Source organism: Lygodium microphyllum, chromosome 12 (genome assembly GCF_053477565.2).
Source record: "Lygodium microphyllum isolate KBCC chromosome 12, Lygodium_microphyllum_v1.1.10, whole genome shotgun sequence".
NCBI classification, from domain to species: Eukaryota; Viridiplantae; Streptophyta; class Polypodiopsida; order Schizaeales; family Lygodiaceae; genus Lygodium; species Lygodium microphyllum.
Window position 1 is genome coordinate 5,193,771 of NC_141146.1, and position 72,089 is coordinate 5,265,859.

Here is a 72,089-nt window from a genome sequence, read left to right on the forward strand (position 1 = left end):
GCCAACCCTCCATAAGTATTCCTATTATTACTGCAAATGGTGTGATGCTTGTTAGCGAATGGGAAAGTCTACCAAATTCAATGCCATGCCCTTGCAACCTATCCTTTCCCTCAAGCCGTTCAAGAAGTGGGAAATTGATTTTGTGGGCCCTATTGATCCGCCAATCAGAAGAAAACAGAATAGATACATCTTGGTTTATACAGACTACGTAACCAAGTGGTGTGAAGCCAAAGCTCTGAAGCACGATGATGGTAATATCATGACATTTTTCCTATACGATAATATAATCACCCATTTTGGTAGTCCCCTAGAGCTTGTCAGTAGACTGAGGTACTCACTTCCTCAACAAGATTATGGAAGAGTTGATAGAACTGTATAAGATCCTTATCGTAAGTTCACACCTTATTATCCCAAAGCCAACAGTCAAGTCAAAGTTACCAATCGCATCCTTTGCTCGATTCTGACAAGAACAATAGCCACACACCGTCATGATTAGGATGATCGACTTATAGAGGCCCTATGGGTATACAGAACCTTCCATAAGGCGACTACAGGGGAAATCCCTTTCTAGCTGGTGTATGGAACAAAAGCCATCTTTTCTGTTGAACTCAAGCTACCCTCTCTATGCGTGGCCATCAAAGAACGCTTGGGAGATGACGAGTCCCTGCAGCGCCGTCTCTTGCACTTGGAGTATCTCAATGAGATCCGCATGATGGTCCTACATTGCATGGAAGCCACGCAAGCTCGCAGAAAGGTCTATCATGACAGCTTCATCAAGTAGAAGGAGTTCAAGGAAGGCGACTTAGTCCTAGCTTCTGATTCCTGATTTGGCAAGTTTTCAAGCAAGCTTCAACAACATTGGATGGGCCCTCATAAGGTACTTGCCGTCAATCCTAATGGCGTAGTCCAAGTGTAGACAGTCGATGCTTTGGATAATCCCTTCCTTATTAATGGCTATTGCCTCGAGAAGTATTACTCTCCATGGGGATCCTGACAATCACTGTCGATGGCTTCCTCATTCATTGTACGAAGGTCATTACACCTTTGCCTAATGCTCATGATAACCCTCTTCCTGATATTGATGATACAGCCTCGTTCTGCTAGCCTCTCGCAACCACCTGCTTCTCCTCCTTGGCTTTCCTTCTGTCTGATCCAACAGCGGTGGCGAGGATGGTTCTGACACATGCTATTTCTATCATTATCTTTATTAATTCAAAAAATTAAAAAAATAAAATACATCAGTTATGGGAGAAAATGAGTTCGATCCCTATCATGCCGACCTATTCTTCGAGAAAATGTGGAAACACCCTCGAGAGTAGGAGAAAATAAAAAATAGAAAAAAAACATTGCTATGGGAGAAAAGAAAACAATTCCCTATCATAGCACGCCTCACTCCAAGAAAAGGTGGTAAACACCCTTGGGCGAGAAGGTGGCTGTGGAAAAGGTGGTGACACACCCTGCAATTCAAGATAGCTGACTCACAAACAAAACTTTTCTAGAAACGCTACAAAGCCACCTCCCTTGGGGAATTGTCTCTGCAACTTCCTCAATCTGTCTTACCCCTACCACAAACGATATCTTTTCTAACCCAATCGAAGTCCTTAACTTGTTGGCTACCTTCTTGGGTACGCCCCATCTTCAACACCTTAATGACAACAACATACAAAGTGATCTTCATCGACAACCCCTTGAGTGATGCGAGCTATCATCCTAACCAAATGGGGATGTAAGTATGGATTGCCCTCTATAGTATCTATCAGATGAGTGTGCGACGACAGAGAATGGGGTGAGTGACCAGTCCTTTCCCTTTACATTCAACAGAGAGGTGCGATGTGTGAATGAAGTGTTGCACACACGGGTTGGGTCTCTCAATACACAAAGCAAAAACTTGTTCATGTGCATGGCACTATAAGGCCCCCTGGCCTTCCTTCTTGCATCGTATGCCGACACATGGCGGGATGCACAATTGCACCATTAATTGTGTGCAAGGCATACACCCTCTGCAAGAGTAAAAGTGAGGATAACATCAATGCGTGTTAGGAATAGTCTGCCCTCCTATATCTATCGAAAGAGCATGAGAAAGAGAGGGTGCTGAGTGTAACTGGTGTTTCCTCGATTAATTATCGAGAGGTGAGGATTGAAGGGCATTACGACACTTGGAGTTAGGTACATTCCCGTTTCCCTATGCACACACGGGATGGGTTTCTGCCATCACCATAGGACACATCACCCTGTTTTGTACACTGCACAACAAGGCTCCTTGGCCTTTCTGCTTGCACCTATGCCAAACGGGATTGGACATACTAATGCACCATCAACTGTGCACCCTGGCATGCTCTTCCTTATTGATTTCTATACCGAGTGCGAGATTTGGGTTTTCGTCGTTATTCAATTGAGTAATGACTGTAATGGAGCGAGTGACTGTTCTTTCATTTCATTTGAGTGACCATGAGCCGAGTGCAATATCCTTCACCATCGATGATTTCCCGCGATTCCCTCAACAAAGTTGCCTCCTTGGGTGCTTCTGCGTTGTCCCTTCCACGTTGGGCATGTGCTGTGAGTAAAGACACCTTGGTACCTCCTGTAATCGACAGCGACACAGGACATGACATCGACAATCGACTTCACTTCACATGACATCGACAATCGACTTCACTTCTCGACAACATGGACCAAGTTTTTCTAGCCCTACACCTTCTGTTTATTAGTGACAGTCATGTTTTAAGTGTGGGGACATCAACGGTTGGTCTAATGTGGGGTCCTAGGTCCCTGTTGCTCGGTTCACCCTTCCCATTAAGGTCTTAATTGTGGGGACGTGTCCATGCCCGTCTACGATGCATACCCTCGTGCATATCCTGATTTTGACCATGCATCTATGCCATGGCTTGATTTTACCCTGATAAGGTCCCTTCCCCACCCACCCATCCTCTTTTCCCCTACTCCCGAGGACGTTGCTTCTCTGTTTCCCTTTATTCCTTGATTTTATGTTTTTTTCATATGAGTGCATCCTACATTCACTAAAACCCACATCCCACCTTACAGCCATGTTCGTCCCTTTGAATGATACACTTTTTCTTTTTACAGTCCCTTGTTTTAATCAACGGTTCAAAAATTATTAATTTTTGAAGAATTTTACATAACCTTGACGTGTTCCCATGTGAAGGTGCCTTTTTTACTTCAAAACAACCAATGGATATGATATCCCTAACCAATACCTTTCACTTGATATTTTTCCTTTTCACCACCAGTCATTCCGAGATACGGTTTGTCCATTATTAATTTTTGCGGATTTTCATGTCTTTTTCATGCATCTTTTTGTTATTTTTCTATGCAAACCTACCCTATTCTCCTCGGACCTTTATTTTGATTTGATAGCCTTGTCCGACCCATATTTTTGCCTATTATTCCTTTTTACTCCACCCTATTTTGACCTCCGAATTTTTTATTATTAATTTTTATCTGTATTTTTTAGCTCTTTTTTTTTTTCCATGTGAACATTCGCCTCCTAATGTCCTCAAAAATGCATTCTGACCTGATAGCCCTATCATCCACACTTGTTTTGACATTTTCCCTTTTTATTGCCTTCTATTTCGATGTACAAATCTTCCACAGTTAATTTCTAAGTCCCGTTGTGTGTGTGTTTTTATTGTTATTTCCATGCGAACATGCTTTACCTCCCCTGGAACCATGTTTTTCTTTTTCTATCCAGTCTAACACCTCAATGCAAACCTTTTTCCTTTTCATCTTGTCGGGTTTTGACCTACGTATCCCTCCATTTTAATTTTTATGTCCTGTTTCGGGTGTGCATTTTTGTGGTTTTTTCAATGTGAATGGGTCCTATCCTTATCGGACCGCGTTTCGATGTGATAGGCCAGTTTGAGATGTCATCTTGCATAATTTTTCTTTTCTCTGCACTATTTTTTGGAATTAATTTTTGTTTAATATTGCACCTCGATGTCACACGGATTTGCGCACGAACGTCCTCTTTTTCGTCTTTCAACACATGTTGCCGTGTTCACCATGTCGTCCTCTATTCCTATGCATGGCCGCACCCTCTCCTATTTCTGGCAATAACACAAGTTTTTTTACCACACACATGTGCTTGGGACAGGGAAGGGCCGCTTGTTTTTTTTCTTCTTTAACTTTTAAACAATAGTAATACTTTAAAAAAAATAAAAAACCTTTTAATTCTTTAAATTAAACAAAAAGAAATTTTTAAAAATATACCCCCAACCACCTACATCCCCCCATCCCCCATTTTCCCTCCTCTCTCTCCTCTCTCCTCTCTCTTCTTCTTTTCTCTCTTTCTTTCTCTCTCTCCCTCTCTCTCTCTCTCTCTCTCTCTCTCTCTCTCTCTCTCTCTCTCCGACACCTCTCCCTCTCCCTAGCTCCCTCTACCCCCACCCCCTCTCTCCTTGCGACCCACGCTCCCCCCACCTCCTTCCTTCCCCTTCCCCCATCCCCTTCTCCCTCTCCCTTCCTCCTCCTCCCTCCTCCATATCTTCCTCCTTCTCCTCTCATGCCTCCCGACCGCCACCACCACGACCTCCCTTCGCAACACTGCCTCGTTTTCTCCTCCTGCCACCATGCCCATCACCTCCTCCCTTCCCCCGCCACCGACTCCTCTCTCCCTCTATACATGCCGCCCACCGCTTGGTGCTTGCCTCCTCCCTCCCCCCACCAGCGCTGTTGCCCTCCTCCTCCAACCACCCCACGCAAACCCCCCTCCCCCCCCCAACTAGTCCCCAACCATTGCCCCCTTTCCCACCACCCCAAACCCGCAACAACAACACCGAACTAAAACAAAAAAAAACCCCACCCCCTCACAGACCCCCGCTCCTGCCCTGTGGTCCTATACTTGCCCTGGGCCCCTAGTTGGCCCCTGTTCACCTGCAGAACGCTCTTATTTGACATTGATCTCTGTGTCTTTTACGTTTTGCGATTGTTCGTGTGCTCGTGTGCGCTCGTGAATTGTCTAGCAAGTGTTCATGTGCGAGGACGTGCGTCTCTATTTGTCCGTGCAATGGTGCGTGCTCAGCCATTTCCCTACAGTTATTCACACGCAGCCCCGGATACCTGTTTTTAATTTCAAACCTCGATAAAAACCTAAGGAAACACCTAAAACCCCTTAAAAATTCATATAAATTCAATTAAAAAACAAAAATAGCTGTTTTTTTGTCAAATTGGGAAATTTTCTGGATTCTTTTCCTAGTTGCAATGTAGAAAAGTATTGCAAAAACTTACAAATATTCAAAATCCATTGAAAATTGAACAAAATTCGTTTAAAAATCAATAAAAATAAAAAATAATTCCAAAAGAAATTCAAAAAATACTACCAACTCATTTAAATATTTTTGGAATCTTCCACAAGCTAAAAGTGCTTTGCTAAATGGTTAAACTATTATTTTACCACAAAATGCTAATTAAATGCCCAAATTCATGAAAATTTCATTTTACATTCTGAAAATAAGTTGAAAAAATGCTGGACAAATTCAGAAACATTGTTGAAACTTGATGTTTTAGTTTTCACTCATGGTCGATTGTTGAAACCTCACCATTAAATTTTGAAATTTATTCATGTGTCCAATTTAACCAATTTTGCCAAAATAATAGTCAATCCACACCCGAAATTTTCCCCTATGTTGGATTCACACCAGCATCTCCCAACAACATGTTTTTAGCTGAAATATCTCCACTTAACCACAACCAAACAATTATATATATATAACCTTTATTTTATTTTTTTTAAACAACCAACAACAATAACCAAACAAACCAAATACATCTACACGAACCTTGACTTGATATATTTTTATTTTTTTAAATGAGGTGTTGGTTTTGGTTTTTTGTACGCTTACTCTATCACATCTTTTCCAGTTAGTAGCCTTTGTCTTTTTGGAGTCACTTGCACCTTGGGATTGATATGTGCGCATTCAGTTTTATTGCATACACACCCCTGCCATGTATTTCTTTTATTTCTTACTTTTTTTGGATTATCCCAAAACCACGATTAATTGTTAAAAGGAACTTTAATCCACACACGCTCGCATCAAACACACATTTTTCTAATGAATTAAAATCAACTCGTCATTCACTTAGCACGCACTTCGTACACTACGGACACATCTAAGTTTATTTAAAAATAAACTTGTCATCCATAAGTGCATGCACTAAACAATAAACAAAAAATGCTAAAAACACACTTAATTTTTAATCAATTAATTTGCATTTAGAGACCAAAGTCAAGGTTCGAAGTCGGAGGTTATGATAAAGAAGCACCGTTTCACATGTAATAATTTTTAACTAAAGGATAAGAAAGAATCGTCATTTTCTTTTAAAGGTTTATAACCTAAGAAAATCTCACCCATTCTGAATAACATTTTCAAAATGAATCCTTCACTATATTAATTCCGTTACACTGCACATTCCCTTTTTAATAGAGTGGGGGATGGGTCATGGTAGACTCTTGTATAGAGTCTTTTGTCGTTAATAGTGGTTACCAGTTACAATATCATGTCAACATGATTAGTTCTTTTGAGATTTTCCTTTTTGTTTTGGTTATCTGGACATGTCAGCGATATGGTATGTCTTGTTATTTTTATTTTCTGCCTGCTGTGGGGATTCTGGGTATCTGATTATATTGCATCTCATGAAGCCTTCGGTCGCACGTGTGTAGAGATCATGCCAAATTTTTTCTAGGATGTGGATTCCTTAGGGTGGTCAGTTAGTCAATCGTCTGTGTCCATTCCTTCATATTGATATCTTGTTCCTATCATGTTGTTTTGCAGGTATTCGTTGTGATTGTCTATGTGTGTGGTATGTGTATACTCCATCTGAATGGTGCCTTGTACTCATCCTCCAGTTCAGTATGTTCCATTAGTGTCTCATGACTATTCTTTATTATTGGAGTCAGATCTTATTAGCAAAGCAGGCTTAGCCAAATTCATCACACTCTCATTGCCACTCATCTCGAAGGATACTAATACTTGTGATCAGTTTCTAGTCTCTTATAGTAAGAGGTTTGGCCTTGTCAAAGGAACAATTATTCAACTGACACTTAAAAGTTTGGGCAAGGCTCTGTCTTTACCCTATTGGGGAGACTCTTTCCCTACTGCTAGACAATTGTTCTCAAACGAGGATATCCTTAAGTTGTTGCAGAAGCAGACACAAGATGTGTTGGATCCTAAGAAGGTTCTTACCACTTTAGGCATCAGTGTCTCCATGATCTCTAATATTGTGTAGAAGCAGCTATGCCAATTTCTTCAAGACATGTTTATGCCTACCAAGACACACTCTAATTACCTTTCAAAGTAGTTGTTTATAGCTTCCAGAATGGTGTTGAAAGGCATAACTATTGATTGGAGTTCCTGTCATTTGTCAAAGATGGATCAACACTTTGTCAGAGCCACAAGAGGTATTGTAACTAATGTTGCATTTGGTTCCTACCTTTCTGTCTTCTTGGCATATGCCGCCCCTCCGAAAGAAATTCTTACCTTGATAGTTGATCCACCAAAATCTCATCCTTCTACTGAACACACTGATGTTGTCATTAAGGATCTTGATCCTATCCCCCTTGTGGTAGTTCAAAGGAAACGCCTAAAACTAGTGGCTAAATCAACCCCAACTCCTCCTCGAGTCTCCATTCCTATCAACGTACCCCCAATGACCTTCCTCCACACCACCACCAACACTCCTCCACGGCAACCACCGATGTCTCTTCCATCCACATCTTCAGTGCATGCCAAAGCCTGCTACCTACAACGGTGAGTGCCATGGGACTGGCACTCGTCTAGGCGGGGGGTAATGTTAACCGGTAGACGAGCAAGGTGGAAAATCTAGAAAAGCTAAAATAGAAGACAAAGGTCAAGGCAAAGTGAAACGGAAGACAAACACGCACAAGGAAAAGTGCAAGTCAATACTTTTGTAAAAGAGCGCAAGTGCATCATGATTTAATTTAAGAAGTGCCGAGCTCTCACCCGTGCAATTTGTAAATGTAGATGGACAGTGGAAAGGAAGCTAGGAAGATAGAAAGACAATGGGAAAAAGGGCCTAGGCCACGGTCAACCATGTAAAAAAGGGGATAAGGGGATGACTGCCCAAAAGGGATTTAGGGTTTGTATATAAAGTTGAAAAGTGAATGAGAAGCTCATTCTCGTGTGTGGCCAAAAGTGGGTCTCCTCCTCCTCTTCTTCTTCTTCTTATTCTTGCTTGCTTGAGCTTGTGCTTGAGAGAGGGAGTGTGAGAGTGTGAGGAAGTGAGTGTGTGAGGGTGAGGGATCGGGGAGGAGAAGCTTTCCATCTTCCCCTCTCTTCTTCTCTTCTCTTCTCTTCTCTTCTCTTGCTCATGGCTATGGAGCTTAGAGTGTGGAGCTTGAGGATGGAGCTTGCTTGAAGCTTGCACTTGGATTGTGGAGCTACCGAGTGTGTGAGAGAGGAGGTAACTCGATCGGCATGGAGGTAAGCTTAGTACACCCGTAGATATGGATGGCATGTCTGCTATGTGAGAGGTAGCCTTTAGTGCTCGGCTTGGAACGCTTGAAACAATAACCGGTTCGTGGGTCTTGGCGGTTGAGCGAAAGCTCCCACATGGCTACATTGACCTTCTTATAGTTCATGCATACTCAAATTTTTTCGTTCTTCTTCAAGAATATCACAATGGGTGATACCCAGTCCATGTGCTCAATCTCGTAGATGAATCCTACCTTCAATAGCTTATCAATCGGTTCCTTCATGACGACGTGAGCATGCTTTGGATTCATAAGGTAAGATCGCTACTTTACTGGCGTTGCATTAGGAGTCATCGGGATGTTATGCATTATGATCCTCAAATTGACTCTTCTGAGTTCATCTAAGGACTAGGCAAACATGTCTATGCACTCTCGTAAGAGAGTAATAAGTTCAGCATCTTCTTACTTGGTCAGATCGTCAGCTATAGACACGGATCAAGGCCTCTCCCCTTCCCTTGCTAAGTTGACTTCCTTGACTTTGGCAGGTCCTTCTATCGATTCAATTGTATGTCCTTGTCTCTTTGCGCCCAACAAGATCACTACCCTTTCCCTTTTCTTGAATTTAGTGAAGCACTTTGGTAGGTTTCGGTTCACCATGAGATCTTGAAGCAGCTTTAGATTAGCAATTGAGTGACCAACTAGCTCCCTTGTTAGATACTCAAGAACCCCTTGGAGCTCAAGTTTGTTAGACGAGATATGGAAAGGGGTGGGTATTTGGTGTTTGCTAGGGTTTTTGGCCATCATATAGAGTGGCATTGATGGTAGCATGGTCTTACCCCTTGGAATTTGAGGCGTGGTGGCTTTATGGGACTCACAGGTCATTCTTACAGTGTTCTTGTAATCTTCTTCCTCATTTGAAAATGGCAAGTCGATGGTGGCTAGCATGTAATCATGCTCGTCTTCGGGGAAAAGAATGTACTTCATTAATGGTCCACACGAATTCCTAGCTTGGGTGTCTCCTTTCAAGATAGAGGAGATAGCATCTAAGTCGACTGGCATGGTATTCCAAGTATCCATCTCAACTCTCACTACCTCTGATCTGTTATCTAAGAATATGAGGCCATTACCCTAGCCTTCAATTACTCGTACGTTCCTCATCCATGATCGGACTAGCAAGATATCGTAGTCTACTCCCTTCATAACGATGAAGCTGGATACCTATTATCTTCAAGGTCCAGTCCTTCAATGCTCCAAATGGCTTAACTTTCATGCGATTAGCCAGTGTGACACTAAACCTTGTGGTCTCCACAGACGAGTTACCCCAAGCTTGCAGAACAGTATGGCTAAGCACACTAACTCCTACTCATGTGTCTACAATCCCCTTTCTCATGGTGATATCTCCTAGTGCTGCCATTGGTAGGACTACATGCATCTTCGTGCCTTCCTAGAAAGCATTCACATGCAAGGACTTAGGCGCCCCATTTTTCAAATGGTTGGTTTACTATGACTGGGATCGACTCCATCTTGTCTTTACGAATAGGAACCTTAGTCCTTTGACACTCATCACAATACTTTGTGAATTTAGCATCATCGCGGAATATGGTGGCCTACCATAGTTGAGATTGTAGCACCTTACAAGCCATAGTATCTCCGTTGAAGTGTCCTCCAACAATTTTGCCATGTGCTTCAGTCAACACATCATGCATTTGATGCTCACATATGCATCTCTGCAACAAAGCCATCTTGTCCTAACCTATAGAGTTGGTCAGTGATCAATCGATAGTGTTGAATCTTAAGGATAAGGCACCTTAGCCTAGCCTTCTCAATAGGTCTCTTTGGTAGTTCATGCTCTAGGACTTGGACTATGTCATCAGCCCAATAAAGCATCACATCGGCTCTGAATAAATCCTTTTCACCGAACATGCTAAAAAGGTGTGCATTAGGTCACCTTAGCCTAGCCTTCTCAATAGGTCTCTCTGGTAGTTCATGCTCTAGGACTTGGACTATGTCATCAGCCCAATAAAGCATCACATCGGCTCTGAATAAATCCTTTTCACCGAACATGCTAAAAAGGTGTGCATTAAGTAGGTCATCCATAATGCCTTGTCTAGTGGCCTCTCCTGTGGGTATGTGGGACATGTGATTTGCCATGTAATGTTGCTTGCCTTTGCATACAACCACAGAAAAGTCAAACTCTAAAAGCAAAAGTAACCATCGAGCTATGCGTCCAGTAGCGCAAGGTTTGTTAACGAGATAAAGCAAGGCTTGATGGTCAACAAAGAAGGTAAAGGGCGTAGCCAAAAGATAATGCCGAAATTTTTTTATAGCAAATACCAATCAAGGTTATGTTTTCTAGGCTGGCACAAAACGGCTCCAACGGCAAGCTTTGATGCATCAATATGCACATGGAATGTTATGCTCCAATCTAGGGCTCGTAAAATTAGTGCAATAGTGAGAGCCTTTTTCAATTCCTCATAAGCACATTGGTACTCCTTGGTCCACTCGAAGGACAAGGGCTGATAGTACCCTGTGTGTCCTAGGAAGCACTAACATCTCTTATAGTTGGTTGGTGGTGGCAAGTCAACAATAACCCTGATCTTAGAGAAGTCAGTGGAATGCCATTCTTGGACACCACATGCCCTAAGATACATCCGTGTTTCACCCAGAATTGGCACTTTAGGGGGTTCAAAGAGAGACTATAGATTCTACATCATTCAAAGTCTGCAGAAGCTTATCAAGGTGTTCTTTCTAGCTAGAGTGCATACATAGATCGTCAAAAAACACTTCTAGCTCTCGCCTAAGCATGTCTTTAAAGATGGCACACATTAGATGCTGAAAGGTAGCAGGTGCATTCATCAGCCCAAATGGCATGACTATGTATGCAAATATACCCCACTCCGTGGTGAATGGTGTCTTATGCCTATCATGGGGGTGTACTTGAACTTGGTTGTAACCTAAGAAGCCATCCAGGAAACTGTAGGCCTTTTTTCCTACTATTCTCTCAAGCATGTGCTCCGTGTAAGGCAACAAATAATTATATCTCTTAGTTGGCTACATTGACCTTCTTATAGTTCATGCATACTCAAATTTTTTCGTTCTTCTTCAAGAATATCACAATGGGTGATACCCAGTCTGTGTGCTCAATCTCGTAGATGAATCCTACCTTCAATAGCTTATAAATCGGTTCCTTCATGACGACATGAGAATGCTTTGGATTCATAAGGTAAGATCACTACTTTACTAGCGTTGCATTAGGAGTCATTGGGATGTTATGCGTTATGATCCTCAAATTGACTCTTTTGAGTTCATCTAAGGACTAAGCAAACATGTCTATGCACTCTCGCAAGAGAGTAATAAGTTTAGCCTCTTCTTACTTGGTCAGATAGTCAGCTATAGACACGGATCGAGGCCTCTCCCCTTCCCTTACTAAGTTGACTTCCTTGACTTTGACATGTCCTTCTATCAGTTCATTTGTCTGTCCTTGTCTCTTTGAGCCCAACAAGATCACTACCCTTTCCCTTTTCTTGAATTTAGTGAAGCACTTTGGTAGGTCTTGGGGTTTGTTTTGTTGTTTAGCTTCCAACTCTTTTGGTTGTTTTCTCTTTTCCTCCTTCAACCGTCTGCGCCTTAGGTAGACCGGTCAATCCCCTTGGGTGTGTCTGGTTTTAGGTGGTCGGGATATCTCTGGCAGAGCTTACTTTTGATTCCGAGTTGAACTCATAACCCCTGCTAGAGGATGGAGTTTCCTCTAGTGGTCGCAGCTGAGGTTGTCTCTATCTTAAAGAGAGGCGCGATACTTGGCTGGACTAGCCCTACTTGCTCATAGTCTATCACACCTAAGTGGTCCAGATTGCATTTAGTTTTGAAGACCACTTTTAATTCTAAATGCATTGGCCCTTCATAGCTTGGAGTCTACTTTTATTTGTTCGATCACTCAACCTTCAACATCATACTCTATCATCTTAGCCTCTTCTTCACTACTTTCATTCAAGGAATAGTAGTCCTTGTACTAGTTGTTTGGAATTGCTACATTCTAACTACTTGTCGTCATCTAGGTCTCTATTATCAACTCTCTTTTCATTGGTGTTTAATGCCTATGTGGGTGACGTAATCTCTAATGTCCTCCTTGTCCATTTGACTGATATTCATTAGCCGAGCAACAAGGTTATTCGAGCATCCCGCCTTAGAAAATCTATTGATGAAGAGACTCTTGAGAGTATTAAAGTTGTTGCGTTTGGACAAAGACCAAAAGCTTGCGTATGTTGAGTAGGGTTTGTTAGGTCACTCGTCTCATATACCTACTCAAACTGCTCTATGAAGCTATATGGATCACTGTCGGGCTGGTACTTGTCGAGTTGCTTAGCAACTATGGGTATCTTCATTTGGCTCTTCGAATTTGAAGTGATTTCTAGTCCTGCTAGCAATGAAGTCACTAGGGCCGCTCCGCTCTACTTTGTAGACACATTGTCTATGAATCGCTTCGTGAGAAGCTCACTCAATGTGAGATTGGCTTCCTAGCATCCTTTTTCTCTCTGCATTGGGTCCTGTCCTATTCTGATTGGTAAGCACTAAAACTCCTGGACCTCTCACATTTCTATTTCCTATCTCAACCTTTGAGCTCACTATTCCTGGTCGTAAGCAGCTATCCCCCGCAGTGCCTTCTTGGCCAATCTCCGCTCTTCCTCAAGGTCATCTATGATATCCTCAGCTGACCTACCATGATGCTCCATCTTGGTTTGTAAATCGTATTGATTGATCATCTGTTGGATATTGACCAAAAAATCTCCCAAGTCGACGAGCTGGTCATCTTCATGATTGGAGCTTGGTCCTGACATCTTGTCGATCTCTTGGTCCACTAGGTTGTTGATCAAACTGATCAATTTAGGTAAGGGGCTGAGTCCCTATTCGTGTCAGTCTTCTTGCTCTCCAAGAGGCTTGCTTTTGATACTTGGTATCCTTGGCAGCGCGGTCACTCTAATAGGTTCATTTGAGTCCTTTAAGATGTTTTGGATGGGTGATCTGAGCGGCTTTATTCAAGGTCGCTTCCTAGGTGGCTGAGTTGTGACCTTTGAAGTCTAGAGGCTTGTGAGCCGTCGTCAAGTCTAGATGCCTACAGGGGTGTTGCCTTGCTTCAGGTTGAGCTCAACCTGGCCTGGGATGTGTTGGATTGATTATTTCCAATCTTTGGTTAGTGTGTTCGATTATCAGATGTCCGATTCTTAGAGTCGAATTGTTCGAGTTTGAGTCTCGGAAGGGAGAGGGACGGGGAGACTAGTGGCTATGGTGTTGGGGCTTGTAGCCTCGAAAGAGGCATCGAGAGGCTGTGCCACCGCAGCAAGGCCAAGGTTAGTTTGAGAGGGATGCATGTCCTGAAGGACATGTTACAAGTGTTCCATGTGTCAATTCTTTCTACCCAACGACCAGTTTGGGTGCCTAAACGTGCGTCAGCTAGTCTATTGCTTGTAGCTCTAGTTAGCTAGAATCTTACCATAAATGATGATTCCATCAGGGGTTCTTGATACGGAATGAATAATTAATTACCACTATTGTCTACTACGTTATGCACTCGTCGTCCTGCTCGACTCAACTTGTCATATTTAGTTGTTATCTGAATCTGTCTGGCCTTGTTAGTGTTTTTTACTCCACATACGACAGGATGTCTGAATTCCTGTCATCATCATCGTCGACTTGTGATAAAGGGCAACGTAAAATGTAAGAGGCAGGTGGTATAGTCAGGACAACTACCCAGGAGGAGGCCGGCATGATGGAACAAAACCAGCAGACGAAGAGGAAGAGGGCCTTGGCAGTTGGTGCAGAGAGAAAGCCCACCATAGATTCACACGATCTCCAGCGATGGCGCAATCTGAGGAATGCGATCTTGGCTGCGATCGTGCCTCTCCCCTCCATCCTTTTCTGCTGGGCTTTCACCCACAGATGCCCTCCCAATGCAGGTTTATCATTGATGGGATCGTGGTGGGATTACACCTGCAAATGGTCGTCCTCGCATCCCCTGCTTCTCCTTAACCTGCTCTTCTTCTTGAATGTGGACGTCCTTTTCTGGATTATCAGCCTCATTCAAGGCAGCACCTGGGTAAATTTCCCAATGCTCCCTTTTTTTTTTCTCCCCATTATGTTTTTAAATCTTGATTTTCTGTTTTTTCTTGGTTGGGTGTTGTAGGAAATTATATATTGATATTGAAAGTATAGAAATTTATATTTAATATATCAGTTTAATCTTGATTTACCGATCATTAAATCACGATCAAATACAATAGAAAATCAAGATTAGATTTGTACTTAATTTCGATTTACTGATCTTGATGCCTGGTTTATTCCACCTTTTCCTAAAATGCTGTTTTGCATCACCTGGGTTATAAATTTATGCTCCTACATGGTTTTTATTGATCTTCATTTTCCTATAATTCTTCAATTTGAGGCCCGTCCATAAAATGCTTATTTTCATGACCTGGATAGTAAATGTTATGCTCCTCTTTTCAAGTATTTGTTCTTTGTCCTTATGTAATGATATTCATTTACCTGTGATTCCTTATTCATTTTGAAGCTAGCTCTATTGTCCCTACTAACATGCTTCTCGGCATCACCTGGATAATACCATATTATGATATAATGCCTCTTTCTTCAAGTCTTGTTTTTAATCTTGATTTTGTGCATGTCATTTCCTTAATTACTTTGAAGCATAGCTCACGTGTCTGTATTACAATGCTTCTTCCAATCAGTTTTCTGATTATTTTTGTTTGTTTGTGTATTTGGTTTGCAGCTCATTGATCCATATTGGACCATCCTACCAGTCTTGATGGCTCATTTCTTCGCTATCCACCCACTTTCATGCAGTGACCCACTGCGTGCAAGGGTTGTATTGGTGCTTGTGTGGTTATGGAGTATCCGCCTTACGCACTCATACTTCCGAAGAGAAAATTGGCAGTGGGGAGAAAGAGAGGATTGGCGCTTCGCCAAAATGCGGAGAGAGAATCCCAAGCATTGGTGGTGGCTTTCCTTCTTAATTGCATATGTCTCACAACATGTAAGTTTGATGAATGAAAGGTGTGCCTTTAGACCTTTATACCTCTTGGAAATGTTGAATGGGTAGGGAAAAGAACAATTTTACAATCAGGCACCTCAAAACACTAAATTGCCAAGGAGGCTATCCATCCCTTAAAACCCTGTCCTCTTCCCACTCCCTAGGTTTAGAAAATAAAGAAAGAACTTTGTGCCTTTTTGTGTCATAGAACACTTGCAATACACATTGACATTTGTCCCAAATCTTATGGAACATGAGCAACGTAGTTCGCAACATCCGTTAGGATTCAAGCTGCCATAGCTCGTGATCAGTTTTTTGCAGATTTTCCTAGTCCCTCTTCCTCAAATCGGCTGAAAAACATGTTTTTAGTTTTATCGAATCTTGTGTAGGGGATTTGCCAGCTTGAGCAAAAGACCATTTAGATGAAAGCAAGGATTGAGCTCATCCTAGATCTAGAATGCCTTCCATGAGGCCATTCAGGATGTATTGGTAGAGAGACGCTGGTTTGGTACATTCATGGAGGTGAGCAAGTCTCTGAGGCACCAACAATGGTCTTCTAAGAGACAACTGTAGCTATTTTTCAAGAAGTTAACCTAGAGATTCTCAGGCATTTTTTCCAACTTACATAGATTTTGAGATCCACTACTGACCTTGAGACTTTGTGAGTACCCAAACCTTCCATTTCAGCAGAGCTAGTGGAGGTTGCAGCCTTGCCCAACAGATTGAAGAGTATTTTGCAAACTTCATGCCTTAGTAGAGACGTCCTTGTGTCAGCAAAAGTATTAGTTTAAAACCACCCTTCCTTAAAAATTAAAGGAAGTAGGACAGACACCAATTTGCCCTAAACGCTAGCACCCTTTGTGATGTAGTTCTTTTCTAGAAACTTTGAGAAGTACAAAATAACAACAAACTTGTCCCAAAATAGAGAGAAGAAGAGCTCTTAAAATTGAAGAAAAAGAGAAACAAGTGCATGCAAGAAACTAAAGCAAGCATGCGGCCTATCTCTTCCAAGCAATCAATTCACCAGTCATTAAACATAGCCTCGTGCCCATGTCTCTAGCATATGGAACTTAGTTACAAACAGCCCCATAAACTACACACACACAAACAAACACACACACACACACACACACACACACACACACACACACACACACACACACACGTGTGTGTATGTGTGTATACATATGTATACATATGTATACATACGTGTATATATGTATATATATACATTTACGTGTGTGTGTGTATGTGTGTGTGTGTGTGTGTGTGTGTGTGTGTGTGTGTTTGGAGGCCAAAGTTGGCCTATGAGACAACCATGTACAATATTGATTGTCACTAGGCATCCATATATATGTCTTCTGAGGCCAAAGTTGGCCTATGAGACAAAACCATGTACAATATTGATTGTCACTAGGCATCCATGTGTGACGTGCTAAAAGATGATTAGAGATATAGTGTGAAAAGAACCTAAAGTGATTTACAAGACAAAATAGTGCCCATCTAGGGATACAACAGGAGGATGAAGGAGTACATGTCTAACTATGTGGCCTCTAAGGGAGGTGTCCTCTCCAAATAGTGTGGGGTATCTAGCTCTAATTGTGCTATATAGGCTTTGCATATGTACATATAGTGCTCCTTGCTCTTCACCTCCTCTTGGCATAGTCTGCAGATTTGCTTAGCTCTAGGGATGTGGGCTGCTCTCCCAGTCTCAATCTCAAGCTAATGAGAGGAGGATACTCTAATCTGGCCAATGGCTTCTTGCATCTCATGTGGCATGTATGCATCTAGGTATACTGGTCTCACAATGAGGCCATCCCTTGTAGTCCTCATAAAGTGATCCTTGTAGTATGCCATCTTTGGTGGAAGAGATTGCTAGGATAAAATCCATGTGCGGGGTATGCAAGCTAATAGAGGTCTCGTTACATAACCAAGTTCCTCTCAATGTGGGAGAGGTGTATGGGGGGGAAGTCAAGATTATACTGAAAGGGGGGGAGTTGGCCCATATCAATGTCATTTTTTGTGAGCCATTGTTGAACCTGTGCATACCATGAAGTCTCATGTCTTGCCTGAGCTAGTTGTTGAGAGGCCTTGAAAGCTCTCCTAGACAGTCTATTTGGATGCATGTTGCGTACTTTGTGTATAAAGCTTATGGTTTGAAAAAGGGCCTCCATCATGGGGGGTGCAGCAAACTCGGCTCTAATAATCTCTTGTGGTATAAATGGTTTGCTATAGATCCATGTGTGAGAGCATGATGACTTGTGGTCTCTCAATTTGGGTCCATAGGTATGCAGCCAGGCCGGGGGTCCAAATAGGTGCACCATACATCATCACTGGTGTGACCAATGTGTTGAATAGCCACCTTTGTATGTGGGGATCCTAGAAGTATGCTTGGTGGCACTGCCTCTCCATCATGACCAATGCTGTGTATCCTTGTGTGAGTCGGTCTCTGGTCGCTTGTGCTGTCATGGTGAATCTCTTGGTTGATGTAGTGAATGTGACCCCTAAGTAGACATATGAGTCCACAACCTCCACTTGTCCTGCTCCTAGGGTGGAGACCGATCTTCTCCTCATTGGGGCTGATGTGTGGAAGATTAGGATCTTGGTCTTCCCAAGATTAACCATCAATCCACGCTGTGTGCAAATGTCATGAAGGGCATGGGGATGTCATTGTAGACCCTTCAGTGACTTAGAGACCAGAACAATATTGTTAGCATAAAGCCTAATAGAGACTAATGTACTTGCCATCTCCACCCCATGGCTTCCTTCTCAAGGTTGTCTATGTTCGATGGATGGATTGATCCATCTAATCTGTATTGTCCCATACGACCCGTTTGATCGCGTCCGATGGGTTCCTTGCTGTGCGTGCTCGCGGTCAAAAGTGCCCATTTTCTTGCGCATTTTCTGCCGGCTGCAATAGCCACTCTCCAACAGCTCTATCATTAATTATCCCCCCCCCGTGATGCACTTGCACTTGTTTACTCACTCAACACGGTACAGAAAGGTAACACGATATGTGAGAGCAAGGCATACTCTTGTATTATTCAATCAAAGAAACGGTGCAACATAGGCACATCCCAAAACTACGCTGTTGTGATGCTGCATATAAGAGGGTTCAACACTGGGTATAGGGAATCACACGTAGAGTGGAAACCGAGCAGGGCTCAGAGTCCCTACTACTCCCTATATAGGTGTTTCCAGTAGCAATGCCATGGTATAGCTATAAAGCCCTTACACTCATCCCTGCTTATTAGATTGCTGTCCTCAGCAATCTAAGGGTAGAGGTTATTTGACTCATTTGGGGTCTTAACACAACTTCTGCTAATAAGTTGGCTAGTGTTTACCGGTCTAGGACTTTGAGACATTTGCGGGGTCTTAATGCAGCCTTTACTATCAGATTGGTCAGTGTCTACTGCACTAGGACTTGGGGGTCTTAACACAGCTTTTTCTAGCAAGTTGGTCAATGTTTGCCCATCTAGACTTATTGGGGGACTTTTTGGTTTATTTGGGCTACCATGCAAGTCCACCCTGGACTCAATTACATTTGAGGAGTGGAGGCGATACTGGGCCTTTGATGAGTCCCGTTAGGATGACTCAAGGGACATTGGAAGAATTGGTGAGATTCTCCTTGAGACAGATGGCGAAGGCGTCTTTGCCACGTTCGTGCGCCTTTGCTTCCGAAATCCAAGTGGCTTCCTTGAGAGGACACCCTCCACTTGGTGAGATACTCAGGGTACCCTTTGTGTTCCCGGCACCGAAGGAATGCTTTTACTTCAAAGGGGCCATTGAAATGAAGCATTGGTACGTGCTGCCCCCATTGGTTGTCGGGATAGAATCTACGCAGAAGTCAAGCATGAAATGCATTATGAACACAAATACTTTTTGGCAGGTCAAGCTTGTATGTGACTTCATTCAGTACTTGAGTAATGTGGTAAGGTCCATAGTAGCGGTGATTGAATTTATGGCTCATATTCTTTGAGAGCAACATATGCTTGGAGCTGACTAGGACCATGTCGCCCTTGGTGAAGAGTACCGCCTTTCTCTTTCTGTTGGCTTGTTCTGTCATGGCGATTTTGCTCTGTTCTAGACTTTGCTCTGCTGCAGCATTGCGGTCTCTCCATTTCTTTAAGAATTCTTCCACATCTTGATCTTCAGCTTTGGCCGCTCCTAATGCTAAGGCAAGGGGGGTGATGACTTCTTTTCCCGTGGCTAATTCAAAGGCTGTGTAGTTGGTGGCGAAGTGGATTGAGGTGTTGTAGTGAAACTCCAACACATTGAGGTACAAGGCCCAATCCTTTTGGTCCACATGGGCATAGCTCTTGAGATAGTCTTCAATGCCTTGGTTGACTCGCTCTGTTTGCCCGTCTCTCTCGGGGTGGAAGGATGATGAGAATCTCAACTGTGTTTTCAGGGTCTTGAAGAGTTTCTTCCACATGTCACTCATGAATTTTCATCTCTATTTGACACTATGGCTAAGGGTAGACCATGTAGCTTGAACACGTGTGAAGAAGAGGCGGGCTACCTCCTTGGCATTCAATGGTGGCTCGGCAGGTATAAAGTGAGCTTGCTTGGAGAAATAGTCGACCACTACAAAATTGATGGTGTATCCATGGGATTTGGGGAGCTCCACAATGATATCCATGCTAATTACATCCCGTGGTTGGCTAGGGATTGGCATTGGGCCCTGGGGTCTCCATTATGATGCATTTGATCCCACGGGCCCATATGTTGCACTTGGAGTTGGTCTGTAGTGGTTAACCCCCCATCTGCCAACTGCTCCTCTTGGTACTAAGGTGCTTGAGGTTTGGCTCGATGTCTTCGGGAATGGGCCTCTAGGGATATTGGGTCTTGGGGTCCAGGATTTATTGTCGAGGTTGGTGTTGAATTTGGTCTAGTTCCCTTGGACTGTCCCCTGTTGAGCTAAAATATGCATTACTTGCTGATTAGCCTCTTAAACAGTCCCAAAACACACCAAAAATGCTCTTTTAGAGTAAAATCCTAAAACGGGGAGCGGTTCGAGAGAGTTCAGTGGAAACCCTAAAACAGGGAGCGGTTCGAGAAAGTTTAGTGGAAACCCTAATTTTTGGGGCGCCCTTCCACATCTATAAATAGACAGACTGCCCCCATTCAGCAATCATCCTTGTTTTGCAGGTTACACCAGCCCACACACTCTCTACTGCTGTTGGCGCCCAGTTTCCAGCCTGCAGCCCACCTCCATCTGCTGTCCAGCCATCATCGACTGCAGCCACGTCATCTTCAGCCTGTCCATTGCTGTAGGCGACAGCTCTCAGTTGCTGGCGACTGCTCCAAACTGTCCCAGACTACTGTTCAGCCTGCTGTCCCTCATCTCCAGGGTCAGCCAGCCTGCGTTTTCAGCATTGCAGGCCTTGACACTCTCAGACACTGTTTCAGCCTGCTGTTTACAGCAGACTGTGCACAGTTTCCAGCCCCCGATCGGTGGTACACTACTGCATTTACCAGTTTCCAGCCTCCAGACTGCTGCATTTTGGTGACCAGCCTGCTGCCATTCACTATTCAGCACTCCTACACTCCGATTGGTGGTCACAGACTTGGGATCCGTTTTCTTTGGACGTCACACTCCGACATTGCTCTGCCCTTGAGCACACTGTACACTCTTACATTCATTTACAGCATTCATTCACTTCAGAGTTGTGTTCTCTCTCTCCCTTCTTCTGTTTGTGTTTGAGTTTTGAGTTTTACGTTTAGGGTTTGAGTTTTGAGTTTTGCGTTTAGGGTTTGAGTTTTGCCCTCTGTGTCTGTGTTTGTGTCTTTGTGTTTCTGTCGTGGTCGTACACTTTGTGTGTCCTCAGTGTAAACCCTAGCAGTCTTCTTAACATGGTATCAGAGCCGATGCTCTTGTAAAGAGTATCTTGGGGATATTGTTGAGAGCTAGTCTTTGTGCAAGGCACACAATACGACTCCGAATCACAATGTCTTAGACACCTTCTTCTCTAGTTCCTATGATGTCTTATCAGGCTTCTCCATCATTGGAGGCCCTGAGACGGCATTATGGACTCGGTGAGGAGGACGACACTCCACCTTCACCAGATTTCACTAACATGACAGAGGAGGACTATCGCAACAAGTATGGTGATGTTTACATCCCTCCTACTAGTTTTGCTATCACATCCGGACCGGTTGATGAGGCTGGCCACCTCTCCGATCATGGAGGACATACGGCATTCGGAACGTCTGGCGATCCATCTTTATCATCTTAGCCAGGTCCAATGTTAGGTTTGTACAATTCTTTTGTTTTGCATGAATCAAAACCCTCGCCCGTTTCTTCTTTTGAGATACAAGATCCGGATGGCTTTGCGTATGTGAACTTCAATAGAGGGGGCTCATGAAGCAGACGAAATTCAGGTACATCTACAGCTTCTGTTTCATTTGAGCATATTACACACACTTCTCACTTTCCTCGCATCCCACCCTCTTCTATATCACACCTTGATCATCTCTCATAATCTTTCCAAAATCTTGGATTACACTCCACATTTGCTTCACACACCCTAGGGGTTGGATCTTCCATCTCCGCTCCTAGCATCTTTTCCTTCTCCACCCCATTCTCCATCTCTTTGCACCATGGTACTTCGTTAGGGGGAATGCCATCCTTTAACATAGTGTCTCTCACCTTTCAGCACATGAGCACACCTATAACTCCTAGGTTGACTGTGATGGGCATCCCCCTCACTATCCCCAGCTTCACATCTCCCATGACTACTTATACGCAGGGGTTTCCATCCTCAGCTTATGGTGCGTCTTCACACTCTCCTTAGGTTACACTTACAGAGGGATTCCCATCTTCTGCTCCCCGTGTTTCCATCCCACCTCCTTGGGTTCCTCATGTGGCTACTGCGACTTCACAGTCCAGTGGGGCTACGCTTTTCGCTGCTGCCCCATCTACTCCTCCAGCTTCCACAGCAACTGCTAGATATGTGGCACCCGGACAGCCTCAGTGGCCATCCTTCTCTACTCTTGAAGGATTGGTTGATTGGTTTGCAGGTTCCGATCCCGTTGCACTTCATGCATCTATCTCACCTTCCTTCCCACCTCTTTAGGCGTTCCCTTGCCAGAGCCCTGCTACTGGACGTACGTGATGGTGGCCACCTTCTTAGACTAGCATGTCTCTAGGTCCTTTCGGATACCCTAGGTCTAGCATTCATTTTTCGCACTCTTAGAGTCGGGCCCATAGGGTTTTTGTCTCTACATTTTAAGTCTTCCCCTACATTTACTCACACACACGTACACATTTGCATCTTTGCACTTGTTCCTTTAGTTAGCTTTTCATTTTAGTTTAGTTTTGTTTTTGGAGCATCTCACTACTGACCTTTGTGATTGCAGACTTTGATCTCCTTTGCAGGTTTTGTTTTCAGTGTAGGGCTAACATGCAGGTTTGCCCTGTCCTACCTGGGCTGGAGACTTGGGATGTGCGCCGTTCCTTCATGGTTTCATCATCCTTGGAGTTTTGCTCTTCTACCAGCATGGAGGCTTCCTCTCCCGAGGCGGATCGTGCAACATCTCTCTTGATGCTATCATGGCGGTGACTTCTACCTAGCTTTTCCAGCTGGGATGCTTCCTCCTCTTCATTCCTTATGGTTCTCGGCACCACACGAAGACCGACATGAGGCTCCTCTTCCTTCTTCGGCATCTACATCTAGGTTGAGAGGGGGTTCCTACCCTTCTTCGTATTCTACAAGCTTCAGCACTTTGTCTTTGACATCGGCTTCTCCCCCCTGTTGTACCTTACCCTTTGCATTGCATGATTTCATCATCTTTGTACTAGGGCGCTTGGGCAAGCGAACAATTTTCCCATGAGGAACATTGTCCAAGTGGCACCTGCTGCATGAGCATTCTTCAGCATGTAGCATACTTTGCATCTCATTGTGCAGAGCACATCTGGAGCGGATCCTAAGCTGTTTCCACCGGCGGCTGTTGTTACCACACCACCATCCTTCTTCATCACATGGATACCTCATCACCTACTTTTCCTCGTCATCCACACCCTGAGTGGATGGGTTAGCTTGTACTGTTTTGTGATGTGTTGGGTGTACCCTCCCTACTTCCATCTTCTGGATCACTATTCCTCAATCGGCCGCATCCCATAAAATTTACCACACTTAATCAAAAAAAAAAAACACACACAAAAGTTCCATGTAGTTCCATCTGCCTTTGTAGGGCTTGGTAGGCCACTGGGCAGCCGACGTGCACCCTTTGTCCGATGCCCTGTCCTCTCTGGGGTGACTACTTGGATTCCCTTAGTAAGATAACCATCACCTTTGTAGTCTTGGTAGGCCACTGGGCAGCCGACGTGCACCCTTTGTCCGATACCTTGGCTGCTTTGGGGTGGGATGCCTTGGGGTACATCAACATCACAATGGCTGGCCTAACCTTTCGGCTCAGTTTTGGGCTTGAGAGGTGGTGTTGAGCTAAAATATGCATTACTTGCTGATTAGCCTCTTAAACAACCCTAAAACACACTAAAAATGCTCTTTTAGAGTAAAACCCTAAAATGAAGAGCGGTTCAAGAGAGTTCAGTGGAAATCCTAAAACGGGGAGCGGTTCGAGAAAGTCTAGTGGAAACCCTAATTTTTGGGGCGCCCTTCCACATCTATAAATAGACAGGCTGCCCCCATTCAGCAATCATCCTTGCTTTGTAGGTTACACCAGCCCACACACCCTCTGCTGCTGTTGGCGCCCAGTTTCCAGCCTGCAGCCCGCCTCCATCTGCTGTCCAGCCATCATCGACTGCAGCCACATCATCTTCAGCCTGTCCATTGCTGTAAGTGACAGCTCTCAGCTGCTGGCGACTGCTCCAAACTGTCCCAGACTGCTGTTCAGCCTGCTGTCCATCATCTCCAGGGTCAGCCAGCCTGTGTTTTCAGCATTGTAGGCCCTGACACTCTTAGACATTGTTTCAGTTTGCTGTTTGTAGCAGACTGTGCACAGTTTCCAGCCCCTGATCGGTAGTACACTGCTGCGTTTACCAGTTTCCCGCCTCTAGACTACTGCGTTTTGGTGACCAGCCTGCTGTCATTCATTATTCAGCACTCCTACACTCCGACTGGTGGTCACAGACTTGGGATCCGTCTTCGGTGGACGTCACACTCTGACATTGCTCTGCCCTTGAGTACACTGTACACTCTTACATTCATTTACAGCATTCATTCACTTCAGAGTTGTGTTCTCTCTCTCCCTTTTTCTGTTTGTGTTTGAGTTTTGAGTTTTGCGTTTAGGGTTTGAGTTTTGTCCTCTATGTCTGTGTCTGTGTCTTTGTGTTTCTGTCGTGGTCGTACACTCTGTGTGTCCTCAGTGTAAACCCTAGCAGTTTTCTTAACATCCCCTTGCCTTCTAGATCCACTAGTCTTTCAGCCATCCTCATGGCCTCGGCTCAACTAGTTGGCTTTTGTCTCTCTACATCTCTTCTGGCCCATTCTTGCATGCCAAATAAAAATCCATGTAACTTAGTGTCAGTGTCCATGTCGGGTAGCTGCAACACGAGCTACCTGTATTTTTTGACATACTCCTTCATCTTCCCTTGTGTTTGTTTGAGGTTTCTTCATTTATCTCTAACTTTGATTTCTCCATCTTTGTAATGAAATAGTCTTTGAGTTTCTCTTGGAGTTCTTCCTATGAAAAGATGGTGCATCCTTGCTCCTATTCCAGTAGGTACCAACTAGTAGCGTCCTCCTCTAAGTAGATTGCTGCTACCTCTCCCTTCCTGTCTTTTGTGATCCTGGCATACTTCAAGTATCTATCTACCTCGCCAATCCATTTCTTCAAGACCAACTCGTCTATCTCTCCTTTGTACTTGGTGGGTTGGGGCATTTTGAACTTGCCGTAGTCGTCTTCTAAACTGTCGCTCTCCTTCTCTTCTCTATGGTTGTGTCTTTTGTCCGTCTTGTCCTTCTTCTTACTTCTAGCTTCCACTACCTCCTCCTTGTCCTTTCTTGTATCTTGTGCCCTCCTAGAAGTCTCCTCTCTCCTTAATCTATCCATCTCCTCTTGTAGCTTCTACCTTCTCTCCTCTTCTTGTTGCTGTATACTCTTGTATCATTAAATCAAAGAAACAGTACAATATAGGCACATTCTAAGACTACATCCTTGTGAAGCTGCATATAAGAGAGTTCACCACTGGGTATAGGGAATTACACGTAGAGTGGAAACTGAGCAAGGCTTAGAGTCACTACTACTCCCTATATAGGTGTTTCCGGTAGCATGCCATGGTATGCTTACAAAGCTCTTATCCCCCTCGCCCCCCCCCTCCCTTGCCCTCTACTCTTCTTCCTCTCTTCCATTGTTGGGATGGGTGCGTTCTCTCTGTCGTCCACCATGTGGTTATGGGGAGCCACACCTCGGCTTTCGGGGTGGTTGATGCGGGGAAGCTGCGTTTTACCTTTGGGTGGTGGTTGTACCGTGGGAAGCCGTGTTATGTCTTTAGTTGGTGGCTGGTGTCGGGGTCGCCGTGCCGGGGATAAACGCGACGTGGGTCGTTTCGGCTTGATCTCTTTGGGGCACTGGATCTCTTCTCCTGCTTCCATGAGCACCCCTTCACTTCGAGCAAGAGTTGTTTTGATACCAAGTGTGATGCACTTGCACTTGTTCACTCACTCAACATGGCACTGAAAGGTAACACGATATGTGAGAGCAAGGTATACTCTTGTATTATTCAATTAAAGAAATAGTACAACATAGGCACATCCTAGGACTACACCCTTGTGATGCCGTATATAAGAGGGTAAGAGGGTTCACCACTGGACATAGGGAATCAGAGTGGAAACCGAGCAGGGCTCAAAGTCACTACTACTCACTATATAGGTGTTTCTGGTAGCATGCCATGGTATAGCTACAAAGCCCTTAAAAACCAGTGCTCCCCTTCCCCCCCCAAAAAAAGAAAAAAGAAAAAAGAAAAAAAAAGATTCAATGGATTATGGCCATTGGTATGGATGAATCAGACCCATACCTATTGCCCATAGTGCATAGTGTAGTGCATACACTCATTCTCTCCTTTCCCCTTTCCCTTCCTCACTAACTCTAAATCCTAAAACACACACTTTCTATAAAAAACTCTTCCTCTCCCCCACTTCCTTCATTCTTCAAGCATTCTCTACTCCCTCAAGCACTCTTGCTGTCACGGGGACGTGAAATTGTGAGATGCTTTAATCTTGCTAGTAACATTTGATTAAGTTATTAATCAAATGTGCAAGGTCGTTTAGCACATGTGATGCACATGGCAGTTATTTCATGGGAATGGGCCAAGGACTCCGAGGATGCAGTGGGTGTTAAAGACAAAAGTTATGTTAAGTTATGCCAATTGGGTTTTGGTGGTCAGTTGGAGCTAGGTTGGACCCTAGGACAATTGTTTGGCCATTAAGTGTCAGTGGTGACACTAGGGACTAGCATTAATTAATTAATTAATGCTAGTCTAAGGGTCAACAGAGGTTGGGAACCACTCCAAGTTGCAAATGGCCTAGCCAATTTCATTACAGATGGGTATGTTTAATTTTGGGCAGGGTCAAAAGGGCTGAAATTAATTTTCAGAATTAATTAATTCTGAAAAATTAATTTAATGGCTGAAAATGCATTAGGAAGGCTGCCACTTGGCAAAACTTTCCCGTGCAACTAGGGAGAAGGCTATTGGAGGGTGGTGGAAGCTGAATTGCAGTCATTCTGAGCTTGGTGGAGGGAGAGGAGGTGATCAGATTTGGCTCTGAGAGGCGACGACGACTGATCGCGTGCCGCGACAGGATAGGGGGCAGCAGGTTTTCTCTTCCGCCTCAAGAGAGGTGGCGGTAGAAGAGGAGGGCTCGGTAGTGGAGCTGGTGTTTTACCCCCCTTTTGAAGCTGTTGGTGCCATTAGATTTGTCATTAGAGCTACGAATCAAAAGATATATTTCAGCTGATTTTCTCTCTCTCTACAACATTCTCTCATCTCCTCCAGTCTATGCTCAAGCATTCTCAGTAATTCTCAGCCTTTGGTAGTAGAGTACAGCCAAATTTGGTGGACAACAGAGAGTTTACTGCTGTAAACCCTAAATTACAATAGTAATTAGGGCTTAGCAGCCACCTTGGGACCTGTGCCATCAGTCAAGCATTGTACAGTGAAATCAGCACCAGAATTTGGTGGAATTGTGAGGATTTCAGATGCCAGCTCATCTATTGTGAATTTGGGGCAGCATTTGACCAGTTGGGGTTCCATTAGAGCAAGTCCTGGGTGAAAATCAAGGGGCAATTTACCCGAATGCTTTGTTGATTATTGGAACAGCAAGGGGCTTTTGAATCAGCCAAGGAGATCGTGAAATCTCGGCTTGTAATTTATCCATTAGCAATTGAAATTAAAGAAATACCGAAAGGGGCGCCAGTTTTGGGGCCAAGAGGGTGTCCATTGTCCAAGTTTGTGAAGGTAAAGTGAGCATTTCAGTTTATGTTCATTTGCTGATTGCTGTAATTAAGTGCTTAATCAGATTAAACCACCCTATCCGAGAAGAGAAGGCTGGTTTCATGGTTCCATTGCCGGGATAATCACTCAATCTCTTGATTTGGTGAGCTCGAGGCAACTGATTGCAAGCCAAAGCTTTGTGCCAGTGCTGATTTTTGTGCTCAGCTGAGAAATTACAGCAACATGTCTTCATACAGTGAGATGGAAACGAGCAGTGATGATGCCTCTCAGTATGGACATTCTCATGGGAATGAAGGAAATGCAATGCCTAATCTTGGACAAGGCTCTCATGATGGACAACAAGCTGAAAATGTTGTTGGGCAAGATGCAGGGCCTTTAAGCCGTCATGAGGTAGATAACCAGAAAAATGAAGAGGAATTTGATGACCAGTTCAAGAATTGGACGAGGACAGCAGCAAATCTCTTTGCTGAATTGGCAAAGGATCCTCAGTTCACCCGATTTTTGAATGCTTTGAAGAAGGACAGCAAGGGCAAGAAGAAGAAGTCAACTTCTACACCTTTGGGATAGCAAGGTGCACCAAAGGTAGTGCTAAATCCTTCACTTGAAGCTCCTAAAGAGGCCGATGAAGCTAAACAGTTGGTACCTATGGGGCAAGAAATGCAAATGCAAGGCCATTATGGAAGTGCCAATCCAATGGATTTTGGACAGCCGGGCATGCATGCTAGGATGGGGCAGCCAGGATACCTTGGTGGTAGCACGATTTTTCATGCAATGGTTGGCCAAGGGCCACATACGGGAATGCATGGCACAAATCCCTATGGTATGCAACAGCCAATGCATGGTGTGCAAGGCCCATTGTATTCGGGTATGGCTGGAAATGTGCAAAACCCTATGTATGGTAGCATTGTCGTGATGCCTGGGGCACAAAGCGGAATGTTTGGCAATGTATCTGCATCCCCGAATGCTTACGGGGCTCAAGGAGTGACTGCTGGTTATCCAAATGCTTCATTTGGACTTGGTCATGATGTAAATACAGCAAATGCACCCTTTTTGCAGCAGCTAGTGTATGACAACTTGACTCTCAAAGGGGAAGCAAAAGACTATGATGAGGGTGGAAAAGCACTGAAGTTTGAGTCCTTCAGTGGTGCACAAGATAGGCTGAAAGCTTTGACCTTCATTCAGCAGTTTGATGCAGCCTATTGAGGGGGAAACTTCACCGAATCCTCTAAGATTCGAAAGGCAGCCACTTTCTTGAAGGGGAATGCATTGCAGTGGTGGTCCACGCTCTTGATGCAAGGTAGAGCACCGTCAACATGGGTACAATTCAAGCAAATGTTTGCATCGAATTGGTTGACTAGTACCTTTGAGGTGGACATCATGACAGCTTGGAACAAGCTTGATGCAAAGGAATGCAAGAATTTAGAGCAATACAATAAGAAGTTTTGGGATGCATTGCTGCCCGTCACTTCTTATCGTGCTGTATCCCTTCACGAGCAAGTGGAAAAATATGTATATGGGCTGCCCAAAGGAATCGGGGATTTTTGCATAAAATCCACAGTGTCTAGCATGTCTCAGCTCATAGAGACTGCTGCTACAGCTGATGCTTTGTTGCGTGGAAAGGATTCAGGCTTCCGAGAGAGCGGGGAGAAGCCAAATAAAAAGTTGTTTAAGGCTGAGAAAAGGGGCATATCTGAAAACCAGTCTGAAAAGAGGCAAAAACAGCAAAGAAAGGGCTTGAAAACATTGGCACAACGTAGGGAATTGATGGCTGCAAATAAATGCTTTATTTGTGAACAAGAGGGTCATATTGCAAAGAACTGTCCTAATAGGCAGAAAGCTGCAAAATCAGAAAATCAGGGAGATCCTAAGGGTAAAAAGCCCAAAACATTAGTGGGATTGGTGCCCGATGTTGTTAGTGATCAGCCCAATGATGATGCTAGTGAGTTGTGCAGAGCATGGGGCAAAATTAGGGATCAGCATGCGTTGATCTTCTTTGATAATGGTGCACGAGCCAACTTCATCTTTACTGACATGACAACCCATCTAGGCATCAAAGAGAATGAGATGGGAGCCATGGGGGAAGCTGGAATGGCATGTAAGGGTCATGTAGAACCTATCACACCACTCATTGGAAAGCTCCGGTTGCACATACAGGGATATGTGGACAGCGAAGAGTTTTACATCGCTCCACTTGAGGGTTGTGATGTGTTGCTTGGTATGCCATGGTGCCACCGTATGTATGTAATGATTGATTCATATGCAAAAGAGATCACTATTCAACATAAGGGAAAGACACTCACAATTGATGTAAAGTTGAAAGGGGAATCTGTCCCTGTTGTATATGCAGCTGCTATTTCTAAAGTAATGAAAAATCATCTTTCAACGTATTTAGTTTTTGCTAAGGATAAGGATGATAGTAAGAATGTTGGGAATATATCTAAATTAGAGAAGGATCGCTTGTCATTTCTGAAAATGTATGCTGATTGCTTCTCTCAGTCACTTCCAGGGCAGCTACCACCTGAAAGACCGGAAGATCATGGCATAGACCTTATTCCTGGAAGTAGCCCTCCTAATAAACCACTCTATAGAGTCAGTGCAGCCCAACAGGAGATTATGAGTCAGGTAAATGAGCTGTTAGAAAAAGGGCTGATTCAGCCCAGCTCATCTCCTTTCTGTTCTCCAGTGCTTTTGGTGCAGAAAAAGGATGGTTCATGGCGTATGTGCATTGACTATCGTGCTCCGAACAAGATCACGATAAAGAACCGCTTTCCGATCCCTCAGATCGATGATGTTACGGATAGATTGCAGGGGAAGCAATATTTAACCGTATAGATTTGAAAAGTGGGTATTATCAGATACGCATTAGACTGGAGGATGTGCCTAAGACAACTTTCATTACATCTTTTGGGTTATATGAATTTCTTATCATGCCTTTTGGACTTACGAATGCTCCTGCCACTTTTAATCGGATGATGGATCTCATTTGTCGACCACATAGAGCATTTGTGGATACTTTCTTTGATGACATGATTGTTTATTCAAAGAATGAGATGGAGCATAGAAAGCACTTGGACATTGTTTTCAATGAGCTATGACAGGTTAGTTATCAATGACAAGAAGAGTGAATTCTTTTTGCATGAAATCCACTTCTTGGGACATATTGTATCGGCTGATGGTATTCGTATGGACCTTGCTAAGGTTGAAGCAATACGTTCATGGCCAGCTTTGAAGAATATTCATGAGATCCAGCTTCTTGGGTTTATGTTCTTACTATAGGAAATATGTACACGGGTTTGCTGAAATTGCATCTCCATTGCATGCTTTGCAAAAGAAAGATGTGCCATTTAGATGGACAACAGTGAAAATTTCAGCATTTGAAAAGTTGAAGAAAAAGATGACTTCAGATCCTATGCTTGTGTTGCCTGATCTAAGGAAGTCATTTGTGGTTCAGTGTGATACATGTGGTAACAGCATTGGGACTGTCCTTATGCAAGATGGCTGAGTTGTGGCTTATGAGAGCTGAATTCTACACGGTGTAGAGAGAAATTTACAAGTTTATGAAAAAAAGCTCTTGGCTGTAATTCATGCACTTTCTACGTGGAAACATTATTTGTTGGGGGCTGATTTTACAGTGCAGACAGACTATCAGACTTTGAGGTACTTTTTGATGCAAACAAAGTTGTCAGAGAAGCATATGAGATGGGCAAATTTTCTCTCTATGTTTCATTTTCAGATTGTACACATTGATGGTAAAAAGAATGTTGTGGCTGATGCACTATCACGTAAGCCACAAATTTCAGCTATCACTATGGTTTATCACACTGAGATGGATGCCATGAAAGAGCAATATGCTGCTAATTCGGACTTTGCTAATGTTTATGATCAGCTTTGCAATGGCCAAGCCGCCAAAGGCATGGGCATTTTATGCTAAGAGATGGATTTCTGATGATGCATGGACGACTGTGTCACAAAGCAGTTGAGGCCTAGAGTGATCATTGAAAGTCATGCTTCTCCGTATGCAGGACACAGAGGTATTGATGCCAGAGTCAAGGCAGTGGAGCATTTCTTTTATTGGCCAGCTTTGAGGCATGATGTAGAGTAGTATGTTAGGGCATGTATCATATGTCAGAAGGTAAAGCATGATAGGCAAAAGATGCCGGGCTTGTTGCAGCCCTTGCCTATTCCAGATAGGCCTTGGCAGAGCATTGCTATGGACTTTATCTTTGAGCTTTCTAGGACACCTACAGAGAATGATGGGATATGGACTATCATTTGCAGGTTTAGCAAACAAGCCCATTTCATTCCGGTGAGGAAAAAAAATAAAGGCTGATCATATGACATGATTATATATGCAGCACATTTTCAAGTATCATGGTATGCTTGAGTCGATCATCAGTGATCGAGACCCTCGGATGACCAGTCTATTCTGGAAGGGTTTGTTTGAGAATATGGGTACCACGCTAAAATTCTCATCATCCTTCCATCAGTAGACAGATGGTCAGTTTGAGGAAGCAAATTCCACAGCGTTGGATCTTTTGAGATGCTATGTTTCAGACCACAAGACACAATGGGAGCAGTATTTGCCATTGGTTGAGTTTGCACACAACAATACAGTGCATAGTTTCATTGGCAAGGCTCCATTTGAGGTGGTTGAGGGTGGCAAGAAGGTTCCACCTATTTTGCACACTAAGGATAAGATCTTTGAGGTTGATCGCTTTGTGGAAAGCTTGAATGCAGCCTATGTAAAGATAAAGTATGCACTTCAGAGATCATAGGACAAGCAAAAGTGGGCAGCTGATCGCCATAGACGTGCTTTGCAGTTTGCAGAGGGCGATTATGCATTTCTGCGTTTCGAAAAGGTAAGGCTGAAAAAGATGAAGGGAAGAGAGAGATTGTATCCGAAGTTAAGCATAAGATACTATGGGCCCTTTCAAGTGTTGGAAATGATCAGCGATGTTGCATATCGGCTGAAATTACCTTCACATTGGCGGATATACAATGCCTTTCATGTCAATTTGCTGAGATCTTTTCGTGGTGATGTGCCAGAAGATGTAACTGCTGAAATTCAGCTAGAGGTTGAGGAACTAGATGAGATCTTGGTACCCGAGCAGATTTTGGCACATAAGGAAAGGAAGGTCAGAGGTAAAGTTTCTTGAAGATATTTGGTGAAGTTTCAAAACTATTCACCAATGGATGCAAAATGGATGGAAGAGGATGACTTGGCAGATCATCCTTAGTTGTTGCAACTTTATCTCGATGCCTTTCAGTTAGAGCCGACTTTGGATCGGGCTTACTCAGGTTTAGCAAAGCGGGGGTCCGAAGCATTGCTTGATGCTCAAGGGGGAGGTAGCACTTCCACTCCACCGGTTTTGGATAGCTCTCGTATGTAGTGGATCTCGGATGTATTCAGCATGCATCCAAGGTACTGTGCTGACAATATGCATGCCATGAGGTCACTACTCGGTGTACTAGTCACTGTGAGATACATGTATATGAGTATGGTTGTCATCGCGACTCTGAGACTATACTTATGCATGGGACCAGTTTGGCATGAGTTTTTGCCTCAGTTTTGAGATCAATTTCTGATTAGTTTCAGCTCAGTTTTTGATCAGTTTGAGAACCATTTATGATCACTTTGGGATCAGTTTTGCATTAGTTTTTACATCAGTTTCTGATCAGTTTTTTTACCATCACCTTGTGATCAGTTTGGAGTCACGTTTGTAGCCATTTGCGATCAGTTCTCATATCGGTCCATGATCAGTTTATGATCAGGTCATGCTCAGTTTTTAATGGTTTACAACTGATTCCATGGACAGCCGCATAGAAACGAATGTCATTGACAGTTTCAGCCATTGTTTATGCTGAGAATATGCTTTACTGTGGTTTTGAAGTCAGAACGATTGAGAAACATGAGTTATGGATGCATCCAATGGTTTCTAGCAACAGTTTTGGACTGTTTTTCAGTTTTCTATTATGTTTTGCTAGCTGGAAAATTTCAATAAGTTTTGCGCATATGCAATGGTTCGACAACAGTGGCCAATGTTGTGGTGACTATCATGCCAAATTGAAATTCCAGTGCTATATACTTTTTGCTTTGGCCCAACGCAGTGCAATGGAGGACGATTGCAGAGTTTTCAAGGGAGAGGTCTGTCACGGGGACGTGAAATTTTGAGACGCTTTAATCTTGCTAATAACTTAATTAAATGTTACTAGCAAGATTAAAGCATCTCAAAATTGGGGAGGTCTGTCACGGGGACGTGAAATTTAGAGATGCTTTAATCTTGCTAGTAACATTTGATTAAGTTATTAATCAAATGTGCAAGGTTGTTTAGCATATGTGATGCACATGGTAGTTATTTCATGGGAACGGGCCAAGGACCCCGAGGATGCAGTGGGTGTTAAAGGCAAAAGTTATGTTAAGTTATGCCAACTGGGTTTTGGTGGTCAGTTGGACCCTAGGACAATTGTTAGGTCATTAAGTGTCAGTGGTGACATTAGGGACTAGCATTAATTAATTAATTAATGCTAGTCTAAGGGTCAACAGAGGTTGGGAACCACTCCAAGTTGCAAATGGTCTAGCCAATTTCATTGCAGATGGGCATGTTTAATTTTGGGCAGAGTCAAAGGGCTGAAATTAATTTTCAGAATTAATTAATTCTTAAAAAATAACTTAATGGCTGAAAATGCATTAGGAAGGCTGCCACTTGGCAAAACTTTCCCATGCAACTAGGGAGAAGGCTATTGGAGGGTGGTGGAAGTTGAATTGCAGCCATTCTGAGCTTGGTGGAGGGAGAGGAGGTGATCAGATTTGGCTTTGAGAGGCGACGACGACTGATCGCGCGCCGCGACAGGATAGGGGGCAGCAAGTTTTCTCTTCCGCCTCAAGAGAGGCAGTGGTAGAAGAGGAGGGCTCAGTAGCGGAGCTGGTGTTTTACCCCCCTTTTGAAGCTGTTGGTGCCATTAGATTTGTCATTAGAGCTATGAATCAAAAGATACATTTCAGCTGATTTTCTCTCTCTCTACAGCATTCTCTCATCTCCTCCAGTCTATGCTCAAGCATTCTCAGTAATTCTCAGCCATTGGTAGCAGAGTACAGCCAAATTTGGTGGACAATAGAGAGTTTACTGCTGTAAACTCTAAATCACAGCAGTAATTAGGGTTTACCAGCCACCTTGGGACCGGTGCCATCAGTCAAAGGCATTGTACACTGAAATCAGCACCAGAAATTGGTGGAATTGTGAGGATTTCAGATGCCAGCCCATCTATTGTGAATTTGGGGCAGCATTTGACCAGTTGGGGTTCCATTAGAGCAAGTCCTGGGTGAAAATCAAGGGGCAATTTGCCCGAATGCTTTGCTGATTATTGGAACAGCAAGGGGCTTTTGAATCAGCCAAGGAGATCGTGAAATCTCGGCTTGTAATTTATCCATTAGCAATTGAAATTAAAGAAATACCAAAAGGGGCGCCAGTGTAATTTATCCATTAGCAATTGAAATCAAAGAAATACCGAAAGGGGCGCCAGTTTTGGGGCCAACAAGGTGTCTACTATCCAAGTTTATGAAGGTAAAGTGAGCATTTCAGTTTATGTTCATTTGCTGATTGCTGTAATTAAGTGCTTAATCAGGTTAAACCACCCTATCCGAGAAGAGAAGGTTGGTTTCACTTGCCATCTCAAGCTCTCTACTTTCTCAAGCTATCTCTACTTCCTCAAGCTCTCTACCGTTTCTACTCCCTCAATCACTCCACCCTCCACCCTTGAGTTTCCAAATCTATCTTCTTGAGTCTCCACTCAAGCTCTCCCTTTCTCCTCCCCCTCCTGATACACCCAATCATCAATGGCACCTCCTATTCGTGAGGCCTTTGGCTTCCACTATGTCTACTTCTAGTGAGTGAAGGAGAAATCCAACATGTGCAAGTGGCAATGCAAGTATTGCCCTAGATCCAAACCTCATTCGTCACCCACCTCCTCATTCACATATGCAAATTGGGAGGGGAGGCCAGACCATGTTGAGTTAACATAAGCATTACATGCTGAATTAGCCACTTAAATAGCCCTAAAAATGCTTAATTAATGAAAACCCTAAAGTAATGCACTGCCCTCCATTCAATCCAATCTCGTTTTTCCAAGATTTAGGCCCTCTAGCAGCTAGCTTCATTGCCCACACCCGGTTCGCGGAGCATATCTTAGCTGAAGCTTCTTGTTGTTGTCTACATTCATTAGGTGCCTATTTCTAGCCTCCATCACATAGTTTACATTGATTTCTGCTGCATTTGCTGATCAGCCACATCATCTACAGCTGGGACCTGTTGAACTATCACGTTTGTGATTTGTGGCTATTGTATGGACTGCCACATCATCATATGTGCGTTGTTATTGCCATCAATCTGCCATATTATCATACTTGCACTTTTGCTAGCTTGCCACATCATCATCAGCTTGTTGTATTTGTAGCTTTCTCTCTCCTTTGGTTGTTCAACATTGATATAGCACCACACACTATTGCGTTTGCTGCTGTTAATCTAGAGGTTGCCTTTCTATGTTTTAGGATTTGTTAGTAGTATAACATACTCTCTTGCTCAGTACCTTTGCCTCGGTCCTTGATACATGAGAGTTTGGATTCCTACACAGTTTGTTTGTTGCATGAGCATTGCATATTCAACATTCAACCGTTTATTCAGATTTCCACTATGTTCATTGTCTCTGAGTTACCCTAATCCTAATTGTGTTCTTTTGAGTTTATGCTTTGTTGTATGCTTTCGTTTATGTTTTTGTGTTAGGGTATTTCTTCATACACCATGCCTCGCCATTCCCAACGATGACCACCAAGAATGTTGTCGAAAATACTTGCCATTGAAGTGGCACAAAGGCATTTCAAGGGCAAGTGAGGAGGTGGTAGTCTCTAGATTATGTTGGGAATAAAGGCTTCATGCCTTTAAATGTGCTCGGGTGTGAACACACCCTTAGCACTTGTACTTACACACATATATATCTATCTAAAAACCTAAAGGTACACACTTGTCATTGTACCTGCAAATGTGCTCACTCTTTGCTATTGCTCTCTCACCCACTCTCTCTGTCTCTCGCTGTGCGTAACGACTGATTGTCTTGATCTTCGTGCCTAACCTGTCACTACAAACTGGTATCAGAGCGTTGGTAACGGTGTTTGCGTTTCTCAAGAAGTGCAAATCAGGTCTGCACAAGAGAAGAAGCTTACTTCTGCACGATAGTTGACAGTTGAGGTGACGTGTGTACAAGCGTCAGGTCCAAGGCGAGCAGAGCAGGTTGTGAGGTCGTTTTCTGACCTGGCAAGCAGGCAGGAGACAGTTGGTTGTAGCAATTGACAGTCGGTTGCAGCAGCTGACAAACGACAGGTGACCACGCCTGAAGACACGCTGCAGGAGGCTACCCCAGACGACATGTTGCAGACGACGAGGACTAGACTGGGCATGTTGGCAGACAGCGGTCAGATGACCAGCAAACGATTGGCGGGAGCTGTACATGACAACTGCAGCGCTGACGATAAACGCGACTGCAGGTGACTGGCGGGAGCCGTAGGCGTGACCAGACAACACTTTTTTCTGCAACGTGACAGGTCACGACGACTATGACTGGTCAACGGGAACGGATCCCTCAATTTCCCTTTGAAAAATTTTAACTTTTTCAAAGGTTTCCTGCAAACAAGTCCTTTGCCCATTGATGGCCGTTCGTGCGTGTAGGCACAGTCAGGATTTTGGGCAGATTTAGGCCCAGAAATTTGGGGTTTTTACCGAATTTGGGGATCTTAATGCAGAACTAGACAATCTGACTCAGAAATTGCAAAGTCGGTGCACATTTGCCTGGGAATTTTGGGGCTTTTCACATTTTAGTGAAATTCTATCAATTTTTTGAAATTACTTCATGCAGGACTTGGAAAATTTGGGGATTTGTCCAGATTTGGTGCGAGCAAGATGCAACAGTGATATCTGTCTCAGAAATTGTAGGAATTTGTCACATTTTGTCCGTGACATTTGGGGCTTTTCATGTACAAGCACAAATTGGGCTGAAATTTACCCAATTTCTCGACATTAGTGCACATTGGACCCCGTGCAATTTGGGGCTTTTGCAGTTCGGGCAAAATCTGTGCAGCATTTGGTCATTTTATGTACATGCGAGTTGAATTCCACGCAATTTGGACATCATCACTTGGTAAAATTTGGGGGTTTTGCTGAAATTGCTCTATTTTGGCAAAATTGGCCTGTTCTATGCATGATAGAAAAAAATGCAGATGTGTGGTTGATGCTTTGAGCACAAAAATTTTGTGGCTTTTGACCGTTCGTGTCAAATTTTATGCCCGTGGGTACATGTACAACAGAAATTGCAGCTAAAATTTTGGGATTTCTCATGTAATGTGATGTATATGCCCTTGGAACAGCTGTAATCAGTTGTGGAATGTTGTAGCACATGGTTTGGTGCTTCTGAAAATTTAATTACAGATCTGAAATCTGTGCTTCTACATGGTCATTTATTGCTGGTTGGTACTTGTTTGTACCTTGGTCACTTGGGTGACAGTTTTGGGCCTGCATTTGCTGTTTTTTTGGTCACATTTGGGTTGAAAATCATGGCTGCAGCAGTGACAGCAGTAATCTCATGTACATAAAGAAGCTTGAAGGAGCACATAACTTTGCAGTTTTTCAAAAGCAGTGCTACAATATCCTGTTGCAAAAGAAGTAGGCAAAGCTGATCAAAACCAAAGGGGCAAAGCCCGCGGACATGGAACATGAAGATTGGGATGAGTTTAATGAGCTTGCACGCTTAACCATTGAGCTATCGATTTCTGATGCCTTGCTGTTTAATATTGAAGGTTTGGATTCGGCATATGCTATTTGGACTCGACTGGAAGAAGTGTATGTATAGAAGAGTGCTACAAGCAAAGTGTATTGGCTGAAAAAGTTTATGGATTTGTGTATGAAAGAGGGTACAGCAATGTCTACTCACTTGAGTGAGTTTAACTCCATTTTCAGCCAACTGGTTGCTTGAAGTTCATGATTGATGAGGAATTTAAGGCTACTTTCTTGCTTTGCACTCTACCAGAGAGTTGGGATACATTTAGGACTGCTATGAGCAATTCTAATGTGATTCTTTTGTATGCTGATGTAGAGAGTGCTCTACTTATGGAAGAAATGAATTGACAGAACAATGCATCCAGTAAGTCTTCTAGTGCTTTGCATACTAGGAGCCGATCACAGCAAAAAGGAAAATATGATAGCAAGGGGCGCAGTAAATCATGTGGCAAAGATGTTGAATGCTATCATTGTGGCAAGAAGGGTCACTTTAAACGTGACTGCTATAAATGGAAGAAAGAGAAAGGAAAAGGCAAGAAGACAGATGATAGCAAGAAAGAGAAGAAAGACAGTTTGCCTAAGAAGGGCGGTGTCAAAATTGAAGAGGTGAATGTAGTCACTCATGATAGTAATAGTGGGAGTGACGTACTCTTTGTCTCTTCAGACTTTGGTGCACATGCTTTACTTGCAGATACAGATGATGACATGCATACCTGGATTCTCGATTCAGGTGCTTCCTTTCATGTGACCCCTCATCGTGAGTGGTTATCTGACTATACAAGGGATCGACATGGTGTTGTCCATCTTGGGGACAATTATGCATGCGACATAGCAAGTATTGGTAGTGTGCAGTTGTAGTTTCAGCATGGCTCTGTCTTTACACTTCAGCATGTACCTCAGCTCAAGAAGAGCTTGATTAGCACAGGGCAGCTAGATGATGATGGTTTTCATACCACCTTTGGTGATGGAAAATGGAAGATCTGTAAGGGATCTAGAGTGATTGCCAGAGTGTACAAGAGTGATACTTTGTCTCCACTTCATGTATCTAGTGTGTGTGACCATGTTGTTGCCGTGACCGAGCAGCCAAGTGTTTCTTTGTGGCATGGCCGGTTGGGACACATAAGTCAAATTGGAATGAAAGTACTTTCACGTTTGGGTTACTTGCCTTGTCTTCGTTATGCTGATTTTGAGCACTGTGATCATTGTATTTATGGCAAACATGCAGAGACGTCTCATAAAAAGTCTCTTTCGCTAAAATCTTCTCCTCTAGAGTTAGTACATTCAGATGTATGCTAGATTGCCAAGATTATCTTTAGGGGGAAATAAATATTTTGTCACCTTTGTCGATGATGCCACACGGAAGGTATGGGTTTACCCTATTCGTAGCAAGGATGAAGTGCTAGACATATTTAAAAAATTCTTGGCATTGGCTGAAAATCAGACTAATAAGACACTTAAGTGTCTTCGCTCTGACAATGGTGGGGAATATGTGTCCAAGGCCTTTCATGCATTTTGTGACAGCAAAGGGATAAAGAGAGAGCCCATTTACCCTCATAATCCACCCCAAAATGGAGTTGCAGAGTGTATGATTCGGACTATACAGGATAAGGTCCGTACGATGCTGTCTCATGCTGCATTACCCCATGGTTTTTGGGCAGAGGTTGTTATGACAGCCGTTCACTTAATTAATCGGTCACCAAACAGGTCTTTGGGGGGGAGAGTTTCCCAAGAAGCGTGGTCGGGCAAGCCACCATCATATGCTCACCTGGAAGTGTTTGGTTGTGAGGCTTTTGTGCACATTCGTAAAAAAAAACACAGCAAACTTGAGCCAAAGTCTTGTAAATGTATTTTCCTAGGATATGGTGACGAGGGTGAAATGGGTTATAGATTGTGGGATCCTGAGAAAAGGAAAGTAGTACGCAGCAATGATGTTATCTTCCGGGAAGATCGCATGCATAAACAGCCTGAAAAGACTGAGGAGGTCTGTAGGGTTGTATTCCGGGAAGAAATACCTTTTGGACAGCAAAATGTGCCTGCTGTACAATAACAAATACCTGCTGTAAATGAACTTGTAAATGCAGAAAATAATGCTGGAAATAATCAGCTAGCTATTGCCCATGATAATGAGCCACTATATGTGCAGGAACAGTCAGGACAACAAGCTATTAATGTTGATTTGTAGGCTGAAATGCCAGGATAGCAAGCTGAAAATACTTAACAACGAGTAAACAATGATCATTGGGTTAGGAGATCGTCTAGGGCTACTAGACAACGTGACAGATTTGTTCCTTGTGCAAACAATGTGGCTGATAATATCATGTTGACAGACTGTGGTGAACCGTCTTGCTTCAAGGAAGCAATGGACAGACAGGACAACAAGAAATGGTATAAAGCCATGTTGTCAGAAATGGAATCTCTTGAGAATATTATATACAATGTACATGTGCATGTATCATGAGACTCATGATAAGTAAACTAAATCAAAGATCATGATCATGATCTGAGGTTGCTCTAGCTACTCTTGAAGTGCCAGCCTCATCATCATGTGTACCATGAATTGCTGCATCTCCCTCAACATCAGCATGTGTCTCCTCTTCTTGCTGCATCTCCAACTCTGTGAATGAATCGGACTTTGTTGTCATACTGCTACATAACATCCTCAAATTAGCACTAACAAATACTAGATCGTTTGTCCTCTCCACACCAAGATGGTTCCTCTTCTTTGAAGTAATGTGAGCGTATGTACTCCACAATTGCTCCAAACAAGAGGAGGTAACTGATTGACTCAAAATACGGATGGCTAGTTGCTGCAACTCAGGACCATCCGAACCATAGTCCTCACACCCCAAAGCTGCTCCAATCTTACAGCGATCCTCCTGTGCATCTCCACAACCAAAATGTTATATACGATTGAAAAGATGAAGAGAACGGGAGAGAATTCAGTCCGACATTCAAAGGGCACCAGATCTTTTTTCCTCCTAGCCTTGCCTAGTTATTGCTAGCAACTCTCATCGTAATCCGATTGCCAGCCGTCACTTGTTGGTGAGTCCTACTATTCTTGGACTCTCTTTAATTCTAGGCTCCCCTAAACCCTGTTCGGGCGCCCAAGGCCCCCGGACGGTCATCCCTCGTGCCTGTTTCCGGTAATTTACCTTATTAATATAACATTTCCTTCCCCTTAAAAATCGGTTTCGTCCTCGAAAACAATACTTGAAAGGTCTAACTGTAAATTGGAAAACCTTTTCCTCAGGGTACTTACTCGCTCCCATGTTGAGCTTTCTTCTGTACAATCTTTCCACTTGACCAAGCATTCTTGATAAATTGTATTCCTTGTTCGTCTGTTACAAACATTTAATATTCTTTCTGGTTCATGTGGGATAGATTGGTCATCTAATAGCTCCTTAATGTTATCATTTAAGATTAAATTATCCAAATCACCCAGCTTTTTCCTTAACTTACTCACATGAAAAACTGGATGTATTTTACTACTAGTAGGTAGTTGGAGCTTGTAAGCCTTTTCTCCCACCTTTTTAAGTATTGTGAAAGGACCACAATACCTGGGTGAAAGCTTTGGACATTGTCTCGTTTTCATGGTTTTAGTTTGTTCAGGCACTTTAAGATAAACCAATTCTCCTTCTTCAAAGGAGACATCTCTTCGGTGAGGATCTGCATAAGCTCTAGCTCGATTTTGAGCTTTCTTAATATTTTCTTGAGCAAATTTTAACATACTATTCATATCCTCCAAAAAGTCCTTGGTTGCCTGAACCTTTTCCTTATACAGTCCTACTGCATGAGGAGCTCTGGGCTGAAACCCATACATTAACATAAATGGACTATATCCAGTGGAAGAGTGCTGGGCACTATTATATGCAAACTCTGCTATCGGTAGATACTCTTCCCAATTAGTTTGCCTTTTACTTACATATGCCCTAAGCATATCTTCAAGGATTTGGTTAACCCTTTCAGTTTGCCCATCAGTTTGTGGGTGATCCGCCGTACTCATGCTAAGTTTAGTATCCAACTTCCTAAATACTGCACGCCAAAATTGACTATCAAATTTTCTATCCCGATCAGAAACTATATTTGCTGGAAGGCTATACAATCGGTATATGTTCTCTACGAACAATCTAGCCAATTCTGGTGTTTTAACATCAGTTGAAGTTGGAATGAACCTAGCCATTTTGGTTAACCTATCCACAATCACCCACATAGAGTCGTGCCCTCTCTGTGTTCTGGGTAATGCAACAATAAAATCCATGGAGATACTCTCCCATTTTCCTGAAGGAATCTCTAGTGGATGGAGAAGTCCTCCCATTTTCAATCTTTCAGCTTTATTAGCCTGGCATTTATTACATTTGACCACATAGTCAAGGACGTCCTTATTCATTTCAGGCCAATAGAACTGCCTTTTAATAAGACTATAAGTCTTATTAACTCTTGGATGTCCCGCGCTAGGAGCATCATGACACTCAAAGAGTATCTAGCGCCTTATTTCTTTATCTTTCGGGACACATATCCTACCCTTGTAGAGTAAATAACCATTATCAATGGTAAAATTCTTCCACTTGAATCTGATTTGAGCAACCCTTGATGCTCCATTTCCTTGTTGAACATCCTCAGATATTCCTTCCTCAGTAGAAGCACTTTCATTTGGATCCCCATTTTTATTTGCTTCCCATATGTTGGAATATGCCAGATCAACCTGGCATTTCCCTTTTAAAGATTCAAGCAAGTCGGAAGTGAATTGAGTAAAACTCAATTCATTTATGATGGGCATTCTGCTGAGTGCATCAGCTACTATATTATACTTTCCTTTTCTATATCTTATTTCATAGTCGAACTCTTGGAGAAGTTTGGCCCATCTGGCTTTACTCCCTTGTAGATCCGGTTGATCATTAAGCCACTTAATGCTTTCATGATCCGACAAGATCAAAAGTTTGGCACCGTACAGATAGTGCCTCCATTTCTTCATTGCATGTACTATTGCATACAGCTCCCTCTCATAAACAGAATAATTCTGTTTTGCACGGTCCAATTTCTTGCTTTCAAAAGCAACTGGTCGACCTTCTTGTAATAAGACCGCGCCTATCGCCTTATCACTGGTATCAGCTTCAACCATAAATGGTTTATTGGGATCCACAATTAATAGTACTAGAGCTGTAGCAATAGCTACCTTAAGTTTTTGAAAACTTTCATTTTGGTCTGTTTCCTAATTAAAGCTCTTTCCTTTCCCTTTAAGTTGGTCTGTCATTGGAACAGCTATTTTGGCATAATCTCGAATGAATCTACGATAAAATCCAGATAAACCTAGGAAGATCTGCAGCTCTTCTAGGTTCCTTGAAGATGGCCATTCAATAATTGCCCTTACTTTTTCTGGATCCATCTTGATTCCCTCTTTTGAGATAATATGCCCCAAATATTTGACCTCTTGTGCGAAGAATTCACATTTAGTTTTCTTCGCATAAAGGGAATGTGTTCTTAACAGTTGGAATACCAATTGTAAGTGTTCCAAATGTTCTTCTCTTGATTTACTAAAGATTAAGATATCATCCAAGAAGACTACTACAAAATGTCCTAGATAGGGCCGTAAGACACTATTCATCAGCTTCATAAAGGTAGCTGGTGCATTAGTGAGACCAAAAGGCATCACCAAAAAATCATAATGCCCGTATCTAGTACGAAATGCTGTCTTAGGAACATCTTGTGCCTTAATTCTTACTTGGTGATAGCCTGATCTTAAATCTATCTTTGTGAAGAATTTTGCCCCTTGTAATTGATCAAAAAGATCTTTCATTCTGGGCATAGGAAATTTATTCTTCACCGTTATTTTATTAAGTGCTCTATAATCAACACAAAGTTACATAGAACCATCTTTTTTCTTTACTAATAAAATTGGCTAAGCCCAAGGTGAATTACTGGGTTGTATAAACCCTTTATCAAGGTAATCCTTAATTTGTCTTTCAACTTCTTGGTGCTGTGTTTCACTTAACTTATAAGGTGGTTTAGAAATAGGGTGTGTATCCTTATTTGTGTCAATTGGGTGATTTATATCACCCCTATCTGGTGGAAGGCCACTTGGTAAATCAGAAGGAAACACATCTTTAAATTCATCTAACAAACTACTTAATTCTTTATTTACATTCAACTCACAAACATAAGAAAATTGTTGCTTATATTTACAGAAAGTAAAAGTGTTTTGTACAGGAAGAGACCATAACATATATACCTCACAAGCTTCCTTCTTTATCAGCTTCTGAACCTCAGTGGAACACAACAAAGGATTATCAGATACTTTATGTTCACCTTGAATTACAAAAGTCTTACCATCCCTTTCAAATTCCAGTGTATTATGATGATAACTACGTTTTAAGGATGGTTCCAATCCCCATAGCCACTCCCTCCCTAAAGCAATATCGGCTCTTTCCATATTCATAATTTGGAAATCAAGTTTATCTTTATATCCTTGGATCTCAATTTCCAAATTGGATACCATTGTATCCCATATTTGATTATCTTGACCTTGCATCATATGAACAACATATTGATGCCCACTCTTTTGTTGGGGAAGTTTCAATTTTTCGACAAGTGCATAATTTATGAAATTGTGGGTAGCAGAGTCATCAATCATGACTCTAACCCTCTTTCCAGCTATCAATCCATGCACTCTAACTAAATCATGTGGCCCAAGGTAGGCTGCCACATAGAAGTTGACATACAACACTTGTGTTGTACATCCATGTGCAAGACCTCTAAAGATTTATACCTTTCATGCCCCTTTAATTCTAAGGTCTGCACTACATGGAAAGAGAGAATCAAGATGGATCCAGAAAAAGTAAGGGCAATTATTGAATGGCCATCTCCAAGGAACCTGGAAGAGCTGCAGATCTTCCTAGGTTTATCTGGATTTTATCGTAGATTCATTCGAGATTATGCCAAAATAGCTGTTCCAATGATAGACCAACTTATAGGGAAAGGAAAGAGCTTTAATTGGGGAACATACCAAAATGAAAGTTCTTTGGCAGAAAACGGGACTATCACGTGAACCACCAGTATGTCTTCTATGTATAGGACGGGTTTGACTGACTTCAGTCAGCTTGTAATGGATTTGACTCCTGGCTTCAGTCGACTGGTGACGAATTTGCTATATAACTGCTCTCCGAAGACAACCATGTGACGTGTGGCACGTGAAGTACCATCTCACGCTTTACGTTACGTCTTCCTGCAGTCGTCTCACGCTTTTCGTCTCCCTGCAGCGTGTCACACTTTTCGTGACGTCACACGACCTACGTCTCCCTGCGGCGTCTTTAAACAAGTGACGGATGACGTGTCCGTCAAATTGCCTGGCCCTCGTCTTAATCACCTGACCCTCGGAATCGCATGGAAAAGACTTTTTGAATAGCTAACAAGATCAGGATCCGACGGCTCCAGCAGGATGCGATGGCGGCTCTGATTCCAATGTTATATATGACTGAAAAGATGAAGAGACCGGGAGAGAATTCAGTCCGACATTCAAAGGGCACCAGATCTTTTTTCCTCCCAGCCTTGCCTAGTTATTGCTAGCAACTCTCATCGTAATCCGATTGCAGCTGCATGCATGGATGGGCTACCTCGTCACAACTAAATGGCGTATCTCCTCATACACCTCATCATTTGGTGCCAACTCCTATAACTTTCATTTAGCCTATCCATAGTCTCATATACCTTGCCAATGCAAGGTTGCATAGCATTCATAACCCTCAATAAATGCACAATAAATGATACCATAGTATCTATCCGCTTTACATCATCCCAAAAAGTGGAGTTATTTGCTTTCTCCAAGCATAAGATACCTGTAGGAGTATCTGCCAATGTTGATGAGGTGAACTCATCACTAAGAAATAACTGCCTCAAGGCACCACTGCATTCTCTTAATCTGCCTAGCATTAAGAAGTTAAAAAAAGGAAAATCTGGTAATAAAGTATTTTAAAGTGTCCTCTTCGATCGCAAAGAGAAGTGATGGCAAAGAAACTAGTGATTCAAAACAAAGCTAACCATTTGAGCTCCTTGCTCTATGACATGTGCAATCCATGATAGGTTACCAATATCCTTTAGTAGGTTGTTCAAGCAATGAGCCATACAATATGAAACTGTGATATGCGGATAATATCCCTGGATAACAGCACCTGCTGCCCTATTTGCGGGTTCTCCATTTGCAACAAATCCCACAACATGCTCTGGGCCAATAAGCTCAATACTTGTAATCCACTCTGTTGCAAGTACATCTGCTGACTTTCTTGTCCCTGATGCATCATGTGAAGATATGAAATACATTTCCCCACAAGAATAAGCAACCATACCACGAATGGATCGCTTGCGTGTATCACTCCAACCATCAGCAATCAAGGAAACTCCATTTTTAGCCCATAGGCTCTTTCTAGTCACTATTGCTTGCTCAATAAGGCGCTTTTCCTTGTCGAGCAAAGTGGTGTGTAAGGTCTCTAATGATGGAGGTACATACGAATGGCCATACTCACCAATCTTCTTGCACATCAATTTAAAATACTTTGACCTGGTTGCACAAAATTGAATGTGGTCATGATAAAAAAAACGTGCCACTGATGTATCCACCTCTTTCTTATTCTTGGGATCCCAACTAGCATCAAGTGTGCTCTATCTACGCGCAACATGTGGCGCTGTTGATGCCATGGCCGATGCAATGCCTGCAGTAGGTGTGGAGGTAGCACTTCCTGATACTGACCCTACTCTAGACACATCTAATGGGGATGGTGTCACAAAAGTTGCATGGTTAATTACAACATGTCGTGGTCTAGATGCAAGATAAGCTTGTTGATCTGCTACATGGTCATGAAGCTTCCTTTGCTTCTCCAAGGTCACATTTGGACAAAACTGTACCTGTGAATTTGTCTCATGTAGAAGACGAGCTCGGACTTGATTATGCATAAAACAGAACAAGTGGCAATTGGTATTTCATATTCTAATATTTAAGTAACTTTGAAAAATTAAAATCAATAAAAATTCGAAATACAAATGCTCGGCTCAATGGATTACCTTGTTTGCTCCACTAGTTCGCTTGTATGGGCAAAGCTTGCAAGTCCATCTTGCACCACTCAATGGGCGGTCAACATTTACTTCTTCCCACCATGACCAATTATCGAACCTTCTTCCTCGACCACCAGCCCGACGAGAGGGGCTGGAAGATGAAGCCATTTCAAGGTGAAAATTGAAACAAAAATGGCTCAAGAGAAGTGAGAACTCGAGTCTCGAGAGAAGAGAGAAGGGTTAAGAGTCAAGACTCAAGACTCAAGAGTCAAGGGAGAAGGGAAAAGGAGAGAAGGGAGAAGGAAGAAGAGGAGAGCCTAGAGGAGAAGAATGGAGAACTTGGAACTTGAAGAAGAAGGAAGACTCAAGAGAAGAGGAGAAGAAGGAAGAGAAGGGAGAAGTGAAGATAAGGAAGAAGGAAGAAGAGAATGAAGAGAAGGAAGAAGAAAGAAGAGAGGTTGGAGGCGAGGCAAGAGCAGACGGGGGCGGGGGGATTGGCGACTGGCCACTGACGGGAGAACAGGGACATGAGCTGTGCGGACGGGTCATGGGGGGACGGAAAGCGGCGTGGGAGTAGCAGGCAGGAAACGCGGGTGGGGAGTAGTGGCCGACCGAAGGTAAGTGGGTGCCATGTGGCGTTTCTTGTCCCGTTTTAGACAGGGCGTTCCCTGTCTGAAACGGGACAAGGAATGTTCCATTGACTTGCAACGCGTCCCATGATGGCTTTGTGCCGGGGACAGTGATATTGCGTGCCAGGGGGCTGTTCCGGCCGTTTCATGTTTCTGTGCCCTAACTTTCTATAAATAGGCATACAACCCACCACTCTCCCCCCATAATCTCCTTTTTGTAGGATTTGGGAGCCATATCTTCGCTGCCCACACCCCGTTCATGGAGGACATCGCGGTGAGATCTTCCCCATGTATGTTACCGTCTGGTGTCTGATTCTAGCCTCCATCTCCTTCATCCTTGTTGGTGCCTGCATCCGGAGGCTCTTCCATTGCTGGCGAATGCTCTACATTGGCGTTTTGCTGATCCATCTCGTCGGCCAGCTGCACATACCCTTTTGGAGGCTGTGTTTATAGTCTAGAGCTGTTGCCCTGATATTCTTTCTCCTCCCTAGGCTGTGTTTGTTGTCTGTGGCTGCTGCCTTGACTGTGTTCTATGTTATCAGTTTGTGCTTTGTGGTATGATTGGCTTTGTGTTTCCTGCGTTTAGAGCATTTCTTCACAGCCTCTTGTCTGGTACTAGTGTTGTGTGGCGCCTTTGGAGCTCCAAGAGGAAAAGACATAGGCATCTTTGGAGCTCTAGAGAGAGAGAGTCTTGCATGTACATGTACAAAAACAGAAAGAGAGATTGATAATAATGAGATGAAAGTACAACTTATAGGACCTGAATATATAGGCTAAGGTTTGTACCTACCCTTTGACCCATATTTAATGCTAAGTGGTGTAAAAGATGTTCACCCCTAAACACATGCTTTTACACATAATCAGAATTTCCTCTATGTCTTGGGGTCTGAATGCGAGATCATCGCCTAAGATATTGTGTAGGGGCATGACCTTCCTAAAAGGAGATGATTATTGAGGGTCCATGTGTGAATCACCTTATAGCAGGAAATCAGAACTTTATGAGGGTATACTGGAGATTAAAGGAGAGTATAGGGTGGTGAAGGGCTAATGCACTTGGCACCTTTCAAGTTTCAGACCTTGGTTGCTTGACAATCAGTGTCTATGACTAGGGATCATGCAGTGCTGTCTGTCAATCAGAATGCTAGGACTGTGAGGGATACTGGGGCTTATAAGTTTCTGCATACACATATTAATGGCATAATCCAGTCTTTGTCAGCAACTTTTGTTCTCAAATGCAAAGAAGAGTGTGCTTCTGGTCGTCAACAAGTAACAGCTCTCCTGACTTGAATGTTGACTGAGAAAGATGGCTGCCTGACAGCCAAGGTCGGCACTGCTTGTGTTCAGTTTGGCATTTATGTTTGAGAGAGAGAGAGAGAGAGAGAGAGAGAGAGCGAGAGAGCTCAGCTAACCTGCTGCCTGTTTAACAGTGCTTTTTAATAGGCATCTGCCTGCCTATTTTTACAGTGTACAATAGTAGTGTTCCATGGGGAACCTACGACATGATCATATCCATTCTATGTTTATCAGGAATTGTTATAGGCTACATTGCTGACACACAATTGTTTCACTTTGTACGGAAAAGGACTCTCTTGAAAGAGCTTGGAGCCCCTTCAGTGCCAGTACTTGATGAAGGTCTGTGGTTCTACTCCAGACATCCCAACTACTTCGGTGAGCAGCTGTGGTGGTGGGCCCTCGCAGGTTATTCATGGGTTGTAGGTCAAGGTTGGGTCACCATAGGAACTGTTATAAACTCTGCTGTGCTAGCTCAAGTGACAATATTTGTTGAACAGAAGATGGTATCAGATGAGTCGAGAGCAGAGGCATACCGTAAGTATCAAGAGAGGACATCTGTGTTATTTCCTTGGTTCAAGAAAAAGCGAAAAACATTGAACAATGCAAAAGTCAAAGTAGGATAACCTTCTGGTAGAGCTCTGGCAGGTCACCAAAATGGTAGACAGTAGCTTGTTTAGGGGAGGGAATACATGTCCCTCACAAGAAATATCATGGATGCATTCTCTTGATGTAAGGAAGGTCTTCTGCTTGATAAAGATGACTGATGATTATCTTTACAAGATGCAATTTTAATAGCTAATTGATTTTAGCCTCCCTGTATCACTGAAGATCTTAAGCTGGCACTATTCCTCGTCAGGTTAAGTTAGAATGTTAATGGTTACTAGGCTTGGGGAGCATATATTGTTTATGGATCACTTTGTTATATAAAGTTAGAATGTCAATGGTTAGCGAGCGCAGAAAGCATATTAGTCTATGGATTTTACTTACAATACCTTGTGTCTCCACACTGGAGAAGTCTAGGTAGACATCAAATGATGTTCTTGCAATGTCCTTGTACAATGTACCCCCTTTCTCTTTATCAAAAAAATGAGGTGAGGCATGTGTATGGCATATCTTACAGTGGAGCAAAATGTCTCCAGCATGGCCTACGAGGTTTTTAATCTTCAGCACTGTTCTGCAGACCATTGTTTGTAAACAGAAATAGTTGTCTCAGTTACTCCATATATTATGACTTATATATCCCGTGTGTGTGAAGTCTAGAGTAGACATCATAATGGCAGTCTTGCATGCTATGGATCTACCACTCTTTTAGCTTAGTCAATGAGATTAGCCATGTGAATGATGCCATTATTGTAACATACAGCAAAATGTCTCTAGCTTTACCTGTGTGGTTTATATGTGGACAATGTTCAGACTAACAATTGGGTTGAAAGATTACAAATGACAAATAACATTTTGGTATGTATTTTTCTCCTTCAGAAAAGTTTAACAGAACTTGGAACTGATTTTTCGGCAAATGTGCTGGTGAATCAACTACTTTTCATATGCATTTAAGACCCTTTTTTGAAGGGGTGTCTGCCTAAGGAGATTACATATGAATCAATGTTATGTAGGAATAGTTTAAGATAAAAATTTGATCAACTGGTTTTGCTCTTAAATTTTTATGTTTCTTTATTGTGTTGAAAAGTTAAATGTAGGTTGCTTCTACTTGTCTTGTGATGTTTTCTCGTTTTCCTTTCAGACTTGTTTTGTCTGTCTGTCTGATCAGTTTTGTAAAATATACTGCCAAATAAGCATTTAGTTCTCACACAACACGCATGCAAATGATTTAGATTAAAAGTCACAAATACAACAACATTGAAAGTTTGGAAGTTTGAGAATCTCATCAATTCCTCGGACTTATTTAATATCTGATTTCATAAAGTCGACGAATTGGTTTCAAGGTAGTCTTAAAATAGTGTTGTGACAATTATAGCCATTGGTTTGGGCCTTTGTTTGTGAACTTGCATTTGATTCTGGTGATGAGTCACACCATGATAATTAAGCCAAAGGTGTTGATGCTTTTGTTTGGCTACAAAGAAGGGACATAGTTTGCATTGCTTTGGAGTACAAAGTTTTTAATTGTAAATACAATCCAAGCTTTAGCAAGAATGAACCTTAAACTTGAAAAACACAATTGTGTATTACCTAGCTATCAAAAGATACATAAGAGTCATGAGCTTAGGTTGAGGATCAAGTAAAGTTGGATTCTATATGTTTATTTAAACACGAGTTATGTTTTAGTCGTAATTTGGCTTGCTTTACAAAATCTATAGATTGTTCTTCTAGATTTGTGGTAGAATATGTGTCATTTGACATCAAATCAATTTGAACTTTTTTTTGTGTTAGAAGATGTAAGCTTTGGTGATTTGTAAGGTTTGTGAAATCATTTTCTTCCAAATTAGTTGAGTTTCATTCATCTTTGTTTTTGGAATAAGTGAGGCAAAATCTTAACTCAAGACCATAGTTAGTAGAGAATTTACTTGTAGCCCTATTTTATTGATTACAAACTTGTGAGAGGATCCCAATGGCCACTTATTCTCTAAGACAACCTAGGTTGGAGTTTCAAAAGATTTTCATATTTTATTCATAAGTACTTTGCGAGGTGTATGGTTGTCTAACCTACTTCCTAGTCTTGAGCGAGCTTCTTGCATGTGAATATTGTAGTAAGAAAAGTGTCTTTTTCGATGTATATATCTGTAGATTCAATTCGCATTTTGTCTTCTATGAAAATGGTATTCTTTGGTTGTATATAGAAATATCTAGAGTAGTGATCATTGGAAAGGATGTTCCAATGAAAATGGTATTCTTTGGTTGAATATAGACATATCTAGAGTAGTGATCCTTAGAAAGGACGTTCCAAGTAGAGAGCTTGCTTGATACGAGCTAAAGCGAAGTAGGAATCCCATTAAGAAGAAGCTACAATATTCACAACACATGTAAGGTACAAGTTGATTGCCACAACAACCCAAGCATTAAGATTTGAGTGCATGTTATCATTGAATGATTGGAAAACAGTGCATTGAATAAATAAATTATTGAGATATTTGCAATCACACCTACTTTAGTCCCTTTGTGAGAAGCAGTGAGGGCTCAGGACCAGAATCCCATATGCACAGTAGGAGAAAGTACCACCACTCAATTCCTATAAAGCATTGTACTTGCACTCTTTTTCTAATGCAATGATAGTACTCTTTTCTTTCCAGTAAAGTGTCATGTCACTGTCAATACACAAGATTGTGTTTATATGTCCAAGCCTCAATCTTGGAACCTAATTCACTTGTGTAATAATTTGTCCTAGTCAGGGTCAATGTCTTCATGAGTTTCTTTTTCCACTTTCAACCTTCATAGCTTCTGCATCTACCATGCTCTAGATCTCGCGTATTTCACATGGTATTAGAGCTCAGTTGTGCATGGCCCAACTCTCCTTTCACTCCTCTCAGCTGCTTTTCATCTCTTCTCAGCTCAGTTTGAGTACTGGACCCTATCTCCAACTTCATTTGCATTCCTACTTTCAATGAAGCTTCCATGGCAGCCATAGACAGCAGCACCCTGTCAGTTTGAAGGTTTCATCTCTCTCTCCACAGGCCAAATCTCTCTGAACTTCCTTCTGGAGAAGTGTTTATCTACTTCCAAAGCTCCTTCTTGGCACCTCAAACATTGAGATTGGGCAACTATAGCTTCAACATTGCCTCTTTTCAGAGTTGCTGCCATAACTATGTCTGTGGGCAATACCTATTTATCTCTGTTGGAGCAGCCATATCTCATCAACCAGGCCATATCTCTTCGAGCTTTCTTCTCGAGAGTTGTTCTTCAGGTCAAAACGCAACTTTTTGGCACAAAAATCAAGGAGATTGATGCACACTATGCCCGGTATTTGCATTTTTCCAAATCTGGGCGCAGTTTTGATAGCGACCACTTTGAAGGCTTAGATCTCTCAACTCGAGCATAATGAGTACAAACCCTCTTACGAGGAGTTAGGCCCATTAGTGAAGGTCCTCGATCTCAAAGGGTTTGAGCAGATTCAACCTGTGGAGCGCGTGGGAGCTCATTTACCAGTTGCTGGTCCCTGTTTTGACAGGACAACCATAGCCACTTACCTTTAAGCTCATTTTTCCTTCATTTTTTCTCTCCTGCCACTTAAACCAAGCCAAGGCCACTCTAATTTGAAGTTTTCAGCAAGTATTCAACCATCAAATCAGCAAGGAGGGAAAGCTATGAAGAGTTTTTGAAGATCATCAAGTCAAACTCAAGCAACAACATCAAATTTCAAACTAGTATCTTTTGATACTTCACTGCCATTGCATGTGTCTTTTGACACATACAAAGATAAACTCATTTCTAGTTATTCTCAGTCATTTGAAGCTAATTTACTACTGGTCTCTCAAGTCGAACATGGGCAAAGATTCTCCAACTGTCCATTTCAAAGGAGTCGGGTTTCATACTTGGCAGATCCGCATCAAATTGATCTCGATGAAGAAGGGCCTTTGGGCCATTACCACTGGAAAAGAAAAGAAGCCTCGTAATGCGGATCTTGCTGTCACTTGGCAAAAGAACGATGATAAGGCTCGGGCCATTATCAAAGTGGAGCTATATGACAGCTATATCCACCATGTGGATAACTGTGAGACCTCAAGGATACATGGAAGAGACTTGACACCTTGTTCAGTCTAAATCATCAAAGTATAGTCTCCTAATTGAGTTTTTCAGGCTTGAAATGAAGTCCAGCATATCACTTGCCACACATCTAAATTACATGGAAGGACTTCTAACCCCACTTGCAGGAATTAACATTAAAATGGAAGAAGATGTTTGTATCGGTGTTCTACTTAAGAGTTTGCCTCCTGAATATAATAATGAATCAACAACTTTAATCAACATGCCAAATCCTGAACTTGTTGATATCCAGGCATCACTGTTAGAGGAGGAAAAGAAGCTAAAAACTAAGGACGAACCAAGTATCTCTAGAGATGAGCATGCATTATATGTTGGCAATAGGTACAAAGGCAAGAAGAATTAGCTCTTCTGTGACTTCTGCAAAATGACTGGACACACTGAGAAGTTTTGCCACGTCAGAAAGAGGTTCCAAAAGGACTATCTAGTTGCAGTCAAAGAAGAAGAAGAAAATGGAGCAAAGGAAGAAGAAGAACAAGAAGAAGACCACCAGGAGAAGGACAAACCTCATCAGTCCTATTCAGATAGACTTTTTTAGTTTTGTATTTCCTAGCCATAATGCCTCAAACATAAACTTGTAAACTCCTCAGTTATCCTTGTACTACAGCCTCTGTACACTTTGTGAGGTCCCTGCTAAAGCCTCTGGATGTCCATCATGTTTGTGGTACCCACACTTAGCCTTTTCTGCGACAGCCTCTAGTGTTTTTTCCATGTTTATGGTGTGCCTACACTTTGCAGGTGTTGCTTTCACTAAAGCCTCTATACACTTTGTCCTTTTGGTTGTGATTGAGGAGGGATGTTGAGATATTTGCAATCACACCTACTTTAGTCTCTTTGTGAGAAGCAGTGAGGGCTCAGGACCAGAATCCCATATGCATAGTAGGAGAAAGTACCACCACTCAATTCCTATAAAGCATTGTACTTGCACTCTTTTTCTAATGCAATGATAGTACTATTTTCTTTCCAGTAAAGTGTCATGTCACTGTCAATACACAAGATTGTGTTTATGAGTCCAAGTCGCAATCTTAGAACCTAATTCACTTGTGTAACAATTTGTCCTAGTCAGGGTCAATGTCTTCATGAGTTTCTTTTTCCTCTTTCAACCTCCATAGCTTCCGCATCTGCCATGCTCTAGATCCCACGTATTTCACATAAATAAATATATGGAGAGAGAGAGAGAGAGAGAGAGAGAGAGAGAGAGAGAGAGAGAGAGAGAGAGAGAGAGAGAGAGAGAGAGAGAGAGAGAGAGAGAGAGAGAGAGAGAGAGAGAGAGAGAGAGGTACTTGATATCATGGCTCCTCTCATTCCCACTCTGTACAAAAGGGGGGGGGGGGGGGGAAGAGGGGGGATATTAAAAAGGGTGAAAGGTGGCCAATTAATGCATTAGTTTCCAAACAAAGTGATAAAGATGCATTTTCTTAAGTTGGTACTTTTTAGGGTCACTTCTTCTGGCACTTTTTGGCTTTGCCTTTGACATCATTCGAAAAAGAAATCATCTACCATTGACTATCATTTGTGGATAGACTTGTTTGCAGTTTGGGATAGCAAACATTTGAATATATATGCTTCATTGATGCTTATTCACTAAGATTTTAATACTGACATATTGTAGTATATGCTTTGAATATCAACGCGATCTATGCTTACATGCCATCTGGGAACACTCTTTGATCATACATATACTTGAAGTATTGATCATGTATGGCTACGCTCTCCTTTGAGACTTAAGATTTGAGCTTAAGCTCTCTTATATCCATATTTTTTAAGATTGCATGATCCATTGATTTTTTATTTACAGTCTTGTATACTTATGCTATTTACATGCTTCCAAATGTGTCATTTGGTATGTTTGGGCTTCTGGATATTATGCCATACATGCATTGAGCTTGCTTTGCTCTTGGATACTCTGGTTTTCTTTTAGTAGGAGAACTTTAAGATTTTATTACAAAGCTTGGCTTTTAGAGACTATGGGAGTCTCTCATATATGATCATGGTTTATGTAGATTATATTTGCAAATACTGATTACTATGGATTGATTTTCATTTGATTTTTCGGTTGCCTGAATACTTCCGCCTATTAGATGGGTTGTTAGTTATGGATATATGCTTGACTATGTACTAAGATTTATTGTTCATGAGTAGTGAGTTGGCTGCAGCTTGGTGGATCTCTTTGTTGCTTGGAGATCTATTATGCACAATTAGCTCATGTACTTTGTTACCCCTTGGTTTGGGATGTATCAATGTATTTGACACTTTTTGCTTCTTTGATAGTATTTGGTACTTAGAGTTATATGCTCTTTTCTAGTCACTGCTAGTTGCATTGTAAGTCCCTGCCAGACTTTCTTGGCAATGGGAGGATTAATTTTTAAACATTTGCCTACAGTTTAGTTTTCCTTTACTACAATTCTATGGACAATACTCCTATACTTTATCTTCGATATTAGGACCTAAAACGGGCCCGACATTGGCTCTAGGACTCTAGTCGGGCCCCCTATGCTCACCAAAGCACCCTCACGGCCTTGTAACCAGGAGCGTGTGGAGGCTATACACTACAAATAAATCATGTGTTTGTATCGATTTGTAGTCCAATTATTTTTCCCCTTTCTATTTCCAATAGAGGAAGTATCCAAACATTTAGGTAACTGACACCTTGTGTCACATACATAAAGAACTCATCTCCAATAGAGTGCTCCTAGGAGATAAATTTTGTTCCCTTAATGCATCTCGAGAGAAAATCATACTGTCCTATAGCTTGGGAATCCTCACATGCTCTCCTCATTGGTCAGTCATTTTAGCATCAAGTGCCATGTATCCATGAGATTTTTTCTTAATACCATGTTTAAATGTAGACGCAATGTGGAATGCCACATAGTGTTAAAAAAAATTAATCATAAGAACAGCCAATGTGTCATTTGTAACACATTACTTCAATGATTTTCCTTTTTAACATAGTGCTACATTGCTCGGAAACAATACTGGACTAATTCGTGCTATTGTTCCTTTTGGAATATTGAACGAACCCTATATGCTTTGTTTCAATGCACAAACACTTATATTTCGATGTAGAGTTCTTAACATTTCAGTTTCTTTATGTAATCATTTATTACGTAGGGAATTTTCTATAGTCACGATATTTTTTCCATAAAAATACCCTTTAAACGACCACTTTAACACACAAATGTGTGTAGACTAAGGCCAACCTCATGCTCTACAACCATTATATACTTATACTGGAAATGAAAAAACCATCATCTTTTTAGATAAAATATGTGTTTTGGACTTTAATTGATTAATAACACATGACCATAGACACAAGTTTTACATTTTATGATTTGCAACCCTCCAATACATCACAACCAAGCTCCATACAAATTTTCACCACATATGAACATGATTTATACCACGAAATGACAAAAAGATTCAAATTTCAACTCATAAAAAGAATTATTGTTATTTTGCATGTTTTGGGCCTCAAGAATTGAATGCATAGATCATGAACAAACTCGCCATTGGTCTCCAAACAACGCTAGACATCACTTTTCAATGTCGGCATCATTCGTTATCCATCCACTTCATGTAGGTGGTCTCCATCCCAAATTCCTCTCAAGAATTGGTGTGTGAACCGCCTATAGGAGGAGAGAGAGGGAGGAGAGAGAAAGATTGATTTTTGATCTCTCTATCTAGGCAGCCATTCATGGAGCCAAAGGTAGCGATGGAAAGAAAAAAATTGTTGGAGGATGGTGTGTTTGATTACTATGGTTGCATTGAAGCTCTCTAGTCCCCCCTCCAAAAATGGCGTTGTGTTGTCGATAGACTTCTTCTTTCTTTTTTGTAACAAAAAAAAAAGCCCCTCCCCCTTGCGTGAAAATTTGGGGGGAGGAGGGACACCCAAGGGTCATGCCCTTTCCCCCTCTTGCCTCTTTCAATATTTCTTTAGCCCTCCTATTGCTCGATCACTCCTCGTTTTCACGTCCGGTTTGCAAAATGAGGTCAGAAATTTTTCGCATGTTCGTCTCCAAGTCCTGCCCTGCTTGGAAATTATGATTTTTGATTCCACCACACTTAAAAAAAATTAGAAAAATTTGCAACCGCTACAAGATTCGTCTCCAAAAGTGCTTTGAAAGCACATCTTCCATGGTCACTTAAAATGGTTAGGTCTGCATCTGTCACTTCTAGTGAGCTTCTATTTCCATCTCAAATCGACAAAGTTTAGCGTATTTGTATCCCTTTCCTAGTCTCAAAGTCTCACTCTCATTGGTGACTACGGGATAGGGTGATAGCCCGTTGAGCCCACAAACTGATTTGTAGTATAAACATAAATCATAAAGAGCATCATGCTACTACAAATAAAATGACACAATTGAGCACAAACACAATGCTTACCCTATCCCATGACTAAATCAATATATGAATTCCATAAGAGATAGGCTAAGCCTAGTCTGATAGAGATCCAAATTTAGGCGCTAACTAACTGCTCCAACATAGATGGGCTAAAAAGAACTATCAAAGGAGTCAGCCTAAGTGGTGGTCTGTCCTGCGTACCTAAACTAGGACAACTGGACCAAGAATTCCTACTACTAGGCGAGGACTCCTATATCTTGGTCTATAAAAGTCATATATTTTTCCATTTGACCACATTGTTTTCTTCAGTAAAAAGGAGGGATGAGCGTATTATGACCTAAGGAGAATAGGGCATCGACCTCAGGTCCTATCTCAGTACCCAAGAACCTAACAAGCTCTCGCAAGGAGACACTAAATTTTTCTTCTTTCACTCACTTTTATTTTTACTCCAACCATCATTATTTATTTTTTGGCTAAATGCCACTCCTAGGAAGACAAGGAATTAACATAAGGGACTTGTTCTCAAGAATCTACTAGGCCTTCACAAGGGAATGAAAGAAAATTCCTTATTTTCTTATTTGGGGGATTAGAACTCCTTTTTACACACCTTTGTATCTTTTTTTTTTCAAATATATTCATTGTTTGTTCTCTTTTATTTGGAAGGCTTCACGACTAACAATGATTCCTAGAAACAAATGTTTAGTAGACTAATAGGACATGGTCACTAAGACTACTCTGAAAAATAGCTCTTAGAGTGTCTGACAATGTCTTTATAGGAGGCAGACACCTGCTCAAACCTCCCCAAACACATCTAACCAAACCCCTAGGACTTTATGCCTTGATTACCGGTCCCCAACAATAGAAAAAATTCCCACATACATATACACATACAACATAAAGGGAAAGAACTCATAAAGGATGTATCAACAACTCTAATCAATATGCCAAACCCTGAATTTGTTGATATCCAAGCATCACTGTTAGAGGAGGAAAAGAAGCTAAAGACTAAGGAAGAACCAAGCACCTCTAGAGATGAACATGCATTATATGTTGGCAACATGTACAAAGGCAAGAAGGAGTGCTTTTCTGTGACTTCTACAAAAGGACCGGACACACCGAGAAGTTCTGCCACGCCAGAAAGAGGTCCCAAAAGGCCTATCTAGTTGCAGTTAAAGAAGAAGAAGAAAATTGATCAAAAGAAGAAGAAGAAGAATAAGGCCATCAGGAGAAGGACAAACCTTCAGTCCTTCTATTGACTGTTAGCACCCCCAAGGCCTCCCAAGCATCTAGCAGCACAACATCTACATCACAACCCTCACCTAGTGTGCAAGTGATTGCACCACCTCGTCAAATGTAGCCGAAATCAATAGCCTTGACTACAGACCCGTCTAGACCAGTCAAACCTTGACCTCTCATCGACGTAAAACCCTCTTATGAGCTATGATAAATTCTTACGTTGGCTTTGGAATTGGCTGAAAATATGGGTGATGATGTGGTCACTTGCCCTCGACACTTGGACACTACATTTACTACACTTGCTAAAAGCTATGACTGACTAGACCTAGGCCTTTTGGAAGAGCCTTTGGCCACAAAGGTATGTACGGTGCCTTGCTCTTGGGAAGAATTCGAATTCATATTCGCTAAGGCTCCCCAAGCACCTGAGGAGCTAATTGCCACCAAGATTTCCCACGAGCAAGCGTAGCAAAGATGGCTCATCACCTCGTTTAATAAGAGTAAAAACCCTACCACAGACCATGAAATTGAAGAGTTGAAGCAGCTTGTTGACAATGACTCCTCTTTCCTGCAGAAATGGTATGCTCTTCTAGCTTCAATGGGAGCTTGAGGGCTACAAAATCATGACCAACATTGAGCAGAGACATGCCATCAAAACCTCAGAGTACAACCCAATATATGTAGCTTCAACCTCCTATAGAGTGTTGACCACCGTTTGCAACCGACCCCTAAAGGAGCACATCATGACCCACCCCTGTTTAGATTACCTATTGATTGAGGAGGAGCTCAACATTTCCAGTAGAATCCATTCTAACAACTTTCTAATGGATATTTGTTGGAAGAGAGGGAGAGAGACAGAGTGGAGCAGAAGATGAGCCTCAACTCATTGTTGTTCTTCTTCCATTATTCTTCCATCATACTAACTAAAAGAAACTTACACACATAGGTATGACTAACCAAGACTAACTGTGGTTAAGTCACTGACTACACCGACTTATTGAATGCCACATATGTGTACAGTTGTATCCAGCTAATGTCACGGTCACACACACAAAGATAGACTGACTGAAGAGTAATGAGAGATTGATATTCTAACACTCCCCCTCAAGCTCAAACCATCTGATAAACTCCAAGTAGCTGTCTGAAATATATAAACTTTTCTTTACCAAGAGACTTGGTTAATATATCTGCTACCCGGTCTTCAGTCTTCACATGAATCAAGTCAATCTGCCCTGTAAGAACCATTTCTCTGATGAAATGGTAGTGAACCTCAATATGTTTGGACCTAGCATGGTAGACAGGATTGCTAGCCAACATAATATTATTGAGGTTATCACAATGCAATCTCACTCTGTTTTCCATCTGTATTTCCAAGTCTTTCAATAGTTTCATCAACCAAACTACTTTGCAAGCTGTTAAGGCAGCTCCTCTGTACTCAACTTCTATACTAGACAATGCAATAGTAGGCTATTTCCTACTCTGCCAACTAATCATACTGTTGCCCAATCCAAATGCATAACCACTGGTGGACCTTCTATCATAGGCACAACTAGCCCAATCAGCATCAGTAAACCCTATTAAGTCAAGGGATTTTCCATATGCATAAAACATCCCATAATCTATAGTACGCTTTATATATCTCATGATCCTCATGACTATGTCTAAATGTGGTTTGCGAGGCTTCTGCATGAACTGACTAATCAGCCCCACTGCATAACATAAGTCAGGACGGGTAATAGTCAAGTATATCAAGCTTCTCACCATTAGTCGATACATCGTCACATTCTCTATCTCATTTCCAACATCAATCTGCAACTTGACATTTTGATCAAGGGATGTCTCCGTAGGTTTGCATTCAGCTGCCATACCATACTTCTATAACATGTCATAAGCATATTGCTTCTGTAGCAGCCATATACATTGAGGTGTAGAGACTACCTCAATCCCAAGAAAATAACTTAGTTCACCAAGGTCTTTGACTCTGAATTCAGCTTGTAAACATGATTTAATTTCAGCAATGCCCTCTTCATCATCTCCAGTGATGATAATATCATCTAGATAAACCACTAGAAACACATACATCGTCACATTCTCAATGTCATTCCCAACATCAATCTACAGCTTGACATTCTGATCAAGAGATGTCTCCATAGGCTTGCATTCAACCATATCATACTTCTGTAACATGTCATGAGCATATTGCTTCTGTAGCATCCATATACGTTGAGGTGTATAGACTACCTAAATCCCAAGAAAATAATTTAGTTCACCAAGGTCTTTGACTCTGAATTCAGCCTGTAAACATGATTTAATTTCAGCAATGCCCTCTTCATCATCTCCAGTGATGATAAGTTCATCTACATAAACCACTAGAAACACATATCCATGATCTGTCTTCTTTATGAATAGACTGTGATCTGCATCACCCAATCTAAATCCATGTAGCTGTAAATAACTGCTGATCCGAGCATTCCATGCTCTAGGTCCCTGTTTCAATCCGTATAAATCCTTTTTCAGCTTACATACATGTGTAGGAAAGTCCGGGTGAACATAGCCTTCAGGCTGCTCCATATATACTTCCTCAACCAAATCACCGTTCAAGAAAACATTCTTGATGTCCATTTGCCATAATTTCCAGCCTTTGCATGCTGCAAAGCAATGAAAATTTTGATTGTTGCCATTTTAACCACTGGATTGAAAGTCTCCTCATAGTCAAGGCCATATTGATGTGCATACCCTTTTGCAACTAGCCTGGCCTTATAGCGTTCTAACAAACCATATGACTTGCACTTAATCTTGTACACCCATTTGCAGCCAATGGGGACTTTTCCTTCAGGTAACTCAACCAATTCTCATGTCTCATTTTCAACCAGGGCTGCATACTCCTCATCCATGGTAGCACACCAATTATCATCTGTAACTGCATCATCAAACTTTGTAGGTTCTTTGTAACTTGTCACACTAGCTAAAAATGCATAACGACGGGCTGAATAACCAGTGTATGTAAACCTATCAATTGATTTTTTGACTCTCTCAGATCTCTGTAACTATGGCCCACTCTGAGCTTGTCTCTCAGGAGGCGATACATAATGACTCTGCCTTGCTCCAAGAGTCATAATAGATAGAATGCCCAACTCACTATCCAAACTGTCGCTATTGGATGACTCATAACCTACTGTAAGTGGACCTGTCACATCCTCAAGCATCTTTTCTTTCCCCTTATCCAATCTCCCTCTCATTGACATATCCGTGTCAGTGGACATAGGAGTACAACTCTGCCAGCGTCCTGACCAATGACTTACTGTAGGTGACGCATCACATGTAGGACCACTCATAGATGTACTCACTATAGGTGTATTTTCAGCATTACTAGTGCTAGCTGATCCATCAGTAGGCCACTGCAATTGGATTACCATACCATGATGCCAGCTCATAAAAAACAACATCTCTACTAATCAATGTCTCATGTGTAGATGGTACATAATACTTGTAAGCTTTCTGGTCTTGTGCATAACCAAGGAACACACTCTTGATAGCTTTAGGATCCAATTTCTTCCTCTTTTCATTAGGAACATGCACATATGCAATGCTACCAAATATCTTCAAGTGTGAAATGTTAGGCTTATGACCATACAACCTTTCATATGGAGTTACATCATGAATCCCTGCTATAGGGGTTCTATTCAGCACATAGACAATAGTCACTACTGCTTCAACCCAATAACCATTTGGCAAACTCTTCTCATTCAGCATAGCTCTTGCTGATTCCATCAGTACCCTATGTTTCCTTTTTGCTACACCATTTTGCTGTGGTGTATAGCTGGAAGTTAACTGTCTTCTAATCCCATGTTTACCAAGGTACCAATCAAAGTAATTAGAGACATATTCTCCATCTCCATCTGATCTGAGACATGAAATTTTATAGCTCAACTCATTTTCAACATGCTTCTTGAAGTCCTTGAATGCATCAAACACATCATCCTTATGTTTTAGTACGTAAAGCCAAGTATACCTACTGAAATCATCAATGAAGGATACATAGTAACGAGCATCACCAAAGAAAGCATTATGAGAAGGACCCCATACATCTGAATGTACCAACTGCAAGGGTCATGAGCTATTTCGTACATGTCTCATAAATGGAAACTGTGCTTGCTTTCCAAACTGACATGCATCACATACATGTCCAAAGTCATGATACTTGAACTTAGGTAGCCCAAGCACAATCTCCTTTTGCTGCATAGATTTCAGCTTTTGTACATTCACATGGCCAATCCGCTTATGCCATATCTCAACATCCTGTATAGTACCATCACCATGTGCAAACATGGCTGCTTTCAATTCTAGAATTGACGCATAGAGTAAACATTCTGTCATCTCTTCGGCCTCTAGCAATCAATTTGCAACCATTATCATATTCTTCAACAAAGCATCCATCTCTATTAAATCTCACTTGCAGATTCTGTTCTACCATATCTGTCCAACTATCATGCAATCTCTTTTTCTTGCCATCAGGCATCAACAACATAACAATTCCTGTGCACTGAATGTCATGTTGGGTGCCATCCCCAATACACACATAACCATGTGAACCTGCAACCATCTCATCAACCCATTCTCCATGGGGTGTCATATGATTTGAAGCCCCTGAATCAATATACCATCTCTCATCTCTGTTTTGTCTAGATGCATTCTTATACACATGCTGCATGGCAAACAATCTATCAACCTACTCATCATGAGCACCGCTAGAAGATGCATAGTGCCCATGTTGTTTGCCCTTTGCCTTCATATCTCCCTGCTTCTTGTAACAATCCTTTGCAATGTGTCCATATCTACTGTAGTAATGACAATCTCTATCTCTGTTTGACTGATCATTTGACTGCCATGAACCAGATCCACCACCTCTACCATGGGGTGATCTCCCCCTGCCTCTAAAGCTGCTAGAACCACACTAGCCTTGTGTATTTGTGCCATGCCAGGCATTCTCCTGATGCTGTCTATAAGCATTTCGAGTGTCTCCTTGACCTCGAAAAGAGCCATGGCCTTTGTTGCCTCTACCACGCTGGCTAGAGTAAAGAACTGTGTCTCTGCTTTGAGACATACTAAAAACTTGTATTTAGCCCAAGCTTAACTTCCTTATGCAGTAGCAAAGCAATCAGCTCATCCCTATCAGGGGATTCAGCTCTCACAGAAATAGACATATCAAATGCTTTATACTCTTTGCCAAGTCCATTCAATCCCACTACAATCATATCATCCTCACACATTGAAGATCCAATGGTGGCAAGCTGATCCGCTATATTCTAGATCTCTGTAGTGTAGGCCTAAATGCTTTTGCCATTCGTAGACATGTTATTGAATTGTTGCTTTAGTTGAATCTTTCTTGCATGTGTTACATTTCCATAATTCTTCATGAGTATGTCCTATGCATCCTTTGGGGAAGTGCATCCAGTAATTTGTATAACCATAGCATCTGATATACATAAGGAAAACCAATGTAACACCTTGCATGCTCTCTCAGTCCATAACTTATGAGCCCTTTTCTGATCATTTGTCGGATTCCTTTCATGTATTTCAGGTTTAGCCTCATCACCTACACATAAGTCCCAATAACCTCTGTCAACCAAAAAATTCTTCATATGGAACTTCCATAATGCAAAATTTTTGTTGTCCAACTTTTCTCCCACAATTTGAGTGATATTGTCAGTGCCTTGAGCATTTTCCATAATTGCATCTTAGGTATTCAGTGATGCATACAACCTGTAATTATTTGACTCCTTTTCCTATAGTTCAGGATCGATTTCCTACTATTCAGGACAATTTCCTACAATTCAAGACAATTTTCCTGACAACCTGCTTGCTGCAAACTGTATTCCAACAATGAATAAACACAGTCAAATGAGCATAAACCAAGCTCAAATCAGTTCAAAACATTCTATGGTAGTGGCAAAGCATCCTAGCAACAAACTATGCCCATACAAGTATCAATGTTTGTAATGTATGCAAGTAGTAGTACCAAATACAACCAGCCCACTACTATAGCCAACAGTATTTTCTTTGTTAAAATAAGAGTATTCAAACCTCAAAACAGCCCCAAAACATCTCATTCAGCTACTACTCTATGCAGGAGTTGATAATGTCCAATCGATCAGAATATATTGCATGTATGCTAAGTGAAGATGATAGGTATCCTTCCTGCAGACAATAACCAATCAATACCTTGGTATAACTAGCAACAAATTAGTACAAAATTTGGACATTCAGCACTCACAATATCCCAAAAAGAATCTACCACTCAAGTGATATGATCCAAGCATTTGTCAGTAGCAAATAAGCATCACAGATACTTCAACACTGTAGGTATACTGTTTTCAAATTCAGGACAACAACCAGTTCACTATTTCTAGCCTACAAATAAGCTCCAAAACTGAGCATTTAACACTCCAATATTATGCTCAAATTCATGATAATAAGGGCATATACATTGTTAGGATGAAAGCCACCAGTGCCCTGGAATCACTTGCTGTTTACTGCAGTAAACAGTGAGTCTGCACAGGTTTGTGCTGAATATCTCAAAATCTGTGAGGAATTTGAAAAAACTTTCTTCTGCAAAGTTGTAGAACACGTTGAAACAGTTAAGATTCTAGGGCCACTTCTCCAAAAAACATTTATGTAGCAAGATATAGATTTTGCAAAAAAAAAAAGGCTGAAGGCACAGTCTCCTTTGATGACGTTTTCTTCAGATTTGATGTCTTGATGTCAAATGGCCATTGCCAAGCCTTCAGGCTTCAGGTATTCAGGCTCAAATACCATGTTGGAAGAGAGGGAGAGAGATAGAGTGGAGCAGAAGATGAGCCTCAGCTAATTGTTGTTCTTCTTCCATCATACTAATTGAAAGAGACTTACACACATAGGTATGACTAACCAAAACTAACTGTGGTTAAGTCACTGGCTACACCGACTTATTGAATATTCTAACAATGTTCTCACTTACCTCACCCACATAAGCATCCGACCTGTCGACATGGACCATTATGTTCAAATGGAGTACAACCCGAACTTCTACACTTGCCTCATGTAGAGGTGAAACACTGTGAGCATGTGCTGAATAGCCTTCATCCTTCAACCTCTAATCCTAGGAAGGATCCTTCTCATCTCTAAGAGGGAGGGGGGTAAGGTATGGGAAATGAAAGGTGTGGAACATAAAAACAAACCCTAAACCTCAATCAACATCCAAAAGTGGAAAAAATGGATAAAAATCAACTTATGAATGAGGAAAAGGGTCATAAATTTTTTGAGGAATACATAAATTATTTAAAGGAAAATTCACTTTCTATGGTTAAGAATTTTAGTTTCCATAAGCATTTTCTCCATTTCCTATGTTTCTTTCTGCAAAATTACCTGAAGAATACTTATGGCGAGTATGGTTTCATGACAAGTACATACAATGGCAGGATAGGAGAAAGACATCAAGTTACCATTTTCAGAGGAAGAGTAAGCAAGTTATGGCCTCTTAGTGGAGACGAGAGCCTGCAACCAATTCAAGTTTTGGCACATCCTAAATTTGGAAGATGTAGTCATGGAGGAGCAGGCCACAAGGCAAATCCTGAACCAATGCAAGTTGCAAAAGTATATGGAGAAGGTTGGCCAAGCCGTGGATTATGAAAAGTGCGAGGAGTTCCTCCATACCTTCAATAGGATTTGTGGCACTGTGAGACTGTGTGACAAGGAGGGCCACCTGCCAAAAGTAAAAGTGGAGCTGACCTTGGAACTGGTGGAGAGAGCATTGGGCTTGGCCAACAAAGTTGAAAGATGGCCGAAAGAGGGAAGAATCCTACCTTATGGGGAACAAAGGCTCGTGACTACTAGGAGAATAAGGTCATGGAAGTGCTTAGAATGGTGAAGGGCTATGAGTGCCAACCAAGATGGAGAAGGCACATTTGGAATGGGAACATGGATTCCTGGATGTTGTTCTGCAACACCCTACCCTTTGAGAGGAATAACCCCACCTACATGCCATATCCTACAAGGGTCGGAGTGGACTTCAATCCAGACGTCCATGGCTAATACGATTTCCCAAAAAACTACAATGTCAATGCCACTAGGCCCAGGAAAGTACTCACCTTCTCTTAGCAGGACTTGTATGCCGCCATTGATCACTTCCACATCACTGAATTCAACTCTTGCCTAGACCCCGCCTTCTTGAAAAGTTGTAATTACCTTAGGATTCTTGGAATATTATTAAGGCAAGACCCTACTTCGCAAGAACGTTGCCTCCCACCAATGTTGTTTGATCTCAATTCTGGCATAGATAGTTGTGCAATGGCTAGGCTAATGATGCACACTTCCCTCTTGCCATCTTTTTGCATAGCCCTCTTAAAGGACATGAGTGATAGCCATTTCACTAGCTACAACCATCCCTTTTTGTCCACCACCCCTCTTAATGTTTGAATGAGCCTAAAAGGATACATGTAGGGGAAAAGCTTTCTTAGTAGGTCCCTTAAACCCCTCACTTCTCCTTCTCATGACCACAACAATTAAGACTATCTTCTTGTCACAATTTGTTTCAAAAAAAGAAAAAAAGAAGAAGAAGAGGAAGAAAGATGGCAAAAGAGAGAGAAGAGAAAGGAGGAAAGGACAAGAACAAGACAATAGAGAAGAAAACCACAATGAAAAGCAAGAAACTCATGAGTGCTATGGTCATTGCACCTAGGGGTCCTCAAGTTAGGTGCACTCAATGGCTTCTGTCGACCAGCTCTATCCCTAACCCCCTAGCCCATTTTGATCCCCCACTTCACGCTTAGGGCACATCGAGGGGAGGGCAGACCTAGGGAGGTCAATCTTGCCTATGGTTAGACTTGTCTCCCTAAGTTGCACCTACCACACCTCCTCACTGTACAAACTAGGTCCTTAAGTGTGGGACAACACGTAGCTTTGTCTACGACCCAGCTTCTAGTTTCACTAGCATGAACACAATGCACTACATGGTAAGGTAAACACACCCCCTAGGCTATGCACTTTTCTTCTTCTTGCAGATCCCTTCGAATGCCTAGACCCGTAAGTGCCATGGGACTGGCACTCGACTAGGAGGGGGGTAATGTTAACCCCGATGTGAGACAAGAAAAAAAATTCAAAATAAGGAATAATGCAAAAAAAAAAGGAATCCCAACAAACAAATAAGAGAGAAAAGGCCAAAAGAGAAAAAGGTCAAGTCGAAGGTGAAGGAAAATTTTAAAATGCAAAGGCATCACCAAAATCTTGTAAAAAGAGCACCATGCTCCCTCCTATGCAAATGGTAAAATCTAGATGGGCATAAGTGAAGGGATAAGGAAACTAGAAGGGAATAGGGAAAGATAACCTTGGCAAGATGCTCAGTCATGTAAAAAAGGGGATGGGGGCCCAATGAAGTTAGGGCTTATATATAATCTCAAAAAGTGAATGAGGAGCTCATTCTTTGGTGTGTGGAAAAAGTGGTTTCTTCTTTCTCCTTCTCTCCTTTTTTCTTGTATGTGCTTGTGTTTGAGAGAGAGTGTGCGAGAGTGTGTGTGAGGATGAGGAACCGTGGGGGAGAAGCTGTCCATCTTCTCCTCTCTTCTTCTCTTCTCTTCTCTTCTCTTGAACCGCACATGGCTATGGAGGATGGACCTCGAAGGAGGAGGCATGAGGTTACTTGAGCTTGCAATTAGGATTGTGGAGTTGCCCCCAAAGTGCTTGCAGGAGGAGGCCGCTCACTTGAGCATCAAGGTAAGCTCATTGCGCTCGTGGGATCGGAGGCGCATTGGCTAGGTGAGAGATAGCCATTAGAGCTTGCTTGAAACACTTGAACAATAAGCAGTCTATGGGTCTTAGCAGTTCAACATGTAGCAATCATGAAATCAAGATGGTGAGAAAAGAGCAATGTACGTGGATCATGGAGTGACACTTCATCAATCTATTAAGACTACAATGTGGTAAGTGGTTGATAAATGCATTTGATACACCATGTCAAACCAATCTATCTTTAGTAGGTAGCTTGTGTATTTATGTGCATATGTGAGCGAGCTAGGTGAGAGATATCCTAGGCTTAATAGGTCAAAAATCCTAAAGGAATAGGAGAAAATCTGTGGTTCCAATGTGGCATGTGAATGCTACATGTTTTTTGGTTTTGTTTCCAAGATTTACACATCGACCATGTCATCACCTGCACATCTTACATAGTGGAATGGGATGGGTGCTTAAGTGTTGATTGTAAAACATTACAAATAGCTCAAATTTGTATTTGAATGATTGAGTTGGATGTATGGATTGCATTATCCATCGGATAAAGTGATACCTTGTTTATAAATTTTTGGAAGTAGCAAATAGGAATATCCTACAGATTGTGGAAATTTATCTAATAAAAAAAAGGAGAGAAAAAGAGTGAGAACATGATTTTATGCAAGTTGGAGGAAATTCTATTACTTGAGCCTTCTCTTTTACATTATGTTTGAGGTATTGGCCTGCATGTGAAGAAGGGGGTGATCATGGAATGGATTTGAGAAGGAAGGAGACCCCTTGTGCAAGCATGGTTTGAAATAAGGGTTAGAGGACCTTCCCACTCTTATGTGGAAATGTGGGGCCTAACCATGGGAAGACAAGTGCAGCAATGTTAGAGAGGTTACTCATGCAGGAATTAGGGCTAATAGGCTAGAACTTAATTTGCGCATCCCACATGTACATGAGCTTAGGCCTTGGGGCTTAATCCTCTCTCTCATGTGCATCCCACTACCACTTGGACATATTTCAAAAAGAAAAGGGTTAATGTTTTGTCCAATTGTTAAACTATATCAGACTTTAAAATTTTTAATAAAAAGACAAAAAAGAAGAAAAAGAGCTTAATCCGGATGGCATCATTTTTCCTTTTCTAGGTCACAACTGATAAGCATGGGTGACCAGCACGGATCGTGGGATCCATGCTGATATGTATCCCAAGCTGCCTTGGACTCATTAACTGCAACTCCATCCAAGGCACCACGTCAAGCCACTATGTCCACATGGAGTAGCCACATCCACCTGTAGACACCTCGATTGCTTTGCCAAGCTGCCTGATCCATCTCTCCTATGGTTGGAAGACTGCCACCTTAGATCTCGTAGAGGGGCTGAAGCACCATGAGGTCACAAAAAACCACCATTGTGGATAGCAAAACCCCTTAGTTGTTGGCAAAAACCCCGTTCAGTTATTTAAATGCCTGGCATGGAATACCAACAATCTTTGTGGCCAAATTTACAAGGGCAGATCATCAATAGAAACTCCATCATAACCTAACGGGTGACCAAAATTATTCTCTTCCACATATAATTTTCTTCCCTCTCCTCATACCCCTACATATACCTCTTGTTCTCTCCTCTTCCACTTACACAACCCTTCCCTTTGGTATTTTCCACCAGACCACCACCATCCTTTCACCATGCCTCTCTCTCCCCGATACAACAACACCAAAAACCCCGAAAATTCCCTTCATCTATGCCTTAACACTGCCTAGTTGCTGCTACAAGCCAAAAAATCCACCAATAAGGGGAGACACCACTGTGATCATTGTTGGAAGCGGAAGAGCTACCAAGCAAGAGAGAGGAGTTTCCAAAGCAAGAGCTAGAGAGAGGTTGCAACTATTATACAAGGTACAAATTTATTATGGCGTAACATGCAAAACACAACCATGCACAAAACTCTCCACATTCAAGCAACCTCAATCGAAAAGGAAGAGGAAGTTATTTACCACAAGCATATATGTGTCTCAAGCTAATCACCTCAAAAGAGATTCTCATATGAAGGAGTAGACTCTAATATATTGCCTTAGGAATTTTGGTAGAAAATTGGACAACCCTCGTTGATACCATTTGATGCAAAACAAAATCCATATAGAGGCTTGTTTGTATTTAGGGTTAGTCAAGTACAAGTTAATGGTGACCATTGAAATCAAAAGCATTAAAATGTTTTTTTTTCTCCCAAATCAAGGAAATGTGGGGCAAGAAACATTGCTAGGATGTCCATTCAAGTTCAAAACAAAATGTCAAGTTGATTTTGTGAAATAACAAATCCACCTAAATCTCCATGGAGCCAGATTTGTCTTTGCCTTTAGCAAGGGAGACTTATCCA

The 72,089-nt window shown here is 42.1% G+C and overlaps 1 protein-coding gene and 2 pseudogenes across 1 annotated transcript; 2 read left to right on the forward strand and 1 right to left on the reverse strand.

Moving 5' to 3' along the window:
- Window positions 1-13,864: 13,864 nt before the first annotated feature.
- On the forward strand, window positions 13,865-50,794 carry LOC148027415 (3-oxo-5-alpha-steroid 4-dehydrogenase (DUF1295)). Its single transcript, XM_087689103.1, has 3 exons — window positions 13,865-14,537; window positions 15,225-15,488; window positions 49,819-50,794. The coding sequence occupies exons 1-3, from the start codon at window positions 14,208-14,210 to the stop codon at window positions 50,305-50,307; spliced, it is 1,083 nt and encodes a 360-aa protein (XP_087545229.1). The 5' UTR covers window positions 13,865-14,207; the 3' UTR covers window positions 50,308-50,794.
- LOC148027416 (uncharacterized) lies at window positions 16,966-17,969 on the reverse strand (annotated as a pseudogene).
- On the forward strand, window positions 28,549-37,442 carry LOC148027417 (uncharacterized; annotated as a pseudogene).
- Window positions 50,795-72,089: the final 21,295 nt, after the last annotated feature.

Bases quoted from the DNA above. Each gene is read 5' to 3' on its own strand.
- LOC148027415 (XM_087689103.1), top strand. From the start codon at position 14,208: ATGATGGAACAAAACCAGCAGACGAAGAGGAAGAGGGCCTTGGCAGTT. The intron at 14,538-15,224 runs GTAAATTTCCCA...TTTGGTTTGCAG, and splicing joins TCATTCAAGGCAGCACCTGG to CTCATTGATCCATATTGGAC. The intron at 15,489-49,818 runs GTAAGTTTGATG...CCTGTTTAACAG, and splicing joins TTGCATATGTCTCACAACAT to TGCTTTTTAATAGGCATCTG.